The sequence below is a fragment of the Pinus tabuliformis genome, chromosome 3_2 (assembly GCF_031772625.1).
Source record: "Pinus tabuliformis cultivar Carrire ecotype Pingquan chromosome 3_2, CPIR1, whole genome shotgun sequence".
Lineage (NCBI taxonomy): Eukaryota > Viridiplantae > Streptophyta > Pinopsida > Pinales > Pinaceae > Pinus > Pinus tabuliformis.
In genome coordinates, this window is record NC_142302.1 from 1,067,929,767 (window position 1) to 1,068,001,855 (window position 72,089).

The 72,089-nt window shown below is 37.6% G+C and overlaps 4 protein-coding genes across 4 annotated transcripts in view; 2 read left to right on the plus strand and 2 right to left on the minus strand.

Annotated features, from left to right (window-relative positions):
* The first annotated feature begins 22,029 nt into the window (after nt 1-22,029).
* Nucleotides 22,030-23,004, plus strand: LOC149184353 (uncharacterized). Its single transcript, XM_089415312.1, has one exon. It carries the CDS (start codon nt 22,030-22,032, stop codon nt 23,002-23,004), a length of 975 nt encoding a protein of 324 aa, XP_089271438.1.
* Nucleotides 23,005-28,736: 5,732 nt separating this feature from the next.
* Nucleotides 28,737-33,449, minus strand: LOC149184354 (uncharacterized). The gene is made up of 3 exons (XM_089415313.1): nt 33,273-33,449; nt 29,308-29,377; nt 28,737-29,188 (listed from the first exon to the last, which is right to left on the minus strand). The coding sequence occupies exons 1-3, from the start codon at nt 33,447-33,449 to the stop codon at nt 28,737-28,739; spliced, it is 699 nt and encodes a 232-aa protein (XP_089271439.1).
* A 34,607-nt stretch (nt 33,450-68,056) lies between these two features.
* LOC149184355 (glucan endo-1,3-beta-glucosidase-like) lies at nt 68,057-69,439 on the plus strand. The gene is made up of 2 exons (XM_089418911.1): nt 68,057-68,184; nt 68,317-69,439. The coding sequence occupies exons 1-2, from the start codon at nt 68,109-68,111 to the stop codon at nt 69,294-69,296; spliced, it is 1,056 nt and encodes a 351-aa protein (XP_089275037.1). The 5' UTR covers nt 68,057-68,108; the 3' UTR covers nt 69,297-69,439.
* Nucleotides 69,440-71,376: 1,937 nt separating this feature from the next.
* LOC149184356 (uncharacterized) overlaps nt 71,377-72,089 on the minus strand; it is a 789-nt gene continuing 76 nt past the window's right edge. Inside the window, exon 1 of the mRNA XM_089415314.1 lies at nt 71,377-72,089. This exon is cut by the window's right edge and continues 76 nt beyond it. Within this exon, the coding sequence (XP_089271440.1) occupies nt 71,377-72,089 (713 nt within the window).

Sequence of the window (72,089 nt, forward strand, 5' to 3'; positions counted from 1 at the left end):
AATAACTGCAAATCCTGAAGGAGATTAATTCCTTCTGCATGGATGAGTTTCCTTTATAGGAAAAATCCTCCAACTAACAGTACAATGTCCCTGTATTTAATCTCAACTAGGTCTCTATCTGAACTGACATGCATGAGTTATTTATGAGACAATATTCAATTATCTGGAGAACACTAGTTACATGCAGGCATGCATTAACTGACCGAACTCACAATCAGTTCCACAAACTATTTGGAACTAATCTAACTGGCCTTAACACAGTTAACTAAGCTAACTAATTACAACTCAAATACAACTCATCCTTATCTTCTTAATTAAACAATAACTTCCTCAATCAAAGGGATTATTGTTGCATGTCTTCACAAAGACTTCATGTTTGAATTTCTCCAACTAATTAACTCAAGATGAATTAATTACTTATTTTTCAAATAGCTAGTGAGACTAAATTCGAATTTTAATTCTCAATTTTGATTCAAGGACAAATCAAAATTGGAATATATCCCGAAATGCTATTTATAGCAATGGTATTTTTAGCATTTCTATTTTTTGCTATTTCCAACAGAGTTGGAATATATCCTGAAATGCTATTTATAGTAATTCTATTTTTAGCATTTGTTGTTGCTATTTTCAACATGAACCATGAAACCTTATGATGCCCAAATCTCATGCTAGTCTCAGGATAGTGCCACCATGCTGACGTTGCACCACTCTAAGTGTGAAATACTTGTCATCATGCATAGACTTGATCCTCTTATCCTCAAACTTGATGGTGAAAAATATGTGAAGGCCAAGATCATCATACTTTGGCATATCCATGATATCAATGTCTATCCATCCACTGCCAATATCGGCTCATATCAGTTACAAGGAAAATTGGCCTTGCCATGTCACAAAGGCCTTATTTCTCCCCCACATTTCAAACCAAGAGTGAGTTGAGTCACTCTCTTTGCTGATCCCGCTTGTCAAAAAATAGAGTGACCAATCATCCAATTAAATCCTTACATCCCATAGTCATATCGGCTACATGAATTCCTAACAACTGTTGGCACCAACTCATACCACATCTCGCATCCCTACATGCAATCAATATATGCACTCCATACATATGGAATGAGTCTAGTGTGTGCAATATTATCCTATTTGATGCACTGTGAGATATGTTATCCTCTCCCTTGTAGGTGCTACCCAAAATTTCGTGGAGTCTAAACATCCACCTCTAATATGGTTCCACCAACCATTGTATGTTCTCTTGAGACATCTCAGAATGTCTCTCCCAACAGGTTTCATGCATCCCACTAAATGTCAGACGAAGGGTGGAGTACGTGCTACCTTTGCTACTGATCAAACCATGCCAATGCGTTCACCTACCAAATTGCACCCTCACCATATTCCATGGCTACAAAGCCTATCTCCTGATGCATTGTGTCATGTGCAACTACCTCATATGAACATCCTCGGTCCTTTTGCTTATGGTAATTGCATCAAGAGAAAGTAAAAAACTCTCGTGTGTCAGTGTTCAATGATGGAGAGGATTGAACAACTTATTTGCTTAATATAACAATTACACATAAATATTCCAATAAAAATAGCTATAGTGATGGCCACATAAGATCCACTGCAATAATAAATCAGGCCTCCAAAATAGAACTAGAAATCAATAACTTGCACATGTGAATTTTGAAATTGCTCAAACTGGTAACTCCCACAGCCCATAAATTTGTGTTTCTGCTGCTGGAGGAAAATTGATATTTGAGGCCTCAAATCTACTCCAAAAATTTTGAAAAATTAGAGAGAGTCTCCTCACACCCCAACCAATAAACCCCATAAATAATTTAAGTTAATTTCGGCCAATTTGAAATGCACAAAACAGTCTAAAAATATGAGTTAAACCAACAATTCACTCTACTATAAGAATGAGGATTCCAAACCCGAATATCACAAATTTTGAAATTTTAACAACAAACTCCTCTCACAAAACCCATAAAAACCAACAAAATTCTTGTGTTGAATCCACTAGTCACTGAAATCTCAAAATCTACCTGTAGCCCTTCATAATCTACCAGTGAGCTAAAGAAATTTAATTGTTGTAAGAATGCACATTTTCTTGAAGGGAAACTCCTCCAAATCCCTCCAAATTTTATTCCTCAAACTTCCGGCCAAAATCGGCTCCAATGCCAAGAAGCAAACTACTCCTCAATCCCTACAAAATAGCTGGAAATACAACCCACAGTAGTTGATCCTCCAATTAGCAACTCGAACTGTCTCTATGCCCAAGGAGTGGCCAACTGAGTGAATACCTACAATAAATATTTTTGGAAATCCTGAATTGGACTCCCCAAATCAACTCACTAGGCAGACACTTGAAGTTCTCCGAAATGAGGGTGGAATTCCGCTCAGAAATTCCCTTGAGCTAAACAACACTCGTTGACTAGGCTAAGAAGTGCAAGAAAACTCTCCAATTTTGAAATGAAATGCCAAAATATAATCATCAAAATGAGGCTCTAGATTTCCTTTTATTGGTGCTTTCCCTTCCTAATACCATGGCTTGATTGCTCTCAAACTATGCTTTGATACTATGTTTTGATTTTTCCAATGACTCGATTTCCCTTTTTGGTAATCTCCACAAGTTATCTTCACTTTAATTTTTTTTTCCTAAGTTCCAACCATTTCTTTTTCTCCAAAATTTATTTAATACCTCCACAACTTATTTCGCCTAAATTTATTATTTAAAAATATTTATTATTCACCAAAATTTCAAAATTGAGAATTTCCCTTAGAAAAATTATTAATTGGGGACATTACAGTCCTCCCTGACAAAAAATACTTGTCCTCAAGCAATGTCTAAACAAGTGCCCTCTCTGACTACTGATCACCACTGTAACCATCAATAATATTAGGGCCCCAAATGTACTGTTGAGTCATCCCCAATCTAAACATTGTCCTGACATGAAGGAATCCCTCGATACAAGGATCCCAAACCATCCTAATCAATGTGAATCAGACCTTGATACACTCGCTATCCAACCAGATATAGGTACCAAAATCCATCTACATACTATCAATAAGTAGAGAATCATTATAATGTAGTACTATGTCCAACTCCCCATGAAGCTAACCTACTGAGTATCCCACCTCATGCACTCTAAGAGTAAATTCTTGAAGACACAACATAATCCAAATGGGTATGAAGCCTCTCCCACATGAACTTCCCCTAATATCCTCCTGCTGACCATCCTTCCATGCTGGTGAAGTCCCCCATTCCAACATCAAACCACTAAAACCCAATGGAAGATATAAATGATCTCCCTCTATAGGAACCAAATCATCCTTAAGAGTAGTTGAACCATGAAATCCTACGATGCCCAAATCCCATGCCAGCCTTAGAAGGGTGCTACCATGTTGAGGTTGTGCCACTCTAACTATGACATACTTCTTTTCATGCACAAACAATATCCTCCTCTCTTGGAACCTGATGGTGAAAAATATGTGAAGGCCAAGCTCATCCTACTTTAGCATCTCCATGATATCAATGTCTATCCATTTACTGCCAATATCGGTGTAGAGAAGTAACAAGGAAAATCAACCTTGCCCTGTGACAAAGGCCTTGATGCTCCCCCATATTTTAAACCAAGAGTGAGTTGAGTCACTCTCTTCCGTGATCTCGCTCGTTACAAAATAGAGTGACCAATCATCCAACTGAATCTCTGGATCCCATAGCCATGTCGGTTGCGACAAAGTCCTAACAACTGCAGGAACCAACTCGTACCACATCTCAAGTCCCTGTATGCAATTTAATATATGTACTCCATACATATTGAATCAGTCTGGTGTGTGCAAGATTTCCCTGTGCCTGCCATACCACACTATGAGATCTGATATCCTGTCTCCTATAGGTTCTACCCAAAACTTCCTGGAGTCTAAACATCCACCTGTAAGATGGGTCCACCAACCATTGTATGTTCTCCTGAGACATCTAGGAATGTCTTTCCCAACAAGTCTCATGCATCCCACTAAATCTGGGCTCAAGAGTGGAGCACGTGCTACCCATGGAACAAATTGGACCATCCCCAATCTTGCACCTACCAACTCACACCCTGACCACATGCCACGCCTATAAAACCTCTCCCCTGATGTATTGTGTCTTGTCCAACTATCTCAAATGAACCTTGTGGGTCCTATTTCTCATGATGATAACAACAAGAGACAATATAAAAGTACCCTGTGTCATTGTTCAATGTTGGAGAGTGATAAATGAAAGCTCACAATTAGCCTTGTGAGCAAGTAAATCTCCAAATATGGGTGTGCCAAACCTAATGGTGTGCTTGACATTCCCGTTTGGAGATATCTTCGGTGTCAACACTCCAACAACTTGTTGTGCATCATCATACTATGTTGTATATAAATATGTACCCCTGCACTCTTCTGCATAGCTTTGAACTTCGAGGCACAACTCTGTGCACCAATGGATATCAACACTCACTTTCGTACCACCCTGTACCATGTGGAATCCCATATGTGTCAATGCACCGACCACTTCACTAGTAAACTCAATGTGGTGTAAGTCGCTCCTCCCACTCCATCGTGCAAATCCATGCACCCCAACACACTACCATGCATCAACATGCTCATCTGCAAAGAATTTCTTGACACTACATGCTCCTACATGCCATTGGATGCCATGATATATAGATGAGACAATACGCATTGGCCCGCACCCTACCGATATCGCCACCTCTACTATCGCATCACCATAGCCTCTGATGTGTGGGCCTTGCCTCCAAAATCTCCCTGAAAGAAACAAGAGGTGAATCTCCCTATGTAATAGTGGTGATGACACCATTGTGTTTATCCTCCATGACCATTGTGCCCCACATAACTCGGGAGAACCCTCAGCCCCATACAAGGCACTATAAACCTACCAATGTTAGCTCCTCTAAAAAACTCCTACCAGAGTATGCTGATTATCCTATGACTCGATGCACAACCATCATACTGAAACAAAATATGATGTTCACCTTCTCCCATGTTAACCCAAGCTGTCATTAATGTTAATGGAAATCGAAAAGTGTGTGGATGCTCAGTCATTGGATCTGTCACACGACTAATTCCCTCACCAGCCACATCCCTGATGTGATGGGGAGTCCCACCTCAATCCTAACAACTGTCATCCTACACCTAAAGTATATGGTAGGAATCCCCTCTTGGATCCCAATGCCAACATGGGCCTCCAGTATCCCCAATGTCTAGAAGTTCCTGCTAAGCTTCACTCCCAACTACCACCATCTGCATAAATCTAGCCCACCCCACTGGGTACCAAATCAAAACCTCTTCCCATCCAACTCCAAGAGAGGAATCAAATGCATGAACTCCCATATAAAGAATAAGACCTCCATCTCGTGAATGTTACACCTTGTGCAACTCATGTCGCCTAATCTCACCATCCCAGTCAACACATAAAATTTATCATGGTGACTCTGCTTCTTCCTCTCAACCATGTAGATGTAACCTATTAGTGTTGCAAGCCCCATCTATATATGCTTGAAAAGGGCTACTCTGATGCTCCAATGTGTACTCCTCTAGTTGTGTCGCTAGGGAATCCAACCATTGTGTCACAAGAGTTAGCTTGGTCATTGTCTCAAGACAAGTTTCTCTCATGCGATCTAGCTCCTCGTTATGCTGTAGAATGGTTTATTGGATTTTTGTGGCCTTCCTTTTTAATGCTAGAAGGTCAGAATAGAGCTATCGAAACTGTTGTGGGTGGCTATAATATCTAAACTCAGTCACATCTCTAGATATTGTTGTGTCTCCTAACACCTCATTAGTTGGGGATATGTCCCTTGGCACCTCATCAATGGGGGGTAGCTTTGTGTCCCTTGACACCTCATCAATGTGTGTATGTTCAACTGTCTCCACCAATGTGTCAACCAAGGGTACTGAAGGAAACTCCAACAAGGGTGGCTCTTGTGTCACACTGGGTGTGTTCACATGCTCCCCAACTAATAAAATACATAAATATTTTAAGTTAATTCCATCAATCCCGGAATGCCAAAAATAGTGTGAAAATATCAGCTAAACCAACAATTTTCTCTTCTATAAGAATGAGGATTTTAGACCCGAATATCTCTGGAAAAATTATGAAATTGTAACGATAAGCTCCTCTCAGAAAACCCAAAAAAATGTAGAAAATTATTGGGCTAAATCCACTAATCACTAAAACCCCGAAATTTGCTTATAGCCCTTCGTAATCTACCAATGAGCTACAAAAATCAAACTATTGTAAGAATGCCCACTTTACCTAAAGTAAAACTCCTCAAATCCCTCCAAAACTTATTTCTCAAACTTTTGGCCAAAATCAACTCTAATGCCCAGCAAAACACTACTTACCAACCCATACAAAATCACTAGAAATACAATCCACGATAATTGATCCTCTAATTAGCTTCTCGAACTGCTTTTGTTCCCAAGGAGTGGCAAACTGAGTGAATACCTGAAATAAATCTCTGTGGAAATCCTAAATTGGACTCCCCAAATTACCTCACTAGGGAGACACTCGAAGTTATCTGAAATGAGGGTGGAATTCCACTTTGAAATTCCTTGTGCTAATCATTGCTTGTTGACTTGGCTAAGCAGCGCAAGAAACATCTCCAATTATGAAATGAAATACCAAAATAGAATGATCAAAATGAGGCTCTAGATTCCCTTTTATTGTTTCTTTCCCTTCCTCATACCATGGTTTGATTTCCATCAAAATATGCTTTGATACCATGGTTTTATTTTTCCCATGACTCGATTTCCCTTTTTGTTTATCTCGATGACTTATCTTCACTTTAATTTTCTTCTTTTACTAAGTTCCACCATTTCCTTTTCTCCAAAATTTATTTAAAACCTACACAACTTATTTCTCCTATTTTTATTTTTTTTTAAATATTTGTTATTCACCAAAATTTAAAAATTGAGAATTTCCCTTAGAAAATTTATTAATTGGGGACATTACATTATAGTCAACCACTTTAATCAAACATAGCTAAACATGACCACATTCAGACTTGATCAACACTATGTTTACCGTATTTGACAATAGTCAATTTTATTTTCTCATATTCACCCTCAATCAATGTAACTGAAACATTTTCGATTATAGTCAACCATGCTTGATAATGAATGACACCAAGGTCATCCATTGTAAACCTTAAGCAACAACGGTCATCCTTAATTGGTCACAATCATAATATTAATAATAGTAATAATAATTAACTTTAATAATAAAGATAATAATATTAATAATAATAATAAGAATGTGACGTTGGAATTGTACACAAATCTTTCTAACGTCTCACTGCGACATTACAAAATGTGGTCTCCCACATTTCATAATATGGGTGACTCTTCGACTATGTTTGACTATGTTTAACAATCAACAGCGTTAACCTTTGTTCAAACATAATTTCCTATTAATATTATAGACTAATTATTAAAATTAAACATTTTATGATATTGAAATTGTAAATAAATCTATTATACACCATAATGTGACAAACAGAGTAAGAATGTTACATAACATTGTGATTTGTACAACATTACAACGCAACATTATAACATTATCCAACCACATTTACTAGTGTAGTTGACTATGTCATGGTATGTTTGGTAGTCAACACTCTTCAATTTTTGTCAAACATAATTCCCTATTAACAATTAATAAATATCTCCAATTAATAGTTTTTATGAGATAGTCTAAATTAAAAGATGTCGATATATTCTCCTCGCCACCACTCCATCAACTAATAAAATTAAATCATAACTTCTTTACATATCTAAATAATAGGTTTAAACCATACTTAAAATTATTTTTTTACCCTTCCTAATTACAAATTTGGTGTAGATATGATTATGATTGGTAACCACATATGTTAACTAGTGAAAAATTAAAAACTAAAATTATAAAACCTACACTGCAGCAGGGATTGATGACCTTTAAACGTACGTTTGTTCAACCGTTAACTGAGTGGTTGCATATGCATGCCATTCAAAGGTAGGTTCACTTGTCAGGAATTTATAGTGGAAATAAATATTATTTCGTTAATTTATTCATGCATTAAATTATTCATAGTGGCTGGTGATGTATTCAACACTTGCATGCAAGATATTTCGACTTTCTTCGTGATATATCCGCATCGTAATTTTTCTGACGGTATATCACTTCACTAAATTTTTGATAACATATTAACATGTATGCAGAAAAAAAGAGAATTGATGTATTCAACACTTAGGGTTTAACGCTTTCATTATACTAATATAGTGAACCTTCGTTTAACCATAAAGTTTCATTATTATATTTATATAATAATAAAATGGTAGGGTTTCATTAATACAACTAGCAGTATAATGAATAAATGATGATGTAAAATTATATAAAATTATTTCAATGCATTATTATTTTATTAAATTATTGAACTATTATTATTATTTAAAATATTTTATTTTTAATAAAATTATATTTTTTTATTAAAATGGAAAATTGAATGAAAAAAATCATAAAAACAAATTATGCTATTTTTAAAATTTTTGTTTTTATGTTAGAAAAGTATTTCAAGCTTATTATATATAGTATCAAGGCTATTTTGTGAATTTTTTTTATTGGATTTAAAAAAGAAAAAAAAAAATTAGGTTACAAAAGTATTTCAGGGTCATTATATAAAGTATGAAGGTTAGTTTTGTGTTTTTTTTCCTTATGTATGGGTCTAGTGTTATAATCTATGTTACTATAATTTATTTTTCTAATTTATCAATACTAATTTATAAAAATTATAAACTATGTTACTATAATTTATTTTTCTAATATGAAATATTACGGATTTTTCCAGTAGAAAAAAAATTATTTTTCTAATTTACCAATCCCAATTTATAAAAATATAGTTTTTATTTTAGCAATGTTTTCTTTTATTAATTTAAAAAAGAAACATACTTTTAATTTTTTTATTTTTTTTTGGCAAAATCTAATACTTATTTATACAATTCTTTAATAAAAATAATAAAAATGGATTAAAATAAAACATTTTATACAAAATATTGTTGGTAGTGTGTTTGAAAATGGATCTCCAAATTATATATATATATATATATATAAACAATATTCGTTGTGGTATGTATGGACAAAAGTATATATTGAATTTATAAATATTTATGTTTTTGATTTTCTTTTTTTGAATTTATAAATTTCTGGGGTCTGCCTAATGTTCTAGGTATGGAGATTGTCTCTCCTGATTTCGAGATTCCCCTTTTGATTGTCAATGTTTATGGACGCTGTCAGGGAAGGGCTTCTTTCTGGAACGACTTCCTCTCAAAAGGTTTGATAAAGGATAAAAACCTGATATTAGGGGGAGATCTAAATTTCTCTTTAGGGATCGCTAAAGCTTGGGGGCCATCTGTGAGGGAAGATCCTCTGTCTGATTTTTTCACAAATGCTTTTCATACTCATAAATTGATTGATGTAAATATCATAAAAGCAAAACCTACTTGGAGGAATAGAAGAACGGGGGAGGACATAATTGCAAAAAGATTGGATCGGTTCCTCATCAGTGAAAGGTTGGCGTCCAATATCCCTTTGTTCAGACAATGGGTGGGTGATGGGGGGAATTCAGACCATTTCCCCATTTTTCTTGAACTCTCTAAGCCCCCTCCAAAGCCGGGTGCTCCGTTCAAATTCAATGCCTCTTGGCTACATGAGGACTCTTTCATTCAGCTTTTCAGAAATACCTGGAGACATTCAGGTATTGGCCAATCGGAGAATAAAGGAGCCTTATTTATGGAAAATTTAAAAATACTTAAGAAAGCAGTCATCGAATGGGCCACAGCCAGAAGATAAAAACAAAATCAAGAATTGGCCATTATTGATGAGGCCCTTCGTGTGCTAGAAGATCCAGAGGCTGATGCTTATTCATCCCAGGAGTCGAAAGAAAGAATTCTGGCTCTAGAAAACAGTAGAGATAAGAAATTACTGGATAGAGAAGAGGAGTGGAGAATGAAAAGTAGGGCTATTTGGCTGAAAGCGGGGGGTGAAAATAAAAAATTCTTCCATAACTATGCAAAGGGCCGGAGAAATGCAAATACTATATGGAAGCTGAAGCACTCTGAAGGTAGGGAGGCCTCATCTTTTGAGGCTTTATCAAACATGGGAAAGAACCATTTTCAATCTCTTTTCTCTGACCCTGGGGGGATTTCTTTAGCTGAAATTATCAGAACAGCCCAAGCTTTCCCTCGTTTTGTGGAGGAGGAGGATGCTGAAGACCTCTTCAGAGAAGTGACTAAGGAGGAAGTGGAAAGTATTATAAAATCTATGGCTAAAGATAAAAGCCCGGGGCCGGATGGTTGGACCATCGAGCTGTTCTCCCATTTCTTTGATTCAATTGGAGCAGAGCTTACTAAAGTAGTGGAGGAATCAAGGAAGAAAGGAGAAATTTATGGTCCTTTCAATACAACCTTTATTGCTCTCATTCCAAAAAAAGAGGACCCAGCTTCTTTTGAAGACTTCACGCCTATCTCGTTGTGCAATATTATTTACAAGATCATTGCGGTTCACCTGAAACCTATTTTATCTTTGTGTATTTCAAATGAGCAATTTCGCTTCTTGGACGGTCGTCAAATTCATGAAGCTATCGGGGTGGCCCAGGAAACTATTCACAGTATCAGGCAAGCAAACAAAAAAGGGGCTGTGCTTAAAATCGACCTATCAAAAGCCTACGACAGGATCAGCTGGACATACCTAAGAATGCTATTGACACATCTAGGCTTTAAGGTGGAGTTTATTAATTGGATCATGGGATGCATCCAAAATGTAAGTTTTGTTGTTCAGATAGATGGGGCTGCCGCCCAATTCTTCAAAAGCCAAAGAGGCTTGAGACAAGGATGCCCTCTTTCTCCTTTGCTCTTTCTCCTAGCAGCAGAAGGACTAAGTAGGCTGATTTCAAATGCCAAGAGATCAGGTTTGGTCAAAGGTTTGGAAGTTGTTGTAAATTTGTTCATAAATCATCTACTTTTTGTTGATGATATTTTATTATTCACAAATGGGAACTTAAATGAAATTAAAGAGATTAAAATCATTCTTGATCTGTTCCTGAAAGCTACAGGGCTTCAAATAAACTCTAGGAAGTCTCAATTAATTTTTGAAGGGTTCAATAGACAAGAGGAGATGCTGATTGCATCTTATTTTCCTTTCGAAATATGTGATATGGATCATCCTTTCAAATATCTTGGTTTTTGGCTAAAACCATCCTCATACAGAAAACATGATTGAAATTGGTTGGTGGCAAAGATCGAACAAAAAATTACTCATTGGGGTTTCAAGTGGTTATCGTGGGCAGGTAGACTTACTCTAGTAAACTCTGTTCTACAGGCTACCCCGGTTTTTTAGGCTGCTCTGACTTGGATTCTCAAAGGGATCCTTCATAAAATCAAACAGATCTGTAGCAGGTTTCTGTGGTCAGGATCTAAGGAGGACTCAGTTCTCCCCTGGGTGGCTTGGGATAAAATTGCTAGACCAAAAGATTGGGGTGGTTGGGGCTTGAAGAATCCTTTTGACTTCAGTCAATATTTGGCAGCAAAATCAGGTTGGCGAATTATAAATTCGGAGAATCTATGGACTAGAGTTGTTAAAAGAAAATATATTGACCCCGTTCCTCTTGAAGACTGGATTAGGAGCCCAAATAAAAAAGGAAGGAACTGTTCTGTTATTTGGAAAGCCACTACAGAGGCTTTTAAAGTAATTGAACAAGGTTTGGCATGGCGGGTAGGAAATGGTGAAAACTTGAGGATTGGCAGGGATCCGTGGGTAGGGTGCAGCGAAGGTTTTGCTTTATCCCTGCTCTGCTCGCTCATCTGGACGATAAAGGAATCAAAAGCTTAAATCAGATAGCAAATATGGAGCGGTCTTCTATCTGGGGACAGTCATGGAAAACTGAAGTTGACTTAGGCATAGATCCCTTATGGAGGAATGAATGGCAACTTTTTCTTCAGGAGCTTAAAAGATCAAATGTTAGATTAAAGGACAGACCGGACTCCCTGATTTGGGCTCATGCTGAGACAGGTTTATATTCCCCAAGGCTGGGTACAACTTTTTGATGCAGAAAAAGGGATGGGACCATCCGGTTTGGTGGGAAAAGCCTTTGTTTAAATTGAAGTGTCCCAAAAAAGCTAGAATTTTTTTCTGGTGCGCTTTAAAAAATAAGATCCCTTCCTGGGATATTCTTCAATCTCGTTTTAAGCAGGGACCTGGAAGATGCCCCTTATGTTTCGCAGACTCAGAATCCATCCCTCATCTGTTCCTCACATGTCCTTTTACAAGGCAAGTTTGGAATGAAGCGGAAAATCTCTTGAACATCAAAGTAAGGTGGGAGGGGGAAGTTATTTCCACTGCCTGGGAATACTGGTGGAACCATTACCCTGAGAAAAATCTGAGGAACCTCCCCCCCATTATTTGTTGGGGCATTTGGATCACCAGGAATCGAAGTATCTTTAGAGAAAAATCCACCCCAACGGTAGCTATTGCAATTCAAAGCAATGCCACCCTCGCCAGCATTCCTGAGCCAGAAGGGCCTTTAAAGTCAGACCATCGGAAGGAGTTTCATATTAGAGATGGGATTCCTTGGGCGTTCTTTGATGGGGCAGCCCAAAATAACATCACAGGAGCCGAGATTATTATCCACATAAGCCCCGCTCATTCACTAAAAGCCTCAGTGGGTCTTGGGACGGGTACAAATAACTTTGCAGAACTCTCAGCCTTAAAATTACTCCTTTGCTGGCTCATTCACAAGAATATCCTCGCAGTTCAGATTTTTGGAGATTTTTGGAGATTTTTTGATGCCATTATTAGAAGAAATCCAAAATTTAAAGCTTCAGTTTAATGTATTTTCCATTGATCACATTTACAGGGACAGGAATGAAGAGGCAGAGAGGTTTTCTAAAGAAGGTTTGCAGCACGTTGTGGGCACATGGAGAATAACAGAGCAGTACCAGCACCAGATCCATGTGTCGGATCTTCCTCCATACACATAATGTTTTTTGCCTCTATATATATGCTCTAGCTTATCAATGGACTGTATTTTTATCTGATACTGGTAGCATATGTAAAACTGTATCTCTCTTTTTATCTATTTGCTCTGCTTTGATAGAGCGTGAAGTGGTCTTTGTTTATTTTGTGTATACACTATGGGTTGTTTTCTTTTGAAAGGAGACCCAGGTTCCTTGATACAAACTTGATTATAGTTTTTTGGTTTGGCTGTTCAGGCCGGGTACAGGAGAATCATAATTTGATTTAGGCGTGCTACTGTTTTTACACAGAGGAGTTTATTCTCCTTCTCATGCAGATTTTGCAGAATGTTCAACACAGAGGAGTTTATTCTCCTTCTCATGCAGATTTTGCAGAATGTTCACTCATCTGATTGTAACTTTTTTGTTCCTTATAAAAAAGTTCAGTTTTTTTCCTTGGAAAAAAAAAACATATGTCTAAATTTATTATATATAGTGTAATTTCATATTTATCAAAATTTCAATGATACAAACTAATTTTTATATTACAGTTATTCTCTTTAATAAAGATAATTTTTAAAATTTTGTATTTTTATTAATTTGATTACATCCTCTATAAGAATTGTAGTTGCAACTTTGTCCCATGCAATCGAGTAATTTGTAGTTGCAACTTTGTCCCATACAATCGAGTAATTGGGTAATTATTTTCCTGGGGTCAATACAAATTCACAACAGTAAAATGGATTTGATAGAGTTTAATAAAATATTTAGGATTTATACAGGTTTACAACTTTGCATTTGATAAAATATTTCGATTAGTAAAATAAAATGGGATACACACCTGCAGTTTTCAGTTAAAAAAACCATAAATTTGCAAAGGTGATAGAAACTACGAAGAAGGTTTAACACTTAGTCAAACGATCATCAACTTTGCCTCTAATTAAAACGTTAAATTTATAAAGGTGAAAGAAACTATGGAGAACATTTAATAAATACCTAACTATAGAGATACCGAAATTTTTGTATTGGTTAAAAAATAATAACGATGGTCAGAAATTCAAATAAATATTAATAAAGTTTAGTTATTTTATTATTTAAATAAATATTAATAAAATTTAGTTATTTTATAATTTTTTTATAATATTTGTATATGATTGAATTTAGGCTTATGTGATTCATATTTAATTTTTGAGAATTTTTTTCGTGTTAATTATATCAAAATTTATTTGTTGAGGAGTTTGTCAAAATTAGATCATGACAACGGGTTAAATAAAAAGATAGACCAATAGTTACTTTTAATTCGATCAAAAATTAGAAGAAAGATTATTTTCTTTCTAATTTAAATAACTAAATAATATATATATATATATATATATATATAATCTTGAAATTACGATAAGATTATTATCCAATTCATAATATGATATTACTTTTGACTCGATATATATATATATATATATATATATATAGATATATATAATATTATTATTATTATTTTAAGGTTTAATTAAAAAGAATTCCTAAAATATATTAGAGATTACCAAAGTCAAATGTTGAATGTAAATATAAAAAATAAATTAAATTAAATTAAATAACAAAATATAAAAGGAAAGGGACAAAATAAATTAACACAAAGTAAAGGAACAAAGAGGAAGCAATAAACCTTATGGGAGAAATTATAAGAGACGCATTTAGAGATCCTAAAAAGAAATAAAAAATATTTTATTACTAATATTTTTTTAAGAATGAAGGAAATAAAATTGAATATAAAAATAAAAATAAAAATGGGGAATAATAGAAATCGATTCAACCAAATGAGATAATAAAGGAAAATTTGCTAAGAGGAAAGGGCAACTACTAATTTTCCAGTCGTTGCCCCTGTTTAGATTACTAGGTTTTTATAGCCTCCCTAAACTTATGGTCATGAAAATGAGTAATCCTTGCAATAACTGAGGCCTCCTCATTGCATCTATAATCCTTTGTCTTTTTCACATGTTTCACCCAAGCCGAAGAGTGGGTCCTCCCATGCCTAATATCGACTACGTGCTCAAGAATCTTCTGATTTATAGAGTGACTTGTTTCACCAATATAGAGGGTTCCACAAGAACATGGGATAACATATACACCTTTCATATCCTTGGGGTCCACTAGGTCTTTTACATATTTTAAGGAGCTTCGAATGGTGTTGATGGATCTAAATGTTGAAGGAACATTATGCTTCCTCCGGATTTTCGCAATCTTATCTGAGGTCCCTCAGATGAAAGGGATATGCACCCCTGAAATCTGATCCTTCAGATCTTTCTTAACCTTGGGACCCTTTCTAGCTTTAAGGAAAGCTTTAAGACCCCGATGCCTATTATATCCATTATTAACGAAACAATTAAGGAGATGGGTGTTCTCTTTAAAAAGGTGGTTTTCATTAGAAATTCTCAATGCACAAGTAGCTAACATGTTGAGAACACCCAGCTTTTGAGTAGAGAAATGATGTGACTTGGCATGAAGATACTTCTCAGTATGAGTTTTCTTCTAAAATACATTTTGGGAGAAAAACAAATCGTCCTTGTTCGAAAAATGACATTAAGGAAAGACAAGAAACCATCAACTTCCTACTCCATAGTAAACTTTATAGAGTTAGATTTATTGTTGAGATGTTCGAAAAAGAGATCTAACTTATCCTGACCATGACGCCATATGACGTGGGTGTCATCCACAGATCTTTTCCATAGCTCGGGCTTGGATCGAGACGATGCCAAAGCTTTGGATTCAAAGTTTTCCAGAAAGAAACTAACTATAATAGGGGACAAGGGGGAGCCCATGGCAACAACACAGGTTTGTTCATAGAATGCCCCTTCAAAGCAGGGGAAAGTAGAAGTAAGACATATCTTGACTAACTTAGAAGTGTCGGGATATGTGAGGTGATTGATGACCTCAAGGGCCTCCTTGATAGGGATGTTAGTGTAAAGGGAAACCACATCGAAACTAACAACGTTGTCTCTAGGATCAAACTTCATGTCCCTTAACTCATTGACAAATGATGAAGATTCTTTGACAAATGACTCTGTAAGGCCAACAAGGGGTTTAAGCTAAAACACTTGTTCTAGAGATCCTCTTCAAGGGATTCTTATTAAGTTTTATGTAGCTCTCGTTGTTAGAAAGGTGATTCAACAATCTTCTTACGGTAATCCTCCTTATCGAGAATTGCTACAGCCCCACCCTTATCGACATTCAAAACAACGATGCCTGGTTCCTGTTTAAAGATTTGAGAGCATCAAACTCTTCCTTGCTAATGTTGTTCTTGGGGGGCTTTGCTTTCCTAAAAACAATGTAGTGTTGTCTTATTATTTCCTTAGTATTATCCGATAAGCCCCTAATCCCAAACTCAATGTCAAACATAGTTGCTTCCACGCATATTTTTTTAGGAGCAAAGGAAAAATTTAACCCTTCTCCATAGGACTATAAACGAGATAGAGAAGAACAAAATAAACAAATTAACTACCCTACTACTTGTTGGGTATTTTTGATGGGGAAAATACCAAAACCAACAAAATATTCACCACAGAGACAATGCTCTGTTTCCTCTGTCCAAGATCTTTTGACAGGGATCCTCTTAAAACCAAAATGACTCACAAGACAGCATTACACAGTCACAAAGCATTTCTATTAATTTAAAAAAAAACTGAAACTCTGTTACATATTTCTTCCTCTGTGCAAAGAGGGAATAAAAAAAAACTCTGCTGCTCTCACAGATTTTCCACTGCTGTGGTGATTACATAAACATCATGGTGTTCCTCTGTTCTTCAATGGGAAGAGGAAAACATTACATTCTGATTTCTATATCGCACTGTTGTGCATTTACAAAAAAAATCGCACTCTCGTGCGTAGCCACCACTCACAATACAAAAGGAACAACAACACTCTACTACTGTCGCACGTAGACTATATTTTTAACATATGACAACGTGTATATAAAAATATATAAAAAATACAAAGCGTATGCCCATAACTATATTAAAGATATGCCCATAACGATATTGAAGGCATCCATCTAATCTACGTACAACATTAAAAACCATAAATTCATCACCTACGGCGGTCAACGGGAAAAACGAAAAAATTTGATGTGTCGTGGGCGGACAGCACCTTCGGAAAATTGACGGCTGAGATCGCGCGCCCAGCTGATCCGACGTGGTTCGCACACCCTCCTCGGGAAAACAAAACGGACTTTAACGTCCGGGGAAAGCGGTTTCGTCCTTCGTACTGGGGACGCGTGGCGGAGTGTGATTGTGTCGGGTCCCCTCCGGCGGATACAACCTTTTGCCAAAGGCGGTGCGGGGAGACCGGGGTTGTTTTCAAAAACCGCCGCGTGCTGTTTAAAATTACAATTTAACACTCCCCTTTAATTTTAACAGCCGCGCGTTCGGTCATTCCCAAACACTTTCTCAAAAATTCGAAACTCTTCTGAACCAGTGGCTTTGTCAAGATGTCTGCAACCTGTTCCTGGGTCCTGCAATGTTCTAGGACAATTTCTCCATTGTTCACTAATTCTCTGATGTAGTGAAACCTTGTATCGATGTGTTTCATTCTCTTATGAAACACTGAATTCTTTGACAAGGCAATAGCTGAGCTATTGTCACAAAAAACCACTGTCGCTTTTGCCTGCTCTTGGCCTAAGCTTCTCAACATCCTTCTCATCCAAACTGCCTGACATGCTGCTGCTGTAGCTGCCACATATTCTGCCTCTGCTGTAGACAATGCTACTATGGACTGCTTCTTAGAAGCCCATGAAATGGCTCCTGAACCCATATTAAAAACATAACCGGAAGTGCTCTTCCGATCATCTACACTTCCAACACAATCGCTATCTGTGTACCCAACCAAATCTGAATGTTCTGAGGCATGATATAAAATTCCAAACATTTTAGTACCTTTGACATACCTCAAAATTCTCTTTGCTGCCTGCCAATGTACCTCCTTTGGCCTCTCCATGAACCTGGAAATTAAGCTAACAGCATACATTAAATCAGGCCTAGTTTCTGTTAAATACATAAGGCTGCCCACAATGCTTTTATACAAGCTAGGATCAAAATCCTTGCTGCTGTCCTCTCTGCTGATTTTTAATCCCATCACTGTGGGAGTGATTGCTGCCTTGCATTCTTCCATCTTAAATCTGCCCAAAACTTGATTTACATATCTTGCTTGAGATATAAAAATTCCTTTTTCATTTTGATCTACTTCTATGCCTAAGAAGTATCTCAACAAACCCATGTCAGTCATTTCAAATTCATCTTTCATGACTGATTTAAAATTCTCAATAAGATAAATATCATTGCCTGTAAAAATAACATCATCTACATACAAGACAACAATTAAAATTTTACCATCCTTTTCCTTGATGTAGACTGCGGGTTCTCCTTCACATTTATCAAATTCATTATCCAATAGATATGAATCTATCCTGTTGTACCATGCTCTTGGCGCTTGCTTCAGCCCATAAAGAGCTTTCTTCAATTTGCACACTTTGTGCTCTTCACCTTTCTTCTCATATCCGAGAGGCTGTTCCACATAGACCTCTTCCATTAACACTCCATTTAGGAATGCTTATTTCACATCCATTTGGTAGACTTTCCATTTGTTTTGTGCTGCTATGGACAACACTGCTCTCACGGTTTCCATTCTTGCAACCGAGGCGAAAGTCTCCTCATAATCTCTCCCATACTGCTGCTTGTAGCCTTTGACAACCAGCCTTGCTTTATGCCTTTCAATCTTGCCTTTAGCATTGCTCTTAGTCTTGTAGACCCATTTCACACCAATGACTTCTTTGCCTTTTGGTAGCTCAACCAAATCCCATGTTTTGTTTCTCTCTATGGCATTCATCTCCTCATCCATAGCTTCTATCCATTTCCTATCTTTGATTGCATCTTCGAAATGAATAGGGTCATCAACATGACAATACAAGGCAAACAAAGAATTCATTCCTTCTTCATAAATTTCACTTAGATTTCTAAACTTCTTACCTCGTTCACTTGGTGTGCAAGTGCTTGAAGATGCACTTGAATTTCCTCCTTGTGGTGTGCTTGGAGAAGCACTTTCATTGATCCTCAATGGTGTACCTTGCTGTTCTTGTGTTGGTGCTACTGTTTGGGGATTCATTTCAGCCACCTCCTCTTCATCCTCATAATGAGACAAACAGTTTTTAATGTTCACTGTTTTCTCTATGCTTCCATCCCAAGCTTCCTCTTCAATGAATTGAACATCCCTGCTGACAAAGAACTTCTTGGTAGATGGAACGTACAGCCTGTAGGCTTTGGATTCATCACTATATCCAACAAGGATACATTTCTCCCCTTTGCTGTCCAACTTCTTCCTTAGCTTATCTGGAATGTGTGCATAGGCCACACACCCAAAAACTCTCATGTAGGTGACTACTTGCTTTCTCCCACTCCATGCCTCTTCTGGCACTTTGTTCATGACTGCTTTTGTAGGACACCTGTTCAAAATATAAACTGCACAATGTACAGCTTCAGCCCAATACTCATTTGGCAAATGCTTTGCCTTCAACATGCTCCTTGCCATCTCCATGATGGTTCTGTTCTTCCTTTCAGCAACTCCATTTTGTTGTGGGGTGTACCGAGTTGTAAACTGTTTATGAATTCCATTTTCTCTACAAAACTTTAGGAATTCATTGGAGATATACTCACCTCCTCTATCAGTTCTCAAAACTTTTATATGCAGCCCGCTTTGGTTCTCCACAAGTGCTTTGAAGTTTTGGAATTTCTCAAAGACTTCACTTTTGTTCTTGAGGAAATATATCCAGGTCTTTCTTGTAAAATCATCAATGAATGTCAAGAAATATAGGCTGCCAGCTAATGATGGAGCTTGCATTGGTCCACACAAATCTGAGTGGATAATCTCTAAGGGTGCCTTTGCCCTTATACTTTTCCCTGATGGAAAACTCTCTCTATGTTGTTTGCCCAATATACAACCTTCACAAAGGCTCTCCGGCTTCTCTATCAATGGTAATCCCTTTACCATTCCTTTTCTGCTCAATAAGTTTAGACCTCCAAAATTTAGATGCCCGAATCTCAAGTGCCATAACCAGTTCTCATCCTTTGGCACGGTTTGGAAGAGCTGGGAACTTACATGCGGTCTCGGCAAAATCGGCAAGGGTTCTGAGGAGGAAATCCCTCAAGCTAAGTTAGGCGCTTGGAGAGACAAGTTTAATGCCTCATCTGACAGTAAGTCTCTCTCCCCTTCAAAAGTTTTTTGTCTGTCTGGCGGTCTTGAGGATATTATAAGTTTTTCTCAAAACAAAGGGGTATGGAGGCCTGTAGGGGGTATTCAATTTGCTGAGAAAGATGTGGGTGGCAAAAGCAATCCTTCGGCTGTTAACAGGGTTCTATTTTCAAAAGACTCCACTCAGAGTTTTGTAGGGGCGGAGGGGTTTTCCACAGGACTTGGTAAGGCTGCAAATCAGGGGAATTTGGTTCATACCATCGGTACCGGTAAGGTGATAGAGGGTGGGAACTCGGCTGAAGGAGAAGCAGGGAGCCCTGTAGAAGGGTTGATTGAAATCCCTCCCAGAATTGATGTTGATCAGTCAGCAGTAAATGGAAGTGGTACGCAAAGGGTTGTAGGAGCTACAAACCCTAAGTTCGGAGACAGGGGTTCTGAGCCAGAACCACAGAAGGTAGGGGAAAAAAGGAAGAAGGAAAAATCTCTGAAGAAAACGCGGTTTGCGAATTTGGTACTCGGTATAGACGTGCAGGTAGAGGATGTTCTGGAAGTGGCAGAGTGTACACTCGTGGGCAGAGTTAGAGGGCGTTTTGTTTCTGGTAAATTCTTAAAGCAGTGGGCGGAGAGTCAGTGGTTGGAAACCCCGGCAAATTCTTTCAAGACCAACACATTGGTTAAGGGTTGGTTCATGGTTAGATTTGACAGTAAGGAGGCTCTGGAATGGGTCGAGGGGAGGAACTGGGCTTTCGGGAATCGTCCTGTTTTCTTTAAAAGATGGTCCCCCCTATTCGACGCCTCAAAGGAAAAGGTCGATGAATTCCCTGTCTGGGTCAGGGCTCCTAATCTGCCCCCTTTTCTATGGGTGGATTCCGTCTTCAAATCTATTGGGAATCTTCTGGGCACCTATTTGGATGCTGATAGATCTTTTCTCCATACCTATGAAAAAGTTGTGGCGAGGATATTAGTAAGGCTCAATCCGAAGGAAGGACTTGCAGAATCGATCACGCTGCAGTATAAGGAGTATGTCTTCGAACAGCCTTTGGATTATGAACTCCTTCCTTTTCGTTGTCACCGTTGCCATGAGCATGGGCACCTGGCGAGGGATTGCCCTTTGGGGAAAAGAAGAAGGAGGACTCAAAGCAAAGAAGAGGAGTGGGAGGGTTCTTTGAGGAAAGCTGAGAATCCGGTGGAGGGGACTTCTCCAATTGAAAAACCTATGGAAGATCAATCTTATCAGACAAAGGAGGGAGTGCCTCGGGAGGACGGGGACCCGGTTCGAGCTACAGAAGACCAGCCTCACTTGGAAACGCCTCTTGATGATCCGGCCGATCTTCCTGAAGGTGACCCTTCCGGTATGCAGTCTTCCCCAATCATTTCTCCCTTTATTTCTGAATCAATCGTCGGGTGTAGTTCCCTGTTAAACAATTGTAATGATGTCATTCAAAATATTGAAAACCTTTCAGCTGTTATTCCCTCTCTAAATCTGAACTGTGAGGATTATCCCCCGAAGAGTCAGGATACTGGTTCTTCCCCTCCTGCCTGCCATTATAACCTTAGATCCCTCAGTAAGAAGTCTGTTTGCTCGAATGATGTTCTGGAGTCTGTAGGTGGATTAGGTGCTGAGGTTTCTAAGAGTCTAACAAAAAAAGGTAGAGGTGGGAAATCTCTTCTGTCAAAAGCCCAAGTTAAAGCAAAATTTGATGTGGCTGATGGCAAACAAATGTCAATTCCTGGGGCGCTTAGAGCAGCTAAAACCCCTGAGGCGGTCATAAAATGATTTGTCTTTCATGGAACTGCAGGGGTTTAGCCAGTAAACCCAAAAAACTGGCGTTAAAAGACCTTATTTCTCGTCACAACCCGGATATTGTTTTTCTTCAAGAAACCTTGGGCAAAAGTGCCGATATTGAATCTGCTCTTCGCTCCTCTTTTCCAGGATGGGTCTTTATAGCTCTTGATGCCTCAGGTCATTCGGGAGGGCTTGCTATCGGATTTAAGGAAGGAAGATTGAAGATTTTAAATTTCTGGGGTCTGCCTAATGTTCTAGGTATGGAGATTGTCTCTCCTGATTTCGAGATTCCTCTTTTGTTTGTCAATGTTTATGGACCCTGTCAGGGAAGGGTTCCTTTCTGGAACGACTTCCTCTCAAAAGGTCTGATAAAGGATAAAAACCTGATAATAGGGGGAGATCTAAATTTCTCTTTGGGGATCGCTGAAGCTTGGGGGCCATCTGCGAGGGAAGATCCTCTGTCTGATTTTTTCACAAATGCTTTTCATACTCATAAATTGATTGATGTAAATATCATAAAAGCAAAACCTACTTGGAGGAACAGAAGAACGGGGGAGGATAGAATTGCAAAAAGATTGGATCGTTTCCTCATCAGTGAAAGGTTGGCGTCCAATATCCCTTTGTTCAGACAATGGGTGGGTGATGGGGGGAATTCGGACCATTTCCCCATTTTTCTTGAATTCTCTAAGCCCCCTCCAAAGCCGGCTGCTCCGTTCAAATTCAACGCCTCTTGGCTACAGGAGGACTCTTTCATTCAGCTTTTCAGGGATACCTGGAGACATTCGGGTATTGGCCAATCGGAGAATAAAGGAGCCCTCTTTATGGAAAATTTAAAAAGACTTAAGAAAGCAGCCATCGAATGGGCCTCAGCCAGAAGGAAAAAACAAAATGAAGAATTGGCCTTTATTGATGAGGCCCTTCGTGTGTTAGAAGATCCAGAGGCTGATGCTTATTCATCCTAGGAGTCGAAAGAAAGAATTCTGGCTCTAGAAAAGAGTAGAGCAAAGATATTACTGGATAGAGAAGAGGAGTGGAGAATGAAAAGTAGGGCTATTTGGCTGAAAGCGGGGGATGAAAATACAAAATTCTTCCATAACTATGCAAAGGGCCGGAGAAATGCAAATACTATATGGAAGCTGAAGGACTCTGAAGGTAGGGAGGCCTCATCTTTTGAGGCTTTATCAAACATGGGAAAGAACCATTTTCAATCTCTTTTCTCTGACCCTGGGGGGATTTCTTTAGCTGAAATTATCAGAACAGCCCAAGCTTTCCCTCGTTTTGTGGAGGAGGAGGATGCTGAAGACCTCTTCAGAGAAGTGACTAAGGAGGAAGTGGAAAGTATTATAAAATCTATGGCTAAAGATAAAAGCCCGGGGCCGGATGGTTGGACCATCGAGCTGTTCTCCCATTTCTTTGATTCAATTGGAGCAGAGCTTACTGAAATAGTGGAGGAATCAAGGAAGAAAGGAGAAATTTATGGTCCTTTCAATACAACCTTTATTGCTCTCATTCCAAAAAAAGAGGACCCGGCTTCTTTTGAAGAATTCAGGCCTATCTCGCTGTGCAATACTATTTACAAGATCATTGCAGAAATCATTGCGGTTCTCCTGAAACCTATTTTATCTTTATGTATTTCAAATGAGCAATTTGGCTTCTTGGACGGTCGTCAAATTCATGAAGCTATCGGGGTGGCCCAGGAAACTATTCACAGTATCAGGCAAGCAAACAAAAAAGGGGTTGTGCTTAAAATCGACCTATCAAAAGCCTACGACAGGATCAGCTGGACATACCTAAGAATGCTATTGACACATCTAGGCTTTAAGGTGGAGTTTATTAATTGGATCATGGGATGCATCCAAAATGTAAGTTTTGCTGTTCTGATAAATGGGGCTGCCTCCCAATTCTTCAAAAGCCAAAGAGGCTTGAGACAAGGATGCCCTCTTTCTCCTTTGCTCTTTCTCCTAGCAACAGAAGGACTAAGTAGGCTGATTTCAAATGCCAAGAGATCAGGTTGGTCAAAGGTTTGGAAGTTGCTGTAAATTTGTTCATAACTCATCTACTTTTTGTTGATGATATTTTATTATTCACAAATGGGAACTTAAATGAAATTAAAGAGATTAAAACCATTCTTGATCTGTTCCTGAAAGCTACAGGGCTTCAAATAAACTCTAGGAAGTCTCAATTAATTTTTGAAGGGTTCAGTAGACAAGAGGAGATCCTGATTACATCTTATTTGCCTTTCGAAATATGTAATATGGATCAACCTTTCAAATATCTTGGTTTTTGGCTAAAACCATCCTCATACAGAAAACAGGATTGGAATTGGTTGGTGGCAAAGATGGAACAAAAAATTTCCCATTGGAGTTTCAAGTGGTTATCGCGGGCAGGTAGACTTACTCTGGTAAACTCTGTTCTACAGGCTATCCCGGTTTTTTGGGCTGCTCTGACTTGGATTCCCAAAGGGATCCTTCATAAAATCAAACAGATTTGTAGCAGATTCCTGTGGTCAGGGTCTAAGGAGGACACAGTTCTTCCCTGGGTGGCTTGGGATAAAATTGCTAGACCAAAAGAATGGGGTGGTTGGGGCTTGAAGAGTCCTTTTGACTTCAGTCAATCTTTGGCAGCAAAATCAGGTTGGCGAATTATAAATTCGGAGAATCTCTGGACTAGAGTTGTTAAAAGAAAGTATATTGACCCCGTTCCTCTTGAAGACTGGATTAGGAGCCCAAATAAAAAAGGAAGGAACTGTTCTGTTATTTGGAAAGCCACTACAGAGGCTTTTAAAGTAATTGAACAAGGTTTGGCTTGGCGGGTAGGAAATGGTGAAAACTTGAGGATTGGCAGGGATCCGTGGGTAGGGTGCAGCGAAGGTTTTGCTTTATCCCCTGCTCTGCTCACTCATCTGGACGATAAAGGATTCAAAAGCTTAAACCAGATAACAAATATGGAGCGGTCTTCTATCTGGGGACAGGCATGGAAAATTGAAGTTGACTTAGGCATAGATCCCTTATGGAGGAATGAATGGAAGCTTTTTCTTCAGGAGCTTAAAAGATCAAATGTTAGATTAAAGGACAGACCAGACTCCCTGGTTTGGGCTCATGTTGAGACAGGTTTATATTCCCGAAAGGCTGGGTACAACTTTTTGATGCAAAAAAAGGGATGGGACCCTCCGGTTTGGTGGGCAAAGCCTTTGTTTAAATTGAAGTGTCCCAAAAAAGCTAGAATTTGTTTCTGGTGCGCTTTAAAAAATAAGATCCCTTCCTGGGATATTCTTCAATCTCGTTTTAAGCAGGGACCTGGAAGATGCCCGTTATGTTTCGCAGACTCAGAATCCATCCCTCATGTGTTCCTCTCATGTCCTTTTACAAGGCAAGTTTGGAATGAAGCGGAAAAGCTCTTGAACATCAAAGTAAGGTGGGAGGGGGAAGTTATTTCCACTGCCTGGGTATACTGGTGGAACCATTACCCTGAGAAAAATATGAGGAACCTCCCCCCCCATTATTTGTTGGGGCATTTGGATCGCCAAGAATCGAAGTATCTTTAGAGAAAAATCCACCCCAGCGGCAGCTATTGCAATTCAAAGCAATGCCATCCTCGCCAGCATTCCTGAGCCGGAAGGGCCTTTAAAATCAGACCATCGGAAGGAGTTTCATATTAGAGATGGGATTCCTTGGGCATTCCTTGACGTGGCAGCCCAAAATAACATCACAGGAGCCGGGATTATTATCCACATAAGCCCCTCTCATTCGCTAAAACCCTCAGTGGGTCTTGGGACGGGTACAAATAACTTTGCAGAACTCTCAGCCTTAAAATTACTCCTTTGCTGGCTCATTCACAGGAATATCCTCGCAGTTCAGATTTTTGGAGACTCGCTGAATGTTGTTAACTGGGTCATCGGAAAATATAGATGCCAGCATTACATGTTGATGCCATTATTAGAAGAAATCCAAAATTTAAAGCTTCAGTTTAATGTATTTTCCATTGATCACATTTACAGGGACAGGAATGAAGAGGCAGACAGGTTTTCTAAAGAAGGTTTGCAGCAAGCTGTGGGCACGTGGAGAATAACAGAGCAGTACCAGGACCAGATCCGTGTGTCGGATCTTCCTCCATACACTTAATGTTTTTTGCCTCTATATATATATATGCTCTAGCTTATCAGTGGACTGTATTTTTATCTGATACTGGTAGCATATGTAAAACTGTGTCTCTCTTTTTATCTGTTTGCTCTGCTTTGATAGAGCGTGAAGTGGTCTTTGTTTATTTTGTGTATACACTATGGGTTGTTTTCCTTTGAAAGGAGACCGAGGTTCCTTGATACAAACTTGATTATAGTTTTTGGTTTGGCTGTTCAGGCCGGGTACAGGAGAATCATAGTTGATTTAGGCGTGCTGCTGTTTTTACACAGAGGAGTTTATTCTCATTCTCATGCAGATTTTGCAGAATGTTCACTCATCTGATTGTAACTTTTTTGTTCCTTATAAAAAAGTTCAGTTTTTATCCTTGGAAAAAAAAAAACATATCTAAATTTATTATATATAGTGTAATTTCAGATTTATCAAAATTTCAATGATACAAACTAATTTTTATAGTACAGTTATTTTCTTTAATAAAGATAATTTTTAAAATTTTGTATTTTTATCAATTTGATTACATCCTCCATAAGAATTGTAGTTGCAACTTTGTCCCATACAATCGAGTAATTGGATAATTATTTTCCTGAGGTCAATACAAAAGTAATTATTTTCCTGGGGTCAATACAAATTCACAACAGTAAAATGGATTTGATTTAGAGTTTAATAAAATAATTAGGATTTATACAGGTTTACAACTTTGCATTTGATAAAATATTTCGATTAGTAAAATAAAATGGGATACACAGCTGCAGTTTTCACTTAAAAAAAACATAAATTTGCAAAGGTGATAGAAACTACGAAGAAGGTTTAACACTTAGTCAAACGATCATCAACTTTACCTCTAATTAAAACGTTAAATTTATAAAGGTGAAAGAAACTATGGAGAACATTTAATAAATACCTAACTATGGAGATACCGAATTTTTGTATTGGTTAAAAAATAATAACGATGGTCAGAAATTCAAATAAATATTAATAAAGTTTAGTTATTTTATTATTTAAATAAATATTAATAAGATTTGGTTATTTTATAATTTTTTTATAATATTTGTATATGATTGAATTTAGGCCTATGTGATTCATATTTAATTTTTGAGAAATTTTTTCGTGTTAATTATATCAAAATTTATTTGTTGAGGAGTTTGTCAAAATTAGATCATGACAAATGGTTAAATAGAAAGATAAACCATTCCAACGATTATAATAAAATAGATACTTTTAATTTGACCAAAAATTAGAAGAAAGATTATTTTCTTTCTAATTTAAATAACTAAATCATATAGATATATATATATATATATATATAATCTTGAAAATTACGATAAGATTATTATCCAATTCATAATATGATATTACTTTATATATATATATATATATATATATATATATATATATATATATATATATTTATATATATATATATATATATATATATAATTATTTTAAGGTTTAATTAAAAAGAATTCCTAAAATATATTAGAGATTACCAAAGTCAAATGTAGAATGTAAATATAAAAAATAAATTAAATTAAATTAAATAACAAAATATAAAAGGAAAGGGACAAAATAAATTAACACAAAGTAAAGGAACAAAGAGGAAGCAATAAACCTTACGGGAGAAATTATAAGATAAGCATTTAGAGATCCTAAAAAGAAATAAAAAATATTTTATTACTAATATTTTTTTAAGAATGAAGGAAATAAAATTGAATATAAAAACAAAAATAAAAATAAAAATGGGGAATAATAGAAATCGATACAACCAAATGAGATAATAAAGGAAAATTTGCTAAGAGGAAAGGGCAACTACTAATTTTCCAGTCGTTGTCCCTGTTTAGATTACTAGGTTTCTACAACCTCCCTAAACTTATGGTCATGAAAATGAGTAATCCTTGCAATAACTGAGGCCTCCTCATTGCATCTATAATGCTTTGTCTTTTTCACATGTTTCACCCAAGCTGAAGAGCGGGTCCTCCCATGCCTAATATCGACTACGTGCTCAAGAATCTTCTGATTTATAGAGTGACTTGTTTCACCAATATAGAGGGTTCCACAAGAACATGGGATAACATATACACCTTTCATATCCTTGGGGTCCACTAGGTCTTTTACATATTTTAAGGAGCTTCGAATGGTGTTGATGGATCTAAAGGTTGAAGGAACATTATGCTTCCTCCGGATTTTCGCAATCTTATCTGAGGCCCCTTAGATGAAAGGGATATGCACCCCTGAAATCTGATCCTTCAGATCTTTCTTAACCTTGGGACCCTTTCTAGCTTTAAGGAAAGCTTTAAGACCCCGATGCCTATTATATCCATTATTAACGAAACAATTAAGGAGATGGGTGTTCTCTTTAAAAAGGTGGTTTTCATTAGAAATTCTCAATGCACAAGTAGCTAACATGTTGAGAACACCCAGCTTTTGAGTAGAGAAATGATGTGACTTGGCATGAAGATACTTCTCAGTATGAGTTTTCTTCTGAAATACATGGTGGGAGAAAAACAAATCGTCCTTGTTCGAAAAACGACATTAAGGAAAGACAAGCAACCATCAACTTCCTACTCCATAGTAAACTTTATGGAGTTAGATTTATTGTTGAGATTTTCGAAAAAGAGATCTAACTTATCCTGACCATGACGCCATATGACGTGGGTGTCATCCACAGATCTTTTCCATAGCTCGGGCTTGGATCGAGACGATGCCAAAGCTTTGGATTCAAAGTTTTCCAGAAAGAAACTAACTATAATAGGGGACAAGGGGGAGCCCATGGCAACAACACAGGTTTGTTCATAGAATGCCCCTTCAAAGCAGGGGAAAGTAGAAGTAAGACATACCTTGACTAACTTAGAAGTGTCGGGATATGTGAGGTGATTGATGACCTCAAGGGCCTCCTTGATAGGGATGTTAGTGTAAAGGGAAACCACATCGAAACTAACAACATTGTCTCTAGGATCAAACTTCATGTCCCTTAACTCATTGACAAATGATGAAGATTCTTTGACAAATGACTCTGTAAGGCCAACAAGGGGTTTAAGCTAAAACAATTGTTCTAGAGATCCTCTTCAAGGGATTCTTATTAAGTTTTATGTAGCTCTCGTTGTTAGAAAGGTGATTCAACAATCTTCTTACGGTAATCCTCCTTATCGAGAATTGCTACATCCCCACCCTTATCGACATTCAAAACAACGATGCTTGGTTCCTGTTCAAAGATTTGAGAGCATCAAACTCTTCCTTGCTAATGTTGTTCTTGGGGGACTTTGCTTCCCTAAAGACAATGCAGTGTTGTCTTATTATTTCCTTAGTATTATCCGATAAACCCCTAATCCCAAACTCAATGTCAAACATAATTGCTTCCACCCATATTTTTTTTAGGAGCAAAGAAAAAATTTAACCCCTTCTCCATAGGACTATAAACGAAAGGAAAAAGTAAACGAGTTGACTACCCTATTATTATTATTTTTATATTCAGAATAATGAAATTGATTATGTTTATTATCAAAGTTACTTTGGTTAATAAGACTTAAATGCAGGGAGACACATGGAGGGGTCCGAAGACATTGAAACACAATCGGCAAAGGAGGAATCAACACCAGGTTTGGAGGGGTCAACGCTTAATGAAGTGGACGTGCTGAGAGGGGAGTGGAGAACGGAGGTCTGCGAAGGGTTACGGGTTAAGCAGGATGGGAGAGGGTTCACAGATCGGACGAAAACATAGTCCAGACTGGCCACGACCGTCCGCACCACAACCTGGCAAGAGCCATGACCGTCCGCACTGACTACGACTGATTCAAATTCAGGCCCAGAGATGCTTATTTGAATATTTTTTATATATTTGCAAATTAAATTAAATTAATATGGTTATACTGTTTATTATTTTTTTAAATTGAATTTAAATATTGGTTAATTTAGATCTATTGTTTTTATTTTATTTTTTTAGTTAAGTTAATTATATATATATAGATAATAGTTACTTAAGTCACCTGTCACTGGATCAATTGAGTTTGTTTTGCTTCTTTTTACTCAAATATATATGAAACAGTTCAGACTCTGCGCACTGACTGAAAAAATAAAAAGACTCTGCGCATTGACTGAAAAAAAAAAAAAAAGACTCTGGGCATTGACTGGGATTAAGTGTGCTCTAAACATTTGTAGAGAAACATGATAGAGATTAGTAAGAGAGTTACATAATGAGTCAGTCAATGGTCAGAGGCTGCATCCCCATCGCATTCGTTACCGGTGATGGGATCAATTGGGTGTCCCACACGTTAACGGTAACGGAGCAATTGAGTTTCTTATTCAAATCTATGCTCAACTTTAATAATTAATTAAATTTCTTATAAGTCAACGACCATCTACTGCACAAAATATTTCTCAAATTTGTGATTTCCCAGCAGCCTCCAACGAACAAACGGAGATTGCCATCCTCTTTGGTTCAATCCTCACCGGTAAATTAGTATTACCAAACGATTTTTCTTTTCCTTTTCTGCATAAAATACAATCGTTATTCAAACCGCTAAACATCGATTGGGTTCAGTTAAAAGAAATTTACTGTGTATGATGTGAAAAAAAATAAAAAAATAAAAAAAAAATTGTAAAACATACATCGCAACTCATGTGAAACTCATGACCGTTGACACTCTTAAACGTATTTTTAAACAAATGTTTGCTCAACCGTTCGCAAGCGTTTTGTGTATGCAGGCCATTATTCATACCCACTTGCGAGGAAGTTAGAGTGTAAGAAATATTATTTAGTAGCAATATTATGCATTAAATTATTCATACCGGGTTGCTGGTGTATTCAACCCTTGCATTCCAGGCATTTGAACTTCCTTCTATAATACATCCACATCGTAATTTTTTTTTGACGATATATCACTTCATTACATTTTTTAAAACATATTAACATGGCATAAAGAGAATTGATGTATTCAACACCTTTTAACACTTTCATTATATTGATTTATATACTAATATTTGGTTAAAGGTTTTAGTTACTATTTAATGAATTAATTATGGTTAGTTTTATTCTCCAAAGGTCAATTTTTATCAATAATGTTATATAAATTTACTAATACTATTAATATTATTATTCACTTTATTATGGTAATTGCTAGCTTTCTTCTTATTTTACATTGACTATGTCAATCCTAGCTTATAATATTATTTTTCTTAGATTATATTATTATTGAAATTAATATATTTTGACAATTTTGATAATAAATAATTTATTATTACATAATGACTAATTTCCAACTAAATACTAGTTAACCACTCCTAAATAATTTTACCTCAACAAGTATTAATTTTGAATGGCTAACATTGAATAATGATGCATCCATGCTATTCATTCTTTCAGATTCTCTGACTTCTCACATTGTCTTGAGGATGAACTACATTAGTTGGTTGGAAACATCGATCTAATCCTTACAATGTGATTAATCCAAAACATTGTTTTCTAAAATATATTAATATTATTTAAAAATAATATTAATTTACTAACATTAATACATCGATATATTAATTCTTTCTCCATCGATGAGTTTCCTTTATAGCAAAAATCCTCAAACTAATAGTACAATGTCCCTGTATTTAATCTCAACTATCTGAACTCACATGCATGAGTTCTTTGTGAGAGAATATTCAGTTATCTGGATAACACCAGTTACATGCATGCATGCATGCATTAACTGACTGAACTCACAATCAGTTCCACAAACTGTTTGGAACTAATCTAACGGGACTTAGCTCAGTTAACTGAGGTAACTAGTTACAACTCAAATACAACCTATCCTTATCTCCTTAATTAAGGGATAGCTTCCTCAATCAAATGGATAACTGTTGCATGTCTTCACAAAGACTTCATGTTTGAATTTCTCCAACTAATTAACTCAATATGAATTAATTACTTACTTTCAAATAGCTAATGAGACTAAATTCGAATTCTAATTCTCAATTTTGATTTAAAGAAAAATCAAAATTGGAATATATCCTGAAATGCTATTTATAGCAATGTTACTTTTAGCATTTCTATTTTTTTCTATTTCCAACAGAGTTGGAGTATATCCTGAAATGTTATTTATAGCAATGCTATTTTTAGCATTTCTTGTTGTTATTTTCAAGACTCTCTCTCAACAAGAAAGACACTCAACTCGACCCAGATCCTAAACCTTTGGAATGTTCTGCATGCAGAAATTCTCTGAAGTGTTGTTGCTCCAGCAACTCATAAACACAAAAAAAATCCAACCCGAATCAGAATGATGCCTCTGTTATCAAAGTCTCTGACTGTTATTTCCTCTGTCGACTGAAAAATTCTGCACCATTGTGATCTTCAGTGTCCGACTGCTCTAGCCTTTGTCACTTTGATATCTTACTACATCAATCACATTGATTCGTACTGTTGCATCTGTGTTGTTGTTGGTCCTATCTCCCAGCATGCATCCGCACTACACCTCCTCTCATCATGTTGCATCGTGCTACCCACTGCTGCATTGCAACTCAGTTACTGAGAAGTAAGTAACTATTCTCCCAACTGACCTCTCTATTGGGCTAGAAACACCCTCTGACGCTGAAGCTCCCTCTGTCGCTCCATTCACATCCGTCTCTACTCACTCAGGCAAGCCTACTACTCCTCATCGGGGCTCCCATAGAAAGGTATAACCAAAGAGGTTGGGTACCTCAAGGAGCATACCCCTATTTCAGCCTTTGTGGGACTATCTCTTCACGTCACCCCACCTCACACCAGGAGGTATGGCTGCATGTGATCCCTCTGCCCACTTGGCTCGAAATTTCCCCCTACTGGAGGTCTCTACATGAGTGGATGTCTCCACTCAATCTCCTCTCGACTTCTCCAGTTGTGGCTGCTCCACAACCTCCTGAAACTGCTTCACCAATTATGGCTCGTTCACAATTGTTTGAAACTTCTTCTGGTGTTGCATGTTGAGAGGTAATGTACTCTCCGTCTCAACCACCAAGTCTCTAACAGTTGCCTTGCTCCTCAAGGCCTTGAATGCATCTTGAACCTCAAGAACATAGAGGTTTTCTACCTGTGAATCAATCTATTTCACCTGACCCGTGGTGATGTCTCTAAGGAATACCTTTCCCTTCTTGAAGACAACATCGTTACCTTTTTCCTCCATCATCGCGATCAATACCAAGTTCTTCTTCAGTTCAAGAACATACTTCACATCTGTGAAGGTAATGAGAGCACCATGCTCCCTTTGAAGAGCAACCGTGCCCATTCCTGAAACATTATACCTTTCATCATTACCCATCTCGATGCGCATCTAGAGGTCTTTCTACTCCAAGGTAATGAACAAACTCTTGTCGCCGGTCATGTAGAATGAGGCTCCACCGTTAAGAAACTAACCAGAACCCATTATCAATGAAACCATGCATGCGATGAGGGTAAAATCGAATTCGAACTGAGAGGCTAATGCCTCACCTTCAGATCCTTCCAAGGATCCCTTCTTGGATTTCTTCAATGGCTAATTAGTTGCATAATTTCCCACCTCATGACAATTAAAGCATCACACTTTAGATTTGTCAATCTTCCTCCCACCACAGGAAGAACTCGATTTGGAATGGGAAGCCTTCCCTATCCCTTTCCTCACCTTAATTGCTAAGGTTAGATTTTCTTCATCATCATGCTTTGATGAAAAACCATCTCTGGTGCTTCTCCTGATCTCCTCCTACACTGAATCTGGCAGTTTCTCTCTTCCATTCACTGAATCTTGGTAGTTATGCCAGCTCTTAAGAAGACTGAGGAGAGAAAAACTCACCATGTCATCACCGGCTGTCGTGATTCCTACACTCACAAGCTCATCCTTGTAGGTGGTGAGCTTGTTCAGATATGTAGAGATTATGTCACCCTTGATTTTCCGAATCTTGTCTTTCAACGCCAACTTCCTCTGACTGTTGTTATTCTGATATAAATCCTTCAATGTCTTCCACATTGAAAATGGTGTCTTCTTCCCATGGAGACTCGAGACAATATGGTCTTGAACTCCCTCCAGAAGAATCATCCTCCCTCTAGCCACACATTTCTTCCATTCTACCAATTCTCGGGCATTAGCTGCTGCTTTCTTGGGGACTTCTTGATCAATGAAGTCCTTCAAACCATTGTCCTCTAATACCACTTCCATGCGATCCTTCAAGGCTATATAATTCGAGCTGCCATCTAGGGCATATTCTAGTCTCAAACCATTGAACACCATTGGTGAACTTTGAGATGTGATAAGAATTTGATTTTTACAATCATGAACTTCAAACTTTAAACTTCTCCCTTCTTTGTATACTGTTCTCTGCTTTGATCACCTTTACTCTGATACCATGTAGAAATTTCTCTATAGATCAGCTAGCTCTGATACCATGTAGAAATTCTCATTATAGATCACCTGATAATGCAATGTATTAAAGGAAAATATTTGATCTACTTCTACTATCAAATTTTGCGGAAGCTTAATCACTTTGATCAAGATCAATCAGAACACATATAATAGAGAAGAAGAAATCATACACATAAAACATAGAAGAATACTCTAGGGAAAGCCTCAGCTAAAAACCCGGCTATCTGTATTATCATACAAGTGAAAATATCTCAGGATTACACAAAGCTTTAGCTAACAAGCTATCCAACTCTCAGTAAAATTCCTCACTGTTGCTCATAGACAGAATAGACAACACATATGCCTTCCTTCAGTCTTCCAAGCCTCCTATTTCCTTACACAGTTTCTCCTAGGTCCTCCAGTTGCCACCTGTGTGATTCTCACCTCACACACTGCTCTGAACTCTGAAATAACTGCAAATCCTGAAGGAGATTAATTCCTTCTGCATGGATGAGTTTCCTTTATAGGAAAAATCCTCCAACTAACAGTACAATGTCCATGTATTTAATCTCAACTAGGTCTCTATCTGAACTAACATGCATGAGTTATTTATGAGAGAATATTCAATTATCTGGAGAACACTAGTTACATGCATGCATGCATTAACTGACTGAACTCACAATCAGTTCCACAAACTATTTGGAACTAATCTAACTGGACTTAACACAGTTAACTAAGCTAACTAATTACAACTCAAATACAACTCATCCTTATCTTCTTAATTAAAGGATAACTTCCTCAATCAAAGGGATTATTGTTACATGTCTTCACAAAGACTTCATGTTTGAATTTCTCCAACTAATTAACTCAAGATGAATTAATTACTTATTTTTCAAACAGCTAGTGAGACTAAATTCGAATTTTAATTCTCAATTTTGATTCAAGGACAAATCAAAATTGGAATATATCCCGAAATGCTATTTATAGCAATGCTATTTTTAGCATTTCTATTTTTTGCTATTTCCAACAGAGTTGGAGTATATCCTGAAATGCTATTTATAGTAATTCTATTTTTAGCATTTCTTGTTGCTATTTTCAACATGAACCATGAAACCTTATGATGCCCAAATCTCATGCTAGTCTCAGGATAGTGCCACCATGCTGACGTTGCACCACTCTAAGTGTGAAATACTTGTCATCTTGCATAGACTTGATCCTCTTATCCTAAAACTTGATGGTGAAAAATATGTGAAGGCCAAGATCATCATACTTTGGCATATCCATGATATCAATGTCTATCCATCTACTGCAATATCGGCTCATAGCAGTTACAAGGAAAATTGGCCTTGCCATGTCACAAAGGCCTTATTTCTCCCCCACATTTCAAATCAAGAGTGAGTTGAGTCACTCTCTTTGCTGATCCCGCTTGTCAAAAAATAGAGTGACCAATCATCCAATTAAATCCTTACATCCCATAGTCATATCGGCTACATGAATTCCTAACAATTGTTGGCACCAACTCATACCACGTCTCGCATCCCTACATGCAATCAATATATGCACTCCATACATATGGAATCAGTCTGGTGTGTGCAATATTATCCTATTTGATGCACTGTGAGATATGTTATCCTCTCCCTTGTAGGTGCTACCCAAAATTTCGTGGAGTCTAAACATCCACCTCTAATATGGTTCCACCAACCATTGTATGTTCTCTTGAGACATCTCAGAATGTCTCTCCCAACAGGTGTCATGCATCCCACTAAATGTCAGATGAAGGGTGGAGTACGTGCTACCTTTGCTACTGATCAAACCATGCCAATGCGTTCACCTACCAAATCGCACCCTCACCATATGCCATGGCTACAAAGCCTATCTCCTGATGCATTGTGTCATGTGCAACTACCTCATATGAACATCCTCGGTCCTTTTTCTTATGGTAATTGCATCAAGAGACAGTAAAAAACTCTCGTGTGTCAGTGTTCAATGATGGAGAGGATTGAACAACTTATTTTCTTAATATAACAATTACACATAAATATTCCAATAAAAATAGCTATAGTGATGGCCACATAAGATCCACTGCAATAATAAATCAGGCCTCCAAAATAGAACTAGAAATCAATAACTTGCACATGTGAATTTTGAAATTGCTCAAACTGGTAACTCCCACAGCCTTAAATTTGTGTTTCTGCTGCTGGAGGAAAATTGATATTTGAGGCCTCAATTCTACTCCAAAAATTTTGAAAAATTAGAGAGAGTCTCCTCACACCCCAACCAATAAACCCCATAAATAATTTAAGTTAATTTCGGCCAATTTGAAATGCCCAAAACAGTCTAAAAATATGAGTTAAACCAACAATTCACTCTACTATAAGAATAAGGAATCCAAACCCGAATATCACAAATTTTGAAATTTTAACAACAAACTCCTCTCACAAAACCCATAAAAACCAACAAAATTCTTGTGTTGAATCCACTAGTCACTGAAATCTCAAAATCTACCTGTAGCCCTTCATAATCTACCAGTGAGCTAAAGAAATTTAATTGTTGTAAGAATGCACACTTTTCTTGAAGGGAAACTCCTCCAAATCCCTCCAAATTTTATTCCTCAAACTTCCGGCCAAAATCAGCTCCAATTCCAAGAAGCAAACTACTGCTCAATCCCTACAAAATAGCTGGAAATACAACCCATAGTAGTTGATCCTCCAATTAGCAACTCGAACTGTCTCTATGCCCAAGGAGTGGCCAACTGAGTGAATACCTACAATAAATATTTTTGGAAATCCTGAATTGGACTCCCCAAATCAACTCACTAGGCAGACACTTGAAGTTCTCCGAAATGAGGGTGGAATTCCACTCAGAAATTCCCTTGAGCTAAACAACACTCGTTGACTTGGCTAAGAAGTGCAAGAAAACTCTCCAATTTTGAAATGAAATGCCAAAATATAATCATCAAAATGAGGCTCTAGATTTCCTTTTATTGTTGCTTTCCCTTCCTAATACCATGGCTTGATTGCTCTCAAACTATGCTTTGATACTATGTTTTGATTTTTCCAATGACTCGATTTCCCTTTTTGGTAATCTCCACAAGTTATCTTCACTTTAAATTTTTTTTCCTAAGTTCCAACCATTTCTTTTTCTCCAAAATTTATTTAATACCTCCACAACTTATTTCTTCTAAATTTATTATTTAAAAATATTTATTATTCACCAAAATTTCAAAATTGAGAATTTCCCTTAGAAAAATTATTAATTGGGGACATTACAGTCCTCCCTGACAAAAAATACTTGTCCTCAAGCAATGTCTAAAAAAGTGCCCTATCTGACTACTGATCACCATTGTAACCATCAATAATACTAGGGCCCCAAATGTACTGTTGAGTCATCCCCAATCTAAACATTGTCCTGACATGAAGGAATCCCTCGATACAAGGATCCCAAACCATCCTAATCAATGTGAATCAGACCTTGATACACTCGCTATCCAACCAGATATAGGTACCAATATCCATCTACATACTATCAATAAGTAGAGAATCATTATAATGTAGTACTATGTCCAACTCCCCATGAAGCTAACCTACTGAGTATCCCACCTCATGCACTCTAAGAGTAAATTCTTGAAGACACAACACAATCCAAATGGGTATGAAGTCTCTCCCACATGAACTTCCTCTAATATCCTCCTGCTGACCATCCTTCCATGCTGGTGAAGTCCCCCATTCCAACATCAAACCACTAAAACCCAATGGAAGATATAAATGATCTCCCTCTATAGGAACCAAATCATCCTTAAGAGTAGTTGAACCATGAAATCCTACGATGCCCAAATCCCATGCCAGCCTCAGAAGGGTGCTACCATGTTGAGGTTGTGCCACTCTAACTATGACATACTTCTTTTCATGCACAGACAATATCCTCCTCTCTTGGAACCTGATGGTGAAAAATATGTGAAGGCCAAGCTCATCCTACTTTAGCATCTCCATGATATCAATGTCTATCCAATTACTGCCAATATCGGTGTAGAGAAGTAACAAGGAAAATCAACCTTGCCCTGTGACAAAGGCCTTGATGCTCCCCCATATTTTAAACCAAGAGTGAGTTGAGTCACTCTCTTCCGTGATCTCGCTCGTTACAAAATAGAATGACCAATCATCCAACTGAATCTCTAGATCCCATAGCCATGTCGGTTGCGACAAAGTCCTAACAAATGCAGGAACCAACTCGTACCACATCTCAAGTCCCTGTATGCAATCAATATATGTACTCCATACATATTGAATCAGTCTGGTGTGTGAAAGATTTCCCTGTGCCTGCCATACCACACTATGAGATCTGATATCCTATCTCCTATAGGTTCTACCCAAAACTTCCTGGAGTCTAAACATCCACCTGTAAGATGGGTCCACCAACCATTGTATGTTCTCCTGAGACATCTAGGAATGTCTTTCCCAACAAGTCTCATGCATCCCACTAAATCTGGGCTCAAGAGTGGAGCACGTGATACCCCTGGAACAAATTGGACCATACCCAATCTTGCACCTACCAACTCGCACCCTGACCATATGCCACGCCTATAAAACCTCTCCCCTGATGTATTGTGTCTTGTCCAACTATCTCAAATGAACCTTGTGGGTCCTATTTCTCATGATGATAACAACAAGAGACAATATAAAAGTACCCTGTGTCATTGTTCAATGTTGGAGAGTGATAAATGAAAGCTCACAATTATCCTTGTGAGCAAGTAAATCTCCAAATATGGGTGTGCCAAACCTAATGGTGTGCTTGACATCCCCGTTTGGAGATATCTTCGGTGTCAACACTCCAACAACTTGTTGTGCATCATCATACTATGTTGTATATAAATATGTACCCCTGCACTCTTCTGCATAGCTTTGAACTTCGAGGCACAACTATGTGCACCAATGGATATCAACACTCACTTTCGTACCACCCTGTACCATGTGGAATCCCATATGTGTCAATGCAGCGGCCACTTCACTAGTAAACTCAATGTGGTGTAAGTCGCTCCTCCCACTCCGTCGTGCAAATCCATGCACCCCAACACACTACCATGCATCAACATGCTCATCTGCAAAGAATTTCTTGACACTACATGCTCCTACATGCCATTGGATGCCATGATATATAGATGAGACAATACGCATTGGCCCGCACCCTACCGATATCGCCACCTCTACTATCGCATCACCATAGCCTCTGATGTGTGGGCCTTGCCTCCAAAATCTCCCTGAAAGAAACAAGAGGTGAATCTCCCTATGTACTAGTGGTGATGACACCATTGTGTTTATCCTCCATGACAACTGTGCCCCACATAACTCGGGAGAACCCTCAGCCCCATACAAGGCACTGTAAACCTACCAATGTCAGCTCCTCTAAAAAACTCCTACCAGAGTATGTTGATTATCCTATGACTCGATGCACAACCATCATACTGAAACAAAATATGATGTCCACCTTCTCCCATGTTAACCCAAGCTGTCATAAATGTTAATGGAAATCGAAAAGTGTGTGGATGCTCAGTCATTGGATCTGTCACACGACTAATTCCCTCACCAGCCACATCCCTCATGTGATGGGGAGTCCCACCTCAATCCTAACAACTGTCATCCTACACCTAAAGTATATGGTAGGAATCCCCTCTTGGATCCCAATGCCAACATGGGCCTCCAGTATCCCCAATGTCTAGAAGCTCCTGCTAAGCTTCACTCCCAACTACCACCATCTGCATAAATCTAGCCCACCCCACTGGGTACCAAATCAAAACCTCTTCCCATCCAACTCCAAGAGAGGAATCAAATGCATGAACTCCCATACAAAGAATAAGACCTCCATCTCATGAATGTTACACCTTGTGCAACTCATGTCGCCTAATCTCACCATCCCAGTCAACACATAAAATTTATCATGGTGACTCTGCTTCTTCCTCTCAACCATGTAGATGTAACCTATTAGTGTTGCAAGCCCCATTTATATATGCTTGAAAAGGGCTACTCTGATGCTCCAATGTGTACTCCTCTAGTTGTGTCGCTAGGGAATCCAACCATTGTGTCACATGAGTTAGCTTGGTCATTGTCTCAAGACAAGTTTCTCTCATGCGATCTAGCTCCTCGTTATGCTGTAGAATGGTCTATTGGATTTTTGTGGCCTTCCTTTTTAATGATAGAAGGTCAGAATGGAGCTATCGAAACTGTTGTGGGTGGCTATAATATATAAACTCAGTCACATCTCTAGATATTGTTGTGTCTCCTAACACCTCATTAGTTGGGGATATGTCCCCTGGCACCTCATCAATGGGGGGTAGCTTTGTGTCCCTTGACACCTCATCAATGTGTGTATGTTCAACTATCTCCACCAATGTGTCAACCAAGGGTACTTAAGGAAACTCCAGCAAGGGTGGCTCTTGCGTCACACTGGGTGTGTTCACATGCTCCCCAACTAATAAAATACATAAATATTTTAAGTTAATTCCATCAATCCCGGAATGCCGAAAATAGTGTGAAAATATCAGCTAAAGCAACAATTTTCCCTTCTATAAGAATGAGGATTTTAGACCCGAATATCTCTGGAAAAATTATGAAATTGTAACGATAAGCTCCTCTCACAAAACCCAAAAAAATGTAGAAAATTATTGGGCTAAATCCACTAATCACTAAAACCCCAAAATTTGCTTATAGCCCTTCGTAATCTACCAATGAGCTACAAAAATCAAACTATTGTAAGAATGCCCACTCTACCTAAAGTAAAACTCCTCAAATCCCTCCAAAACTTATTCCTCAAACTTTTGGCCAAAATCAACTCTAATGCCCAGCAAAACACTACTTCCCAACCCATACAAAATCACTAGAAATACAATCCACGATAATTGATCCTCTAATTAGCTTCTCGAACTGCTTTTGTGCCCAAGGAGTGGCAAACTGAGTGAATACCTGAAATAAATCTCTGTGGAAATCCTAAATTGGACTCCCCAAATTACCTCACTAGGGAGACACTCAAAGTTATCTGAAATGAGGGTGGAATTCCACTTTGAAATTCCTTGTGCTAATCATTGCTTGTTGACTTGGCTAAGCAGCGCAAGAAACATCTCCAATTATGAAATGAAATACCAAAATAGAATGATCAAAATGACGCTCTAGATTCCCTTTTATTGTTTCTTTCCCTTCCTCATACCATGGTTTGATTTCCATCAAACTATGCTTTGATACCATGGTTTTATTTTTCCCATGACTCGATTTCCCTTTTTGTTTATCTTGATGACTTATCTTCACTTTAATTTTCTTCTTTTACTAAGTTCCACCATTTCCTTTTCTCCAAAATTTATTTAAAACCTACACAACTTATTTCTCCTATTTTTAATTTTTTTTAAATATTTGTTATTCACCAAAATTTAAAAATTGAGAATTTCCCTTAGAAAATTTATTAATTGGGGACATTACATTATAGTCAACCACTTTAATCAAACATAGCTAAACATGACCACATTCAGACTTGATCAACACTATGTTTACCGTATTTGACAATAGTCAATTTTATTGTCTCATATTCACCCTCAGTCAATGTAACTGAAACATTTTCGATTATAGTCAACCATGCTTGATAATGAATGACACCAAGGTCATCCATTGTAAACCTTAAGCAACAATGGTCATCCTTAATTGGTCACAATCATAATATTAATAATAGTAATAATAATTAACTTTAATAATAAAGATAATAATATTAATAATAATAATAAGAATGTGACGTTGGAATTGTACACAAATCTTTCTAATGTCTCACTGCGACATTACAAAATGTGGTCTCCCACATTTCATAATATGGGTGACTCTTCGACTATGTTTGACTATGTTTAACAATCAACAGCGTTAACCTTTGTTCAAACATAATTTCCTATTAATATTATAGACTAATTATTAAAATTAAACATTTTATGATATTGAAATTGTAAATAAATCTATTATACATCATAATGTGACAAACAGAGTAAGAATGTTACATAACATTGTGATTTGTACAACATTACAATGCAACATTATAACATTATCCAACCACATTTACTAGTGTAGTTGACTATGTCATGGTATGTTTGGTAGTCAACACTCTTCAATTTTTGTCAAACATAATTCCCTATTAACAATTAATAAATATCTCTAATTAATAGTTTTTATGAGATAGTCTAAATTAAAAGATGTCGATATATTCTCCTCGCCACCACTCCATCCACTAATAAAATTAAATCATAACTTCTTTACATATCTAAATAATATGTTTAAACCATACTTAAAATTATTTTTTTACCCTTCCTAATTACAAATTTGGTGTAGATATGATTATGATTGGTAACCACATATGTTAACTAGTGAAAAATTAAAAACTACAATTATAAAACCTACACTGCAGCAGGGATTGATGACCTTTAAACGTACGTTTGTTCAACCGTTAACTGAGTGGTTGCATATGCATACCATTCAAAGGTAGGTTCACTTGTCAGGAATTTATAGTTGAAATAAATATTATTTCGTTAATTTATTCATGCATTAAATTATTCATAGTGGCTGGTGATGTATTCAAGACTTGCATGCAAGATATTTCGACTTTCTTCGTGATATATCCGCATCGTAATTTTTCTGACGGTATATCACTTCACTAAATTTTTGATAACATATTAACATGTATGCAGAAAAAAAGAGAATTGATGTATTCAACACTTAGGGTTTAACGCTTTCATTATACTAATATATTGAACCTTCGTTTAACCATAAAGTTTCATTATTATATTTATATAATAATAAAATGGTAGATTCATTAATACAACTAGCAGTATAATGAATAAATGATGATGTAAAATTATATAAAATTATTTCAATGCATTATTATTTTATTAAATTATTGAACTATTATTATTATTTAAAATATTTTATTTTTAGTAAAATTATATTATTTTATTAAATTATTTTATAGTGTCGTAGTAATAAATTATTTTATTAATTAATATATTAATTAATTAATTAAAATATTGAAATGTTGAATAACATTAATTAAAATATTTTACAATATATTAAATAAAAACAATATATATATATATATATATATATATTTTTTTTTATTTTTTTTTTCTGAATTTGACTAATTCTATTATCATACAAAACAAATATACAAAATAGAGTACAAAGGCAAGGCTAAGAGGATTTGCTTGTCAGCCCTGGCCTTGCCCACTTAACAGCTCCAAAATTGAAGAGATTCAAAATTGGGAATGTTGCTGATCCACTGCCGACACTGTTACATAACATAGAAGAACTAAACATAGATGGACACCAAGACACCAGGGCCGTAGTATGACCCGGACATAGACACATAAACAACTGGACAATGATAACTGACACTTGGACAATTACGGGTGACAATTGAACAATATAGCCGACACATTGATAGAAATAAGGCTGCCACTCAGCCATTTTACACATCAAAATCCCAACAACAACAAAGATTACCAGGGCGAGTTCAGTCTCCATCAGTAGTCTGGAGCGCCTCCGTAGTACGGTGCCCGAAATGGAGCGAATTCTCTGAATCCGAAAGCTGGATGACCTTATCTGGGCTACCCTTTCGGGCTGGCTTGCTCGTACTCGCCAGTGCAACAGCAGCGTGTCCAGAAGGGCCAGCATCCGGGTCAGGATTGGTGGCGGGGCGTTCCAGGTCCATCCCATAAGCACGACGAGCCAGTGAAGCAGCAACGTGCCCAGAAGGGCCAGCATCCGGGTCAAGATTGGTAGCGGGGCGTTCCAGGCCCTTCCCATATGCGCGACGAGACTCCAACCATCCCCGTCCAGGAACATGCGCAGGCGGCGACCAACCACTTCCTGCTCCGACCGGAAGGCAAGCAATTGGAGAGTCATCTCTACTGGAGCGCTGCCCTTCTGGCAGAGGCTCGACCTCCATATTCGAATTGACTCCAGGTTCAACAGTAATTGACACAATCAATGTGGAATTTACTTGTGGGCAGGGGAGTCGATACCTGAGCATGGGGAGCTCCCTCTGCCTTTCTTCAGCAATTGGGCTTCTTTCAGTGTGCCCCCCCTCCTCATCGTTGCTGTCCTGAAACCACTGAGGCCTCGAGGTTACCTCCATGGAGGAAGAGGGGGAATAATAGTCATCTTTCGGTGGAGCTCTGCCTTGAATTCCACCCCTCCGGCTGCCCATCCTCGGCCTGTCCCTCGGCATGGTTATCCTTCTTACAATTCGATCGCTCTGAGCTTCGACAATGGCTGGAGCGACCCGTAGCACCAGGAACAAACGCCAACACCAGGCCCTGACTCCAGCTCCAAGAACCAACCTTGTCAACAAGAACCAGCACCAAGAACCAAACCCGACAACACGAACCAGCATACAGAACCAACCCCAGCAACAAGAATCCGCTCCGAGTGCCAATCCCAGCAACAAGAACCCGCACCAACTCCAGAGACTAACACCGGTCTCACCAATCAAGATCCTAGAACCCACAACGACCTCACAATCGCAGCTCCAAGAGCTAATACCCCTCAGCTCTGCAATTGCCTTGCTGTCTGAGCGGAACAGAGTCTCCTTACTAGGCTCGCGAATTTCCTCCCGTCGTGCCATCCTCCTCTGTTTAAACTTCCTCACCACCCCGTCGCTCAACTGCCTCCCTCGAGCCGAGTAGACAGGCATTAATGCCTTCTCCTCTTCGCATTCAAGTTGTTTAATGCCATCCAACGCGTGGTACCGCCGGGCACCATGAGCATGACACCCGCCCACGTGCCGGCGCATGCCATTCCCCCATCCCTTATGCACCCGCATCCGGGAAATAAAAACAATATATTAAGGTTAGTTAACAATAATTATTAATTTATTTATGAACATTAATATATTGATATGTTAATTACAATATTAATATATAATTTTATAAGAATAATTTGATGATGATGATTAACGTTCACTAACACTAATATGGTCTATGCGACATTTAGAGAGAAGAAGTTAATTGAGATTATTTAACTTTTTTATTTATGTTAATAAAAAAGAGGGAAAGAAGCATTTTGAGGTCACTTTGGTTTTGCTCACTCAACAAGTCAAGGAGGTTGGCCACGGGGAAAATATTTTGCAAAATGAGAACGGATGTGAGTACGGGCCAAACAATCGAAGAGAAAGTTCTTTTCATCTTCGACTCTATTAGTATAATCAATCACATTAATCAAACATAGCTAAGCATGACCATATTTAGACTTCGTCAACTCAATGTTTACTCTATCTAACAATAGTGAATCATGTTCACTTAAAGTTTGTTGAGTTAAGATATTTTTATTTACTTAATTAATGACATTAATAAAAACATGGAAAAAAATATAATATTAATTAAAACATTTACTTAAAATTGTTTAATGACACTAAATAATAATTTAAAAATATTTAAATAAGTATATTAATATTACATAAAATTAATATTAATTTATTAACATTAATCCATTGATATATTAATTAAAACATTAACACATAAATAGAAAACAAATCTTAATATATAATCATTATAGTAAAAAATGTTACATATACATAACCAAATATCACTACATTCAGAATTGGTAAACACTATGTTTACTGTATTTGATAAAAATCAATCTTCTTCACTCAAAGAAATCCAAAGTTAATGTAAAATTAATTAATTAATTAATTAATTAATTAATTAAAATACTAAATAAAAATAATGTTTATTAATTAAAACATTATAACATTAAAATTAACACATTAACATTTATTAATTAATTAAAACATCTATTTAAAAATCTTTGAATAAATATATTACTATTAATTAATAATAATATTAATTTACTAACATTAATATATCGATATATTAATTACAACACTAATAAATAATTAGAAAAACTACTTAATTCATAATTATTATAGTCAACAAATTACTCAAACATAAGGAAATATGTTCTCATTCGGATTTCACAAACCCTATGTTTACGATATTCCACAATACTCAACATTTATGAGAGTAGTCTTCAACAAAAATGACATCATATTTTATTTTTCGACGCGTTTTGAACCCACGAGTGTGGTTCATCGTCAGGACAGGTTGAAGAACCAGATCATAGCTGCAAGTTAAATACAGGGAGAAGGACCTCAAATGGTTAAATTTGACTAGGAAACAACTATATTTGACTGGACAACCAGCTTGTACTAATGACTACTATGAAAGGATACAAAAAATTAATAATTACTTTTTCCTTTCCCCATTTCTTGGTCTTGGTGCCGAGTCAAACTTATCCTTTCGTAGTAGTTGTTAGTACAATCTAGTTGTCCAGTCAAATATAGCCATTTCGTAGTCAAATTTAACCGTTTGAGGTCCTGCTCTCTCTATTTAACATGCAGCTATGATCTGGTTCTTCAACTCGTCCTGGTGATGAAGCACACTTGTGGGTTCGAAACGTGTCGACAAATATAATATGATGTGATTTTCACTGAAGACTACTCTCATGAAACTCATATGGATCACGTAAGCCTCAATTCAACAAATACTCAACATTGTTGACTAAAAAACATCCTTAGTCAATGTAACATTAATTAATTCTTTAATTAAAACATTAAAACTTTAATTAATTAAAACCTTAAAACATTTAAATGTTTAATAACATTAGTTACAATATTTAAGAATATATTAATCAATTAATTAAGTAATTAACATTAATACATTGATATATTAATTAAATCATTAATATATAATATTAGAAGATTAATTAATAAATAATTATTATAGTCAACCACATTAATCAAACATAGTTAAACATGACCACATTGAGGCTTGGTCAACTCTATGTTTACTATATTTGACAATAGTCAACTTTTTTTAGTAACTAAAACATTTTCAATTATAGCCAACCATGCTCAATAATGAATGACACCAAAGTCATTCATTGTCAACCTTAACTAACAATGGTCATCCTTAATTGGTCACGATCATAATATTGATAATAGTATTAATAGTAATAATAATTAACTTTAATAATAAAGCTAATTAATAATAATATTTAAAATAATAATAATAATGTGTCATTGGAATTGTAGACAAATGTTTCTAACGTTGTAGTCCGACATTACACAATGTGGTCAACCACATTTCATAATATTGGTGACCCTTCGACTATATTTAACCATCAACAATCTTCAACTTCATTCAAACATAATTTCCTATTAATATTATTGATTAATAATAAAAATTAAACATTTTATGACACTGAAATGGTAAAGAAAAATATTATATGTCGTAATGTGACGAACAGAGTAAGAATGTTACATTACATTGTGATTTGTACAACATCACAATGCAACATTAAAACTTTAGTCAACCACATTTACCAAATTAGTTGCCTATGTTGGAGTATATTTTAGTCAATGGAAAAAACCTGTGAGCAAATTTTGAAACTGACATTTCGGACTAGCTAGGTGAGTCCATCATCAGGGAAATGAGATATGTGAGATCTGTGAACACTCAACACACTTCAAGTTTGGTCAAACATAATTTTGTATTCATGGTCAATCAATATATATAATTAAAATTATTTATTAGATAACTTAAATTGAAAAATGTCAATATATTCTTCTGGTCACCACTCCATCAACAAATGGAATTAAAAGTGATAATTTCTTTACATATCTAAATAATATGTTTAAATTTTAAACCATACTTAGATCATTTTTGATGCAGGAGCATCCAGACACCTCAGTGAAAAAAAATTAGAGGAAAAAGACACTTGGACAACCCCCTGGACAGCGAGGCCAACCTTGAACAAGATTCGGTTAATGAAGTAATTTTACTTAAAAATTTAGTTAAAACTGAATGTATCTGGATGTATGTATAACAAAAACTTAAGGATTCATGGGAAAATCAAGAAGGAGAAGAGAAAAACCTGTGCGTATGAGAGAGAGGAAAAAATGTAGTTGCAGGGGAAATTATGGATTAAGGCTGAGATGACTTAAATTGTAATCTGAGATTGTAAATAATAAAAATGTGTTTTTTGAATTTATATGGAAATGCTTCATTGTGAATTTTTGTCTGCGTATGTGTAATTACCTTGTTTGAAGGGCCCAATTCTCTGCGTTAGTCAAATATACATTGCAGGTAATCTCTGAGGTGAATACATTTGTTCCAGCGTGAGAAGTAACAGGGAGTCGTTTGTCAAATCTATTTACGATCTCAAATTTCAGAATGAATATTTGAAAGCACAGGTTCAAGGCTTTCATGTCCAGAATACTGAATCTGGCATCCTAGAAGGGTACATTGAACAATCCGAAGAAACTTGCATGGATTTTTGGTAAATTGAGTCTTTGAGAATTTATGTCTCTGTGTTTTTTATTTTTTGTTTGAATTGTTGGCATTCTGTCAAGTTGGCCGATGCTGTGGAAAAGAGGAGCAGCCAGACTTGAAGCCCTAGCAGCCTCCATGCTTAAACAGAGCGCATCAGTTCTTCACAGATGCGGCGGCTGCAAAGAAGGACCCATGCGTAGAGGAGGAGAGCTGCCGGTTCAATCTACGCCAAATACATTGGACAAGTCTTCGGGCCGAGCCAAGGGTTTAAAAGTCACGAGTGCTCGATCAAACGCCATTCTCCACGTTTCAATCTGTCACAATTTCCTCTGCGCGCTTTCGCTTCCAATCTAGAAAAAGCCAGGAACTTTGCGAAGGGTTTCGTGGGATCCGTCATCCACGGGAATCGAAATGCGTTCAACAGAGAATGCAAGCTACCCATGGCACAGATGGTCTCGACGATGACTGTGTCGGATTTATCAGGTAACACTGAAACCAATGATGGCACAGCGTGTTGCATGAATGATGCAGTTGAAAACGAAAGTAGAGGTGCCGGGATAGAAGAGGCAGAAAAAGGAGAACAAGTAAAATCAATGCTAGATTGAGAAGGCCGATATCTGATGGATAAAAGTGGCAGCAAGAATCTGCAACTGAAGAATATGAAAGACTCGTTGGCCCATAAAGAAAATTGAAGCTGTGAGAAGTTTCAGATAGGCTTCGTGGGCCCATAACCCACAGGTGCCAAGATCGAGCCCATAAAAACACTGAAAACGAAGAGACCGCAGAATTCGTTTTCATCAATTTTTTTACAAACTATGATTAAAAATTTACTGTTTCCCTACTTGACAACCATGGATTTTTTAAATGATAACGGTGCACATTCTTAAACGTACGTATTTTCAATAGTTGGCCAGAGTTTTGTGCTCTCAATTACTTTAATGGTTGCGTATGCATGCCATTCAAAGGTTACTTCCACTTGTGAAGAAGTTACAGTGGAAGAAATATTATTTCGTTAAATTATTCACGCATTAAAGTTTTCATACGGACTACTGGTGTATTCAACACTTGAATGCCATACATTTCGACTTCCTTCTGTAACATATCCAGATCATAACTTTTTTGACGATATATCACTTCATTAAATTTTTGATAACATATTAACATGTATGTAGAAATAAAGATAATTGGTGTATTCAACCCTTCGTTTAACCAAAAAGTTTCATTATTATATTTATACAATTATAAAATTGTAGGGCTTCATTAATAAACGATGATGGAAAATTATAATTAAATTATTTTATTATTATTTAAAATAATTTTATTTTTAGTAAAATGATATTTTTTATATAATGTTTTTATTAAATTATTATTATTGTGATAGTAGTAAATTATATATATATATATATATATTTGTAAGTGTAAGTGGTGTCTTTTTTTTCTATTTATATTATCTAATAAGACCAGATACATCGTTTTGGTGGCCTCAACCTGCCCTACAGGGCAATAAGGTCTATTGGTCACCTGAGTTTGCTATAAGCATTCCAAAAACAAAATTTCACTAGTCTTTCCATCCGGGCTATGTGCACTAAGCAGTTAAAAATACTTAACAAACTAAGAACTAACATAAAAACAACTGAAAAAAGAGTTGCCGCTAAAAACAGAAGAAACATTGAAGGATTATTCCTTCCGGTCATCAGTAATCAGATCATCATTGGCAGGGGTTGCCATGGGTTCTGTGGGAGCTTGAGTCATCTAAGCCATCTGAGCCAGCCTTTATTGGATCTCATCCAACTTCTTATCTTGCATAATCATTATCACCTGCATATTCTTCATTTCCTTTTGAGGTTTGACATCCCTTGAGCAATTTCGGCCACTTCCCCTACCACCTGCTCCAGCTCTTTCGCAAGGAGTCATTTTAGAACCTAGTAGACATGAAGGGCTTGCCTATAGAGCGTCATCCGTCCACGAGTGTTGCCAGGATCTTGTATTATTTCTGCCCACTCTTCTATCTTAGGGTCTGACTGTTCTTCCATCACGTTTGCCTCCATTTCTTGTATTAGCTGGCGGATGTCTTCATCCGTCCCCTCTTTGTAGGCTCTCTCAGCTTCCTGAACTGTAGTCAACATGGATCTCCTTCCCCTGCGTTGGCTAGCAGGCGTTGCAGTTGACGGGTCAACTCTATTCTACTAGCTTGGACGTCCTCTGCCTCCACGCCCCCTTCCACGGCCCAGGCGTGCCATCTTTCCTTTTATTGTTTCATGTTTACAATTTTCATTCACAGAAGTTAGATTTTGAAGATTTAAGAACTTGCCCTCCTCCTTAACTTTCTTAGCTCTTATCCCACCTCCCCTGCTCCAGTCACCTTCATTTGTCTGGGAATTCTGGTGATTATCTTCTCTCAGATGAAGAAAGGTAAGAAGGCCTTCCGTCATACTAACCAACGCCTGAGCCAGGTGCAGGGTTTTCATGTCTTGCCTTTCTACCTCCCTCATATCCTTCGTCGTGGGGTGAGCGGCCTGATCCTCATTGTTTCTCCCCAGACTATCTTCTGGGCAACACTTCCTCCATCCTTCTGGTGCCATTCCCTGCTTAAACCCCATTTCTTCTGCAAAATGCATGGCAGAGTAAAAGGCAACCCCGCGACTGCTCTCTTCTTCCCCAGAGGCATCCAACATTCCTCTTTCATCCATCATACTATTCAAGACAGAGAAAAAACCAAAAGAAGGTCCAGAGATGACATACCCGAAATCATAATTTCCAGTCAAGGCTCCCACCGGTTGCACAGCTCCCTACTCCTCTTCCTCTCGACGCGGCTTACCTATCCTTCTCCACTTCGCCACCTTCAAGTAATTCAACCCACCTGTCCCACTTTCTATCCCATTACCACCGCCAATTCTGTGTTTCTCTCTCATCCCACTCTTTACACTCTGTTTTCTTAAAATTTGCGCTGACATGCAATACGCTACCGTGGCATGATGGGCGGTGCTGTAAGCTAGAAAGGATCCCTCTGTCCTGCTGCACTGATGATTTTTCCTGCTACCCTCACTTGTTTTCCTTCACACCCTGATCAGGGGCCATCTGTATCTATTGTTTGTAGGTCTGTTCTTCATTATGATCTTGAGTTAGTATCATTTTAAGCAGTTCTAATTCTGGCTATCAGAGATAAACTACCATTGCCCAAGCTATCTTATTTCCATTCTGTTTGTAAGCATAGTTTAGTATTTCTCTATTAATGAAATGAAGTGCTTTTCTACTACATCTCTATATTTTTGACTATATTTGTAATTTGTTGCATTCTTGTTTAAGTTCAGATCAGTGGTATCAGAGTAGTCTTCTCTTTCTGTATTTTTCTTTACATGTACCCAACTAGGTTAGGGTATATGGAGTTAGGGCTCAATCTGGTTGAACCGTTGCAAGATCAACCTCGCAAAACACCACGACCTCTCATGATGGAAGAAAAGAAAAACAAGGGGTATGAGATCCTTTCAAAATGTTTCTTAGGGAAGACCTCGAGTGATAGAGGAATGTGATGATGGAGACTTTGCCTAAATCCTTCGACGGCTACAAACTCGAGACACATATTCATCCACCATCCAGTCTGGAAGCGACAATCCTTTTAAGGTACAAGTTAACTTCAATATTCTCATATTTGAGGGCCTGAGAGATGGAGACATCGTAGATAAATGGTTAAATCTGTTGGAAGGATATTTTCAGTTCATGACGTTTCCAATCGAGAAAATATTACTTTTGCAATTCTCAATGCCACCCCACATGTCAAGAACTGGTGGGACACCTACTATGGAAAAAGGCCGAGAGTGAACCCTCACTATTTTCAGTTCACCCACTTGGGATTATTTTTGAGATGTCATCAAGGGACAATATTACCTTGTCAGAAGCTATGAAGATAAATACAAAAAGTGGAGCATGCTACGACAGGGAAGGGACTAATATCTGTCAGAGTTCACAAATATTTTCCAGACCCTTCACATGAAACTGGGTATCAAGGGTATTGGGTGGCATTTGGTACTTAAGTACTTCGACTATTTACCCAAGTACATCCAGGATGAGATGGAGTTCCTGGATATTTCATTGCTTTGCACGAAGTATCGATACGCTATCAAGATTGAGCAGAAGTTTAAACAGAATAAGCGGGACTTTGGATCTGCGAATCCAAAGTAAGGAAAATGCACCTCCAAACCACAGAGAAAAGGACAGAGCCAAGGCAGGGCTACCTAGGACATCCTGTCGAAGTTGCAAGAAAAGAACAACACCACAAAGAAAAAGAATGACAAAATAAAATTGTGTGAGTTCCATAAGAGCTCCACTTACAACACAAGTTAGTGTCAGGGCACGCAGTCACTGGTTGCCAAGATGAAGGCCTCTTAATGAGATGCATGTTCCTACTCTGAATCAGAACCTGATAAGGGGAATGAACACGGGAAGCATATCATTAATGCTAAGCCCTGTGCCACCATGGCTACCACCAAGATCCAGAAGATTGATCCTGAATATCTAGATGAGGGGGAATGCCTCTTCCACTCACAGATGTGGGTGAATGGTTCTCCGTTGTAGTTCTTGTCGACTGTAGGTGAAAAAATAACATCATTTCAACAGAGGTCATGAAGCAGCTGGGCCTAAAGACTACAACACATCCACATCCTTACACCATCCGGTGGCTTCATCAAGGATGACGTCTATGCATCAGCCAACAGTGTTGCCTTCCCTAAAACATCAAGCCCTTCATGGATAAGGTACTGTGTGATGTTCATCCTCTTGAAGTTTGTGATGTATTGTTACAACAACCATACTTGTGGAAGCGACATGTTGTATATGAATCTAGAGCTCGTTCTGTGATTATTACTTTGGCCTATAAGTTGTACATGATACCGGAGGTAGTCCCGCCTACCGCCATCTCTTTGATCATTGCAAAGCAATACAGTAAGATCATTTCCCATACTAGAAAATTTTTCTTCGTTATGATTCGTCCTCTGGGCAAGAAGAAGGTCATGGCAATGCCTTCCAAGCAGGACTCCTCTGCAAAGTATCAGCAAATGTATAAGGTAATGGAGAAGTACGGGATATCTTCACCTCACTTACGAGGGTAACTCTACACTGTTAGGTAAAGCACTCCATCGATTTGACCCCGAACGCACCGCTGCCCAATCGATCGACTATCAACACTCTGTTCTAGAGAACGATGAGATCAAGAGATAGATTCAGGAACTATTATAGAAATGGCACATAAGGCCGAGTTCATCACCCTGTGGAAGTCTGATTGTATTGGTACAGAAGAAGGATTGGACCTAGAGACTCTTTATTGACTATCAAGCACTGAACAAGATCACTGCCTGGAATAAGTACCCAATCCTATAGATTGATGACCTTTTGGACCATCTCAAGGGGGGCAAACATTTCAAAAAGATTGACATGAAGTCAGTTTATCACCATGTTCTTGTCGAACCCTTTGATGTATGGAAGACTGCCTTCAAATCCAGGGAGGGCCTTTCCGAATGGTTGGTCATGTTGTTCGGATTGAGGAATGCCCCTACAAACTTCATGAGACTCATGGACGAAATCTTGCGACCCTTCACCAATCCATTCGTGGTGGAGTATCTAGATGACATCTTGATCTTCAGCTAGAGTTGGGAAGAGCATCTCCACCATATTCGACGGGTCCTTCAAACCCTGTGATAATACAACTTGTGTGCTAACTTGGAGAAATGCACTTTTTGCCTGACCAAGGTTCAATATCTGGGGTACATCATTGATGAGTAGGGTGTACATGTGGACCCATCCAAAAGATGATTCATTCGGGATTGGCCAGCCCCAACCACTCTAATTGAGATCCACAGCCTTTTCGGTCTTGCCAATTGCTACCTCAGGTTTGTGTTGGGGTTCTCTCCTGTCACTTGGCCTTTAAGTCAAGTCACCAAGGGTAGAGCAAAAGAAACTATTTTTCAGCCTGAAATCCAACAACATGTGTTTTCCGAGTAGAGGCATCACCTCTGCTTTGCACCAATGCTCACATTACCAGACCCGCAACAACCATTTGAGATTGAGACAGATTCCTCCGACTATTTTATTTTTGTGGTTCTTACTCAGCATGGGCATATAGTGGATTACCATAGTGAGACACTTTCAGACAGAGTCAGAAAGTATCCCACTTACGACAAAGGAATGTATTCTATTGTGCAGGTCTATTGTCAATGGAAGCATTAAATTCTTTGGAAGGGAATGGTCATCCACACAGACCACGGACCCCTGTATTTCATACATACAAAGGGGAAGTTGCAAAACGATTGCCATCAGAAATGGTCCACCTACCTACAATAGTTCCACTTGAACATTAAGTATAAGAAGCGCAGCACAAATAAGTCATTGATTTCCACAGCCGACCACCGGTCATGGCATTGATCACTGTGCTCGACTCTTGTGGGCATGCAATTTCGGGGTGACCACATGTTTAGAAGAGCGATCCAAAATTCGGAAGCACATGCCAGACACTCCTGGAAGGGAAGCAAGCTCAAAATTTTCACCTTAAGGATGCACTGTTTTGCCACTTTGGACACATGTGTGTTCCTTCAAGCGAGCATGCCAAGATGATTTGGGAGGCACACTATAGTCAAGTCACTGGACATTTTAGAGTAGAGAAAATATTGGAGATATTGCAGAAGTATTTTTATTAGCTGAAACTTCATTAGGATGTTGGGAAGTACATTATATCCTACACCGTCTATGTGATTGCCAAGCCAACTATCAAGAAGCAAGGGATGTATACTCATCTACCAACTCCTAGTCGGCCTTGGGAATCTGTCTCCATGGATTACATGTTGGTCCTTCCTTCTACTATGCACAGAAATGATTGTGTTTTTGTGGTCATTGACAATTCTCTAATATGGTCATCATGGTGGCCTGCAAGAAGAGTTTCACAACAAAGGCCACTACTAAGCTCTTCTTTGAGCGAGTGTGGGTACACTTTGGGATCCCATAGTCCATTGTCTCAAATCGGGCAAAGCATATTCCTGAGTACATTCTATTCCAGTCTATGGTCGATGCCAGATACGATACTTACTAAGTCCACGGATTTCCGTCCCCAAACTGATGGCCAAACAGAGGTTGTCAACAGGATGATCGTACACATTCTGTGAATGTACAACTTGAAGCATCCACGCAAGTGGAATGAAATTCTCCCTTATGTACAAAGAGCTAGAATAGAGCTCTCCACATCTCAACAGGCCACAAACATTTTTGGGTAGGGCTGGAATTTTAGCCATTATGTCTCGTTGATGTGGCCATACCATTTGTAGCCACACAGGGAGATTCGGCTCACATCCAGTATGAAGGCAAAAGGGCTAACAACTTCAATGAGCGCATTCAACACATTTGCTAGCAGGTCCATGATATATTGGACAGAGTCAATGCTAACTACAAGCAGTGTCATGATCAACATCGAGTGTCGCACAAGTTCTATGTGGGTGAAAAAATTTGGCTACATTTGCAGAAGGAGTGCCTCGCTGGACCCCACCTCAAGCTTCACTCACTCAGATATGGACCATACACCATCTCCAAGGCTATCAGTGATAATTCCTTTAATATCACCATCCCACCATTCCTTGGTCTGCACCCATTGTTCAATGTAGACCACCTTCATCCATACTCCCCACCATTGTTGGACACATCCAACATTGCAGAATAACTAACACCAACAAAGCTCAACATGGACTGCATGCAACATGCTACAACCGATCAGAACATGGACACACAGATCAAGAACCCTCGCCAACATAGGATACAGTGATATCAAGTTGTCAAAGCAAGCCAACTCATTCATCGGGTTAAGTGGTTCACCAGGGACCAGGTTCAACAGAAATTTCCTCACCTCTTGGATGCTTTGTGTGCAATGGGGACCATTGCTTCCTAATGGGGGAGGAATGATCTAGGTGGATATTGCTGACTACTCGCCTGTTCCACCTAGACCCTCGAGTCAGTTTCATTTGTTTACTTGTTATTTCAACATTTACAATTTTCGCATTTTTCGGGTCTTGAAATTCTGAAGCAATTTTGACCCCCTAAACAACATTTTTATAGGTACACTGCAGGCCCATAGCTTTAGGCAAGGGCCTGTAGAAAAACTTATAGTACTCAGAGAGACCTTTCTTACAAGGTATCATGCGAACGAAATGGAGATAATATGACCAAGTTACGACCCCGAGAAGTTGGCTGCCCAACTAATCCCAATGGGGCCCACAAAATATTGGTGTTACATCCCTTGGGGTTATGGTTTTGGTTGTTTAGGGTTTCCTCATGTTTTTCAATAATAAATAGGCCCTTGAGCCTAATTGTAACACAGTTCAGTTGGCATGTAGCCGCCACATCTCTTCTCAAAGATAAGTTATCATTGTCCGAGCTATCTTATTTCCATTATGTTTGTAAGCATAATTCATTATTTTTCTATTAATGAAATGAAGTGTTTTTCTGCTACATCTATGTATTTATGACTATATATGTAATCTGTAGCGTTCTTGTTTAAGTTTGGATCATGGAAAAAACTTTGTCATGCCCACACATTCAATTATTTTCCCGCATCATTACATCGCAAATGTCAGATCACTCGACGTTGAAACATCCCGATAAGCAACCCCTCCATCTTGGTGAGACAGGCAAGAAAAAAGTGGAGCTAGACAAATGTTTCTATATGTGACTTATGAAACTAGTGTCTCTTCTAGGATTCCCACAATCGAATCTCAACGAATCCTACTGTTGTGGCATCTTGGCTTATGTGACAATTGACAGTTCCTTTGTCTTGTCTCCCAAAAGAAAAGACTTGATGTCAGTGAATGGAATATTGCAACACATCCATAATACAGAGCTGAATTTTCATTTTCCTGCATAATTTTTCAAAGGCATTGTCTAATTATTATACTTTTCGAGTTTTATTTTAGAATTATGGTTAAAATAAAGAAAAAATGATTTTGGTTATAATTCAGGCTTTCATCATCTTTAAAATTTGAGACTACTGATATATTTAAGAGTTGTTAGTCAAAGATATAAAGTAGTGAACTCTAAATATGGACCTCTTTAGGAACATTCCTTAAAAAACATGGTTTTCTTTAGTAAGATTTCCAAAAAACATAGCATGGATTGATGTAGAAAAATACCGGAAAAAAAAAAGCCATGTTTTATTATAATTCCTAAAAAAATGGTATGTTGCAACAACGTGGGCTACTTTAGAAAAATTCGTGTATGGCCCACTACAGAAAATTAATTTTACCTTCTTCTTAAGGATCTTTAATTTTTCAAAGTGTGTTTTCCTTCCACCTTTTTACGCAACAGATTTCTCACTAGAGGATCTTTATAAGCTGCGAATGAATTTTCCTTTTTCTCTTTTAACTTCATGATTTTCAGTATATGATTTCCTTTTCCATTGCCTCTATGTGACATTAATAAAGACAGAGAGTGGAAATATTTTATTTGAATTCCATAAATCATAATTTCCTTATTCATTATTGTATCAACTCATGTCAATGTCTAAATTCGATTAATTTCGGTTTATATTTCTTATATTTTTCCCATTAATTTTTTTTTCTTTAACTAATGTTAAGAAATGAAATACAATATACTTATTATTATTCTCATTACATTTAAATTCTATTTAACAAATAATTTTTTTGGTAATGGTGTTATACAACTTTAATGCTTTTTTAAGTAATTAAAAATATGCATTATTAAAAAGTATTAATTGGGCCAATTTTGTATGATTTATTGAATTCTAGGTTTAGCATATATTTTTTTTTATATAGATGGTTGCAAATTTACAAATGTATCAAATGAGATAAATACAATTTCCAATTGGGGAAATGTATGGATGGACAAAGAGAAAACTTCTAAGACTCAAAGCAATTTAAAAGCATATGAAGAAACTCATAATGCTCATGTGGAACAACAATTACATGAATTTTTTGGAAGTTCCTCTAATCATGATGTAGACGAAAAAACAAATGAAGTCGAAAAAGAGGTTGCTAATAATTTAATAATGAAAGTGCAAACAAAAAGACAATTTCGCATGGAATGGTTAGATAAGTTTGTTTGGTTGAATTATGTGAGGTTTGATGAGAAAATAACTCTGAAGTGTATCTATTGTGAGAAGTATAGGATGAATGGACCATGGGGTTTAGGGAATGGTTGCACAACATTACAACATGATGCTCTTGTTACTCATGAAAAATCACGGGTGCATAAAGATGCTAATGCAAGATAGATTAATCCATTAAGACAGGTCGGAGATTCCAATAAGAAAAGTGATTTCTGTAATGAAAGTATCATATTTAATTTGTGAAGGAGATTTATCTCTATCAAAGTATGAGAAGCTTTGCAAATTTCCAATGGATGCAAAAACTCCAAATATACCGAAGTCTCTAGAGTATTCTTCATACACAAATAGTAAGTCTACAAATGATTTTATTTATTGCATATCAAAACATATTTAACAAAATCGGATAAAGAATATGTTCGAAAGTCCATTCTTTTCATTGATGGTTGATGAAAGCACTGATTGAACCTTGAAGAAACACCTTGTTGCTTATGCAACATATTTATATTCAAAGGGTCTTAGGCCACATTTCTTCCAGTTTATGAAGCTCAAGGATGTAGTGGATGTAAAAGGAAAAAAAAATATATGATAATTTCAATCAATTAATAAATGTTAGAGGCCTTCAATATAAACATTTGATAGTTGTTTTTATAGATGGGGCTTCAACAATGATTGGACATGAAATTGGTCTTGTTTCATTTTGGAAAAAGAATAATCCAAACCTTATTAAAATTCATTTTGTGGCTCATCATGAGTCTTTAGCAGCATCAGATGCTTCTAAGAAATTACCTGAGTTACTGTTTTTTGAAAAAATTGCAAACAAAGTGTATTCATGGGTTCAGAAATCCCCACAGAGAAATAATATACTTAATGATTTTCTTAGAGTCATGCAAATTGATATTCTTGATTTTCTATAAATACATTCAGTGAGATGGTTATCTAAAGGGGGTGTTATTATAAGTCTTGTGAATCTTATCCCAACAATTTTAACTTTGTGGAAAAATGAAAAAAAAACTTCATCATGGTATGACAAGACATGAATATATTCTATCCAGTTTTGTTTACATATGTTTGTTTATGTAATAAGGGAATTGAACAAGTTGAATGTGCCTTTTCAAGAAGAGAATGTAGACATTACAACTATTGGGTTAGCACTTGAAGTACTTATAAGCACATTATCTAGATGGTTCTTGAGAAAAGAGACATTTGTAGAAGGCACAACTCATCTTTCAAAATTTTTGAGTGATTCTAAAAATGGATGAATTAATATTAGAGATGAAGGGACAAGTGTAGATAGACATGAGTTACGATACATTTTTATCTCAGACATGGATATTGAATCCAGTGAAGTAAGGAAAGAATCTATGAAACCTTGTATTGAAGGTACACAAGAGAATTGCGAGCAACTCATAGAAGGTTATATAGAGAGTCTCATAGATTCTTTGAATGAAATATTTCCAGGCCTTCATATTTTTAATGCAGCCAAATTTTTCAACCCTTGTTATTATCCAGAAGAGTGGCATAATCATGATAAAAATTAAGAGCATTAGATTTTAAAGCTTTTCCAACATTTGCAACATACCATATCAAGTTATATTGGATTTGTAGATTTATTTGATGTTAAATCTTGTAAAAGGGAGTTGCACCTTTTTGTTGATTCATTAAATTTACATTGTGAGGGTTTTTCTATGAAAGGAGCATGGAAAGTCTTTTTTAACACAAAACAATGACACAAATTATCCTAATATGATAAAATTATGGTAGGTTGTACTCACTATTCCTAAAAGTACAATGGATTATGAAAGGGGAGTTTCTAAGAAAAACATCATCAAGGACATTAGAAAATCGAGGCTAGATTTGGATACACTAGATGCTTTAATGAAAATATCTTTGAATGGGCCTGAATCTTCTAATGTTGATTGGCATGCAGTTTATGAGGTATGGACAAATACAAAGTCAAGAAGGATTTTTGTGCTTTGAAAGTTCTTCTTGGTTATGTTTAATAAAGGATATATGTACTAAGATATTCCTATTGAAAAGTTTTTCTATAGTTTCTCGAGAAACTGACTTTAAATGAAGTATAATTATGATCTATTATTGCATATTTTTTTTTGTATTTTCTCTAAAATGTTTTACTTTCAATGAAATATATTATACTTTGGAAAAATCTCACTATATACTTTAATTATAGTACATCAGTTATAAATTGACCTAATATATAACATGACTCAACGCTAGTGTAAGCATTATAGAATCGTCCTCTATTTTCAATAAACAAGTGTGAACATTATTGACACATTAAAATATTGACAAAACCCTTCAATGATCAAAATCATGTATTCTCTCAAAAATAAATACTTCATTCACACATCAAAATATTAACCAAAAACCCTTCAATGATCACAGTCATGTACTCTCTCATAAATAAATACTTCTACTCAGCAATCTACGCATGCTTCCTTCACAAATTAGTAACAAGATTAATAAAAGTTTAAATATACTAATCACTAAGTAAATTTCTTTATTAAACTATCTAGATTGTTGTTAAATCATCCTGTAATATACAGGGACATCTATCGTGTGCCACATATGGTTAGCCATTAAAGACTATATTAAAAGAAACACTCATTTTAAAATTTATTATTAAATATTTATGAATGATGAACATTTAAAATTAATCTTTATAAATAAGAGTCATTATAAACTTTCAATTTGATGACTTATTTTCATAATTCTGGAAATGAGTTAAGATGGACCATCAGTTAAATTGATTATCACTTGTTAAATTTATCGTTAGTTGGTTTAAAAAAATTGAGACATTTAGATTGATTATCACTGGTTAAATTTATCGTTAGTTGGTTTAAAAAAATTGAGACATTTAGATTGGATAATTATCACTTTTTCAAAAACACTTTTAAATTAAAAACGTTTTTCCAGTTATATTTTTTGGTTGGATTAAATTTTTCCTAATTTACATTCCGAACCATTTCTCACCCCATACAAATCTATACAACCATGTTTGTTTCTGCAATTTCACTTCTAGATAGCATATTGAACCAATTTATAATCGAAGCAGTGTAGTAGATCTCTGTAGAGCAAGTGCCCATAATCTCCCCAAAAAGAATTAAGACATTTAGATTTAGTAATTACCCTTTTTTCACAAACACTTGAAAAAAAAAACGCGTTTCTAGTGCTATTTTTTAGTTATATTAATTTTTTCCTAATTTACATTCCCAACCATTTCTCACCCAATTTATCACCCTATACAAATATATATATATATATATATATTTTTTTTTTTTCAGAGGAAAAAATCTGTATATGTTATATTGAGTTCATATAAACTATCTGATAATTACATGATTTCATGATTACATGGATCGATTTCATGGATCTGATAATTACATGATTACATGGATCGATGAGAGACCTTCGATCATATAAGATACATCGATCTGTGTCTTCCGATGGGACAAAAAGTAGGATATTGTTCAAAACATAGATACAAAATTTCACAGATAGATGTAAGCGTTGAAGCATATTGCCAATATGAAGAGAAGCTGGTAGATGAAGAGCTGCCTGAGAAAGCGCCGGCAGCAAAAAAGTGCCATCGTCAGAAGAGATCTAGTCAGGTGGCAAGGAACCAGTAATCAAAGAGATGATGGACTCAATGTGAGGATGGGAGTCCTGAAAAACACAGCAGCACCGCCACTTCCAGACATGCCAGACCGTGAGAAGGAAGATGGCCTGCCACAAGGGTCGCTGAGAGGACCACCAGAGAAAGGCATCCTTAACCGAGGGGAAGTGAAGGACAGGAAAACCATAGCTGGAGGACAGCTCGATCCATATAGCAGAGGTGATAGAGCATTGGAAGAACATGTGGATGTTCGTTTCCAAATCCAAACGGCAGAGACAGCATTGACTTGGACCCTGCCACCCTTTTGATTGAAGAACATCCCAGACGAGGTTCCTGTTGTGAAAGAGGAGCCAGCCAAAAAGAGTGGTTTTGAGAGGGCAATTGGCTTTCCAGAGTTTATGAGGGAAGGGGGGGGGATGAGGCGGAGTGAGTGTTGAGAGGGCGGAGTAAAGACGTCTAACGGTGATGGGGTGGATGTTGGAGTCTGTGGAGCAGATGAGGGTGTCATGGGAACCCATTTGAAGGATGTTCAGGCGGGAGAAATGAAGGATGGCGGAGGACCAAAGTGGTCGAAGGGGGAGGGGAATAAGGAGCTGTTGATCCGATTTCCAGATGGGCGATAGAGAGGACCACGAATCTATGAGCTTGGACCAAGTGAAGATGCCCCTGGAATGAAAAAAGGTGAGAAGGGCCGGGGAGATTTGGGATTCAAGGTTGTGAAGGGTAGGGTCGAGTGCAATATAAACGGTTGAGCCAGAAAAGAAAGTCCATTTGAGAATACTGAAAAGAAACCGTTGATTCTTGCGGAAGCAGCACCAGATGGGCGATCCATGGCAAATCCCAAGAGTGGATCTTCTGAGCCAGAATTCTAAGTTCCGACCTTTTAAGTACTTCTGTTTGATTAGAGCAGACCATGGGCTGTTCCCGAAGATGGCCCTGTGCATGGATTTGCAGATGAGCGCGTTGCCAAAACGCCTCATATTAATAAGACCCCAGCCTCCAATCTTTTTTGGAGAGGTGATGAAATCCATCTTTGCAAGATGAATTTTCGATTGATAAGAATGGCCTCCCCAAAGGAAATTTGCGGCAGTAGACTGAATGATTTTATAAACTTTAGCAGGGAGGACGTAAAGGTGACCCCAATAAACTGCTAATTGGGAAAGAACCGCTTGGACAAGGACAAAACGGCCAGCAAGTGATAAGAGTCTCAGTTCCCATTTGGAGATTTTGCTATAGAATCTATCAATGAGCCATAACCAATCAGCAAATTTGTTGTTTTTGACTTTGAGTCGGAAGCCCAGATATGGGAGGCCGTCGGAGAGAAGTGCAAGGTTGATGCCAAAACGAGCCGCTACCCAAATGGCAGTAGCAAGGTTGGAGTTGTTATGAAAAAGCATCGTTTTGTCATTGTTGATGAAAAGGCCGGAAGCAACACGAAACTTCTGAAAGATGATGAATAAGCACGCCCAAGAAGATTTGCAAAGCATGGCAAAGATGAGAATGTCATCGACAAAAAAGTTATGAGAGAGAGAGATGTTCTTACAGATCTTCACCGGCTTGCACCTCCCCTGTGAGACAGCAAGATTGATATGCGAGCTAAGAGAGTTCATAACCAATATGAAGAGGAGAGGGGACAGTGGACATCCCTGACGGAGCCCTCTTTCTGCGTGGAAGAAGGTTGATGGGATGCCATTGATAATGACAGAGTAATGAACGGATTCGACACATGCCATAATCCAGCTGCATGCTCGCGGCGAGAGTCCAATTTTTGCAGGAAGAACTCGGATAAAGCTCCAACTGACACAGTCAAAAGCCTTTGATAGATCAATCTTGAGGGCAGCCGCGTCGATGTTCTTGGAGGTGATGGCGAAAAGACCTTCTTGAGCAAGGGCGACAGCATCTAGAATGAGCCTATCCTTTAAAAAAGCATGTTGCTGAGGAGATATAAAGGAACTGAGAGTTTTTTTCATGCGCTCAGCAATAATCTTGGAGATGATTTTATAAAGAGCATTGCACAGGGCAATAGGCCTGTAGTCCCCGAAGGATGATGGATTCTCTTTCTTTGGAATTAAGGCAATGAAGGTGGCTGATAGGGCGCTGTTGATATTCCCAGCTCGGCAGGTAGCATTTACCATATTGAGGAGATCATTTTTGAGAAGATCATAAAAGTGAGAGAAGAATTCTATTGGAATACCGTCAGGGCCGGGGCTTTTGTCCTTCTTGAAACCTTTTATGATGCTTGAGAGTTCGTCCTCCGTGATAGGCCTGAGGAAGAGATCATTTGCGGCGTCGTCAAACATAGTCGGGAGGTGGTTAACCGCCCACATCATGTCATAGATGTCGCTGTGTTGACGTTTGTATTGGCTTCTGAAGAATGAGGTAGCCGCAGCAGAGATGTCATGCTGAGTGTTGAGGGTATTACCCATTGTGTCATTCATACTCCATATCGAATTCCTTGATCTGCGCGCGCTAGCGAAGTTGTGGAAAAACTTAGTGTTCCTGTCGCCCTGTTTAAGCCAGAGGGCTCGACTTTTCAATCTCCATGTGGTCTCTTCTTTTAGGAGCAAATCTTGTTTCTTTTTCTCGAGGGACCATAGGAGAACCTTCTTGTCGAAAGAGAGACCATTCGAAGGGATGGTGGACGAGATGTGGGTAATTTCCTGCGAGATGCTGCTTAGCTCCCGAGAGTCGGAAGCTTTTTTCTTGACTTGCCAAGACTTGACTCCCTCCCTGAGTTTGTCAATTTTTTCCCGAAAGGTGAGGAAAGGAGCGTCCTCAGAGAGAGTGATTTGTCCCCAGGCGGACTTGACAAAGGCCTCGAAAGATTGATCCTGTAGATGAACTGTGTTGAATTTGAAAGAGTATCCCTTCCTTCGAATATCATTTACCCATTCTAGAGATATGGGCTTGTGATCGGATGTTGTGGCATCTCCAGTTTTGGCAATGGGCATTCCCCAGTCATTAATGATAGAAGATGACAGGAGGAAGCGATCAATTCGCTTGGCGATGTAAGCATTACCCAATCTTCCATTGTCCCACGTGGGGGCCATGTTAACCGGAGGGATGTCGACCAGATCTCTATTGAGGAGCTCTCCCCGCATTTTTACTGCTAGACGGTCCATGGACAAGCAGTGGCCCCAACATTCTCGTAAACTGAGCGTGAAATTCAGGTCGCCTGGAGTCGCGCAGAGAGAGCCGGATGCGGAAGGCCGAGCCATGAGCGCCAGGTGAGTGAGAGAGGAAGCGAGTGCCTCCGGCCAACAGGACCGGAGGAAGAAAAAACCGAAGTGTAAGGCCGAAGGCTGAGCTAAATAGATGGCAGAGCGAGTCGTAGTGTAGGCACGTCCACGAGGGATCAAGCTGAGATAGTAGCCAAGTGTTCAGTCATGCGAGTGCGGCTAGGTAAGCCAATGCATGAACATACAGTGGCGGGGAGCTAGCCGGAAGGATGAAGATTATTGGCTGTAGGGTGGAGAGCGGAGCCAATGCATGGCTATGCAAATGTCGTAGGTGGAGAAACGCAGGTTATAGGCTGTCGGGTGTGGAGCGTGGGCCGGTTAATGGCATCTGGAGGGTTGTAGATGGCCAGAGGACGCCATGGCTAGTGCAAGCTTCCCACCCGGCGCGATATATATATATATATATATATATATATATATATATATATATATAACCATATATTTTTTTTTTCTGCAATTTCACTTTTAGACCCAATTTCTCACCCTATACAAATACATAAAGCCATGTTTTTTTTCTGCAATTTCACTTTTAGATAGCATATCGAACCAATTTATAATCTAAGTAGTGCAGTAGATCTATGTATAGCAAGTACGTAGTGCGGTAAAAGTTTTGTGTGGTCTATTTATGAAACATAATTCTTCCATTAGTAGAAATTTCTTCAAATTTGCATTTACTACCACAATCTTTCGAGTGAGTTCTTTATGAATTTCACTCAAATGTGCAGCCCATCTTTGATGAAGTTGTATTATAAGAGCTATTGCACCAGTTGATTAGTAATTTTACTATGTGGTCTCTAATTTTTTTCACTTGCTGTATATTTGATTTTTAGCAAGCGCTGTATATTTGATTTAGTTTTCATTGGATGATTTATTATATGTTCTAGAATAAATTTGTAAGTTTTTGAAAGAAAGTTTTCAAATAACGGGAAGTATGACGGTTACAAATTTGATTGGAATTTCAAATAAAAAGTATGAAAAATTCAAAAATATTATCAAATTTTCATTTAAAGTTGTGAGGATTTGAAATTCCAGATCTGGCCCAACGTTTATTTAAATATATTGAAATGAAACAAATTGAATAGTGGTAAAGTACAGAAGTACCAGATCTTGAAATGCGTGATCATTAATATTTTGGATCGAAGTAGGTTTTTTTTTTTGTTGAAGGTGGCAAAATCTATCAATTCAGGTGTCAAACCAACAATGAGGACAGCCATCTCTGGCTGCTATCCGCCATTGCCGGTTTGACTCATCACTGTTAAATTGGAAAACCACGCCACCTGTAATAACCCGTTGGCTGGCGTTCCGTAAGGGAGATGCCTCTGGCTCTTTGGCCGTTAACCTGTTTTCTTACGTCCTAGGAAGACGAGCTCTTAGCCAAATAGAAGCAGTTTTACCACATACTCCAGACCAAATTTTGGACAAAAATTATTGTGAATTTTTTTGAAATAAGTTTTTTTTTTTTCTTAATTTTGAAATTAATCTTTTATTTCTGACCAATAAATTTTAAATTCTATAAAATAACCTATCAAAAATTTTAAGCAATGATAAAATAAGAATATATTTTTTTATAAAAATTAAAACTAATTTTTATAATTAACAAATATTTACTTAGTTTAATATTTGTAAATTATGAGAAAAAAATTTATTAATAGCAACTAAATTAAACTCAAAAATTAGTTTGATAAACGGATTACAATATACTAGGCCTTGGCTAAAGAAACTTGAACAAAACGTTTAGAATATTTTAAGCCCATTATAATTGGGAGGCATGAATATAAAAATCTTTAATTCTCTCTCAAAAAAACTATTCTACCGCTTAACTCTTAAAAATATGCCCATACTCATTAAATCATTGACTTTCATCGAATCGATTGACGCGCGCTTATAAATATTAACACGGTCTTTTCTCGCTATGATCGCGCTGCAGGCCAATAACGACTGCTTGCGAATAAACTATGCGATTCTTACAGTCTACGCTGGTTCTTGCTAAACCTTGAAAGTTGTAGGTTGGAACTCTTTGCACTGGCGATGACTAAGGGTGCCAGCGGCTCTCGTTCATTCAATGGTGGTAGGCTGCAACCCTGCCACCTAGGAGACTACCACGCTTAACCATTCAACGGTCGTAGGCTGCAACCCGTCCCACCATGATTTATTGGTGGCGAGACAGAGCTAGTCCGATACGGCACGGCATCATTCTTGGCCTATCGATCCAATCCATGCGCAGACCAATCGAGCTCCTTATAAATACAACGCCCTCGCATGCTATTTATCAATCCTCTCATTTCCTGTGATAAAAATGGCAGCCTTTAAAGACCAATCTAGGATCTTCCTGATTGGATGTGTGGCCATCTTCTGTTGTTTAATTCTCGCAGGTAAATTAACATGATATTGCATTCTTTTCCTCACTACTTTGATACATGCTTCATACAATAGGATTGTTATTCAAAGATTTAAGTTCAACCTTGTCGCTCTATTAAACTGATTTAATTGAATTCGGTGTGCAGATGGTGATAAAATAGGAGTAGACTATGGCATGGACGCAGACAATCTTCCATCTGCAGACGAGGTGGTAACTTTGATGAAGTCCAACAACATTGGGAAAACGAGAATTTACCAGGAAAACAATGTTGTACTGCAAGCTTTCGCGAATTCTGGTATCGATGTAATAGTGGGTGTCGCTAACAACGAACTGGAGAACATATCTTCCAGCCAAGAGTCGGCAAACGGTTGGGTTAACGAGAACATTGTGCCCTTCTATCCCGCCACCAATGTCAAATACATTGCAGTGGGAAACGAAGTTTTGGTAACCGATGACAACGTTCAGTACATACCCTATCTTGTTCCGGCCATGAACAACATTCAAACTGCGATCCAGAACGCTAATCTGCAGAATAGCATCAAGGTCTCTACCACCCACAGGCCGGATGTTAGCAGCGGCAACTCGCCGTCTAAAGGAGTCTTCGTAGATGCTGTAAAGGACACGATGAGCCAAATACTCAAATTTCTGTCACAGAACGGCGGTCCCTTCATGGCGGATGTCTATCCATACTTCAACTACATCGGCGACCCAAGCAACATTCATCTGGACTACGCTCTCTTTCAGCCCACGGCTACGCCGGTGACAGACGGAGATCACAGCTACAGCAACCTGTTCGATGCCATGGTTGATACTCTTTTGTCGGCCATGGAAGCCTCGGGGTATCCCAACATCCCGATCGTCATTACCGAAAGTGGATGGCCTTCTGCTGGGAAGGATGTGGCGGATGCGGCCACCATTGAGAATGCTCAGACCTATAACAATAATCTTATTAAACATGTATTATCGAATGCAGGAACACCAAAGAGGCCAGGAATGAGCATCGACACATATGTTTTCGCGCTTTTCAACGAGGATTTGAAGCAAGGCAACGAGACAGAGAAACACTTTGGACTATTCAACCCTACTACTAAACAGCCTGTATACTCTGTCAACTTCTCACCATGAGTTGTGTTGGAATCCACATCACATGTGACCCGAGTCGATGCAGACAAGCCCTTTATCTTCATGCAGTGCTATATGTAATCTGCAAGTGTATGGTTATTTCTAAAATAATTTGTGAACAATAAAATGTCAAAGAAGTTGAGTCTAATATCGTTCTGGAAACTGAAAGTCTTCACATTTGTTTTCAAAAGTTACGTTGCGCTCGTCTGTACAGTTGGGTATTTTTTTCGCATTCAAAGCATTATTGATGACTAATAAATTGTGTGCCTTTGGGTTGCTAAGTCTTTAGTGTAGAAATTGGTGTTCAATAAAGACCCGCCAATGTTGTTGTTTTCATGAATAAAAATAATATTTTAAAGTAATTTATTTTTGATAATGTTTGATAGATATTTTTCTGGAATTGGGTAAAAAAAATTATAATTAAATTTTGATGTGTTTTATTTAAAGTATTTTTTAATTATATATATAATTTAACATATTTAAAAATTTAAAATATTTTAATATAAAAAATTTATTGTCAAATTTTTGATTTCAATACATTTTTTTAATTAAATAAACTAAATAACAAAAAAAAATTATTAAAAAAAAATAAAAGATTGCACCCGCATATCACATGTATCTGACATATCACATATCTCTAGTGCGCCAATCAATCAGTTTATGCCTAACGGCTGCTCCTCGCCCCATACGGCAAGGCGTCCTACCCGGCCTATCGGTTCTTCATGTGATAGAAATGGGGTCCTCTAAACGCCAAGCGAGATCATCTTGATCAGGTGTACTGTCCACCTTCTGCCGTTGAAATCAAGCCTTTCATTATCCGACCCTTTTCTTCAAATTTGCAATTTCTCCTTAATTGCCATAGAAATTTATTTAAATATATTAGGACTTTGACTTCCGTATATTTTTTTTTAATACATAGAGTTTTAAAACTATTAATTCTTTCAAAAAAGCAAATCTAATTATTAACATTTTTTTTTTCTAGAATAATTAGTAATTAGTTTTTTTCACCAGAGAATTTTATTTAATCAAAAGTTGTTACATATATTTTAAAAAGAGTAATTTAACATTTTAATAGTTTTTATTTTGTCCTATAGCGTTTTTTTAATGGTCAAGTTGAGTTGATTATGTATTATTTAGTCGGTTTTGCAGTTTTAATTAAAGTTTTGGGAAAATGATTAGTATTTCCATTTTTTATTAATTTAAAAATAATTTTCAAATTTTCAATAAATATTATTTCTAATTTTTGAGTGGTTGAGGAAGCTCTCATGGTACATAATTCCACTAATGTATGACATTTTATTTTTCATTTTTTCCAATGCTTGAAATTCATTTTAAAATTAAAATAAAAATAATTTTGTTGAGAGTTTTTTCGGTAAAAATCACATTGGAAACAATTTGGCGTCACATTTTAAACCATCTAGGGTGGTTCATCTTATACAAGATGAACCACACTAGATCATATGAAATGTGTCGATAAATTGTTTCTAATGTGATTTTTACCAAAACAACTCTCAAAAAAAGTAATTTTGTGAGTGGCCATTGAGTTGGTGTGTACCTTGACACTGTCACTGTTATGTTAACACTCTGCTCAACGATGAGGTTACAGGTTGTTTTCATAGGCCTCTAAGGGGGGAAGGGGGAGGCGGGGCAGGTGGGCCGAACAAATGTCGAAATAATATTATTATGTTTCCTTGTGCGGAGGGTCGAGTATGTGTGGGAAAGTTGAGGTCCTTTCCATATTCAGTGCTATGATATTGAAAAACAATGTGGTAATTAGTATGGTGATTACCCTGAGCAGAGCCAAATTTTGTTCTCTGGTAACTTTATTAGGAATATGTTGGCAAACCTTGTCTATTTCCTCTGTTCCATTGGCATTTGGTTCTGTAAGGATGTCTTTGAAATGTTCGACCAAGAGCCGTTCCATTTCTTTCTGCTGCATCACTCTGTTTCCTTGACTGTCTTTCAAGGAGAAGATTCTGTTGTGGTGCCGATGGTTCAGCATTTCTTTATGGAAGAATTTGGAATTATTTTCCCCCTCTTTTGGCCATTGGACACAAGATTTCTGTTTCCACAAAATTTCTTCCTATTTTCGCCTTTCCTCCAGTTGCTTGATTACCTTGCCTTCCTCCTCAGCCAGCTCCTCGTTGCGTCCATCCTTGATGATTTGTTGTTGTATTCCTTCCAATCTAGACTGGAGTTTTCCGTGCTCCTGTTGGATATTGCCGAATTCTTCCCTGTTCCATTTCTTGATTTTGCTCTTTATTTCTGTGAGTCTAAGTTGGAACGAGTGCATTTTGTTGCGGCCTTCCGTTCCCCTCTTTCTTTCCTGCCACCAGCCTTTTACTTTGTTTAAGAAGTCAGGAGCTCTAAGCCAAAAGGATTCAAAACGGAAGGGCCTCTTTTTATTCGGGTCATTCAAGGCTATTTCGAGCTTAATTGGCCAGTGATCGCACCCTATTAAGGGTAGGATAGAGGCTTCATAGAAGATATCCGATCCTATTATGTGCTCCAAGATTAGAAATCTATCTAATCTTGACGCAATTTGTTTGGCCCCTCCTCTTCTATTGTTCCAGGTGAATTTGTTGTTTATAGTTGGGATATCAACCACCCTTAATTCTGCTTGGACGTCCCTGAATCTTTCCATCTCTGGGTCTTCTCTGCTAATTCCACCTTTTTTTTCTTCTCTGGAAGTTATCAAGTTGAAGTCTCCTGCCAGAATCCATCTCTGCTCCTCGTGCATGTTTCTAAGCTTTTCCAATTGGTAAAGGAACAAGCCTCTATCAACATGGGTATGGG

Coding starts and splice junctions, on each gene's coding strand:
- LOC149184354 (XM_089415313.1), bottom strand. CDS start 33,449: ATGGGTAATGATGAAAGGTATAATGTTTCAGGAATGGGCACGGTTGCT. Junction 29,378..33,272: donor TTGTCTTCAAGAAGGGAAAG/GTATTCCTTAGA, acceptor ATCTTTGAACAG/GAACCAAGCATCGTTGTTTT. Junction 29,189..29,307: donor TCTCGATAAGGAGGATTACC/GTAAGAAGATTG, acceptor TTGGCCTTACAG/AGTCATTTGTCAAAGAATCT.
- LOC149184353 (XM_089415312.1), top strand. CDS start 22,030: ATGATTTGTCTTTCATGGAACTGCAGGGGTTTAGCCAGTAAACCCAAA.
- LOC149184355 (XM_089418911.1), top strand. CDS start 68,109: ATGGCAGCCTTTAAAGACCAATCTAGGATCTTCCTGATTGGATGTGTG. Junction 68,185..68,316: donor CTGTTGTTTAATTCTCGCAG/GTAAATTAACAT, acceptor TTCGGTGTGCAG/ATGGTGATAAAATAGGAGTA.